The sequence below is a fragment of the Metopolophium dirhodum genome, chromosome 8, assembly GCF_019925205.1.
Source record: "Metopolophium dirhodum isolate CAU chromosome 8, ASM1992520v1, whole genome shotgun sequence".
NCBI classification, from domain to species: Eukaryota; Metazoa; Arthropoda; class Insecta; order Hemiptera; family Aphididae; genus Metopolophium; species Metopolophium dirhodum.
Window position 1 is genome coordinate 12,993,774 of NC_083567.1, and position 57,433 is coordinate 13,051,206.

The following is a 57,433-nucleotide window of genomic DNA, read 5'->3' on the forward strand; positions in this document are numbered from 1 at the left end:
GAAGAATCCATTTTATTATTTTATTCTGTTATTTTAATTATCCATTAAATTGTCGATTGAATTGACCAAGTATCAAACATTATCGTATGCTTTTTTGATATATAATTTTGTAGCAAGTAATAAGCATTTTGAAGTGAATATTACACATTATTCAGTTAGTCCATTAGTAAAAAGGAGAGAACACAGTCGCACTGCGTCCGTCACACGCTCACACCGATGGGCGATGACTGATCAGTGATCTGTGATCATTGATCACAAGCTGTTGGCGGGACGTGGGGATGACGTTAAAACCCTCGTCTATTTATACATATTATTATAATATTATTATCACTGAACAATATTATTTTCATGAAATTTGGATGATGGAAATTACTAATTTTATTTATAGATAGTCAATATCAATTTCCAACATATCATTATGTGTTTGAAATAACACGTTACACGCACGCAGACACAGACACACAGTACACACCAACAAACAGTCGTCACTCTGCAGTCCGCACTCGTCACTCGTCAGTCTGCCTGACTCTCGCCACTCATTAATCGGAACATTCGGATTTCAGAACTCGGCGTTTTTGCGCCTGGCTGTCGGCAGTCAGATTTCTGAGTTTCCGGCTACTCACTTCTCGGTACTCAGCCAGTTTCCAATTGCCATTATAGCCTGTAGGGTGCTAAGTTCTCAGTACTCCTCTAGGTATCTATAATCGTTACTCTATTTTTGAAGTGTACAGTCTGAAACTCTGAACATTTATAATTTTTCGAGAAATATTGTGAACATCTATCCATATTAATAAACAGGTAAATCACATTTGTTGCATTTTAATATCGTGCTTACCTACCTATATATAATTTTACGTTTCTGATATTATGTAATGTTGTAATTTTTGTTTACAGTTTTGGCCGACCAACTATCAACAATGAAAAAAAAGATTTCAACTTTTTTGACAGGATTTCCAGACTCAGTAATCGGAAAAAAAAAAAATAAAAATAAGAGAAAAGAAATTAGTTCAGATCCAAATGAAGGTAAAGTTTTAGAAATTGTTTAAAAAATATCGTAGGTACAGTTTTGGCCGACTAAGTATCTTCAATGAAAAATAAGATTTCAATTTTTTCAACAGGATTTCCAGACTCGGTAGTCGGAAAACAAAATAACAAAAAGAAGAGAAAAGGAATTAGTTCAGATCCAAATGAAGGTAAGGTTTTAGAAATTGTTGAAAAAATGTTGTAGTTAAAATCATTAGTCAAATAATAAGTAGTTACTGTAAATTAATAATGATTTATAATTAATGATTGAAGTATGTAAATGTTCAGGTACCTAGTTATAGAACTGTAGTTATTTCTAAGCCAACTTGTTTGAAAAAGACAACAAATTTTTCCCAATAGCATTTCGCATGACTGTGTATTATGAAAATGTATAAATTATAATTTTTTTAAAAGGACGCTACCCATATAATTGTTGTTTCCGACTTGTACATGTGCGGCATACCACATTTTTGTTTGCTATTTTCAATAGTGTGCTGTTAGTTTTGATATTATAATGAATTATTATAAAACTTTAAGGTAAGAATGTTATCTGTGCTTAAAAGTCAGCTGTAATTCAATATTTTAATTTTTGAGCGAGATGAAATATTAATATTAATTAATAATTATTAAAAAATTGTCATCTTTAATTTGTGATATTTCACATTCCTATTTCTAGTTAGAGAATTAAAAGATCGAAAAAAATTTCTGTCACTTCAGCACAGATAATGTTCTTAACTAAAAGCAGTGTTTGTCAAGTTCCTTACATATAGGAATTTGTTCCGTTCCTTGTTTCTTTGGAAAATGAACGAGTTCTTTTTTAGTTCCAAATAAAACAAAAATTCTTATTTAATCATTTTAATGTTTTTTTTTTTTCATATGCATACTTCTTTAATTTTCAATTATAATAATATATACCTACAAGTAGGTGCCTCATATTGTATATAGGTACTCATTTCTATATAAATTATAACTTATAACTTAAAGAAATATTAATAAAGTGACTAATGACAAATGAGTAACGATTAACGTCAATACTCATTAACGATCATTAATTGACAATATACATTATACACATTAAAAAAAATATATCTTAATTTCAATTATTTACATATGTGTAAATTATTGTAACTAAAATGGAACAAAAAATGTTGTTATTTTTCCTTTAAAAAAGAACTTGTTCATTTTCTCGTTCTTTTTTCATAAAAAGGAATTCGTTCCAGGAATCTGTTCTTTTTGGAACTCGTTCCATCCAAACACTGCCTAATAGTTTGATAATAGGTAAATTTAATCTAATATCAAAATTATTAACTATTGCAATTAGTAAACGACTATTAGCTATGTCATATGTTTGTAAAACAGACAACAACACATGGGTTGCATCCTCAAGAGGACACCACATTCACATGACGTGTTGTCTATAGTTTACAAAATGTACAACAGCAAATTCCATTAAATCGATCTAGTGTTCTTTGTTTATTTACAAGTATACAGGGTGTCCTGCGAGGATATACCCATTAGCCATAGAGGGGTACTCTCTGTCCAGACAAAAACTGTTTTTTTGCCGTTTTACCTAGAAACTAATAAACTGATTAAAAATTATGAGATTAATGCAAATATAATGTTAAAGAGTCAACATTTTCAGAAAAATAAACTGTAAAATTGCTATCTTCCATTATTTCAGAAATAAAAAAATGAAAAATAATATTTTGAACTTTTCAACAAAAAAATAAAATATATTATGTAGTACTTGTCTCTGAGTCTAATTAAAAAAAACAGATTTATGATGTATTCATTATATCAGGAGATAGATATTACAATGGGTAAACACTTGCTGGACACCTGTATAAAAAACATGCTACAATGCTTATGCCCACGATTCAACGATATTAAAATGTGTTCAATAATAATTGTGGTAAACTTTAGGTAAGAATATTATTTGTTTTTTCGTTATTTTAATTTTAAAGTGAGATTGGCATTTTTAAATTAAAATATTTTAGATACCTACTTATAACTTGCTCAACTATAGAAACAATATAAAAAACCCAACTTAAAATACCTACACAGACAATATCCTTAACTTTCAGTTTGATGATCATGTAAATATACTATATTTTAAAGCCAACAAAATAAAATTGGTTCTGCTGAACACTGTGAACGCAAACTTGCCACATATTGTGTATGTTTATAATGTTGAAACAACACATACGGGTGTGACATTGTCTAGATTAATGTTTCTATTTAAATTTGTTGCTTAGATAATTTATTATTAAAAAGAAAAAAGTATTTAGCCATTGATGCCAAACGGAATATTATTACGACTATTTCGCCAGATCCAAAAGATGACAAAATAGATGACAAAATTATAAAGAAAAAGGAAAACAAAATACAAGCAGCATCTACTTCTACCTATTCATACTGTATTGAAGGTAAACTAAAGATATTTTCTACGTAGACATTTAGTCACATCTGAGTAAATAATAAGTTCTGAATTTTACATTGGTTGATATTTTTAAAGTAGGTAGCCATTTATGTTAATAGTCGTTGGCTATTGGTCTGTTAATTTCAAATACCTTCTTAATATTTTATTATTTATTTAAATTTTAATGTTGTGCAACTAGCTGAGCATAAATGTGCTTATTGTGCACTATTGTCTATTTCATATCATGTTCTTCCCAAAGCATCTTTACCCTACATTTCTCTTATTTCAACTCTAAATGCCAAATGGTTATAATCTTATAAATATTGAATTATTAATAGGCTCCAATTAGTTCAATTTATAAAATGATTATTTTTTTAATTGTCTGCTTGAATTAAAAATGTATTGTTAAAACCAAATAGTAAAAGTTAAAATGTATACTATTAAAATGTATCCTATTCTTTCAGACAGAGCTGTTCAGGATTTAAAAGATCAGCCCCCTAATACTGCTGGTACTGTCATCTCTGAAATTGAAAAGTTTGTTGGTAAATAATTGTGAAATTATAAACTATGAAGATGTAATAACATTTTTTTCTTACGTTTTTTTAATGGTAACAAAGTAGTACCGCCTTCATTGCCCAGTTATCTTACACTATTTTCATCGTTGAAATCCAACTTAAATTCACCATTACCACAACTCATAAAGCAAAGATCAACTTCAACACCAATTGCTGGTTCAGGGTGGCAAAAATTGAATTTCGATATAGATCCTCGTAAGAAACACATATTATAGAATATTTAATAATATAATATTTTTAAACTAAATATTTTTATTTTACATCAGTTACGCCAGTGAAAGAATTTATTCCATTATCTCTACCTAAACAAACCAACATAGGTAAATAGGTTATATTTTATATAAATCAAATTCTACTTTACCTTAAATGTTTTAATTCAGCAGAATTTGAGGTGATATCAGAAGAACTGCCATCACAGCCCATCACTTCTGTCACCAAGAAAAAAAGCAAATTAATGTTGACTTCTGAAAAATTAAAATTGGGCATTTTAGACAAAGTAATTTTAAAATTTAGTTGTTATCTTTAATGTTATAAATTATAATATGACATTGTAATTTACAGTTACCAAAATTTTGCCCATTTTGTGATCATGTATGTGAAAGATTACTTTATCTTCATATTCAAACAAAACACGAAGAAAAACTCAAATTGCCGATCTCTACCTCTGTTGTCGGAATCAACAAAATAATATCAAACTTTTCAAAAAACAAAAAGGTATTGATGCCTCTTAAACATATAGTTGATATAATGGGAGACTATTGGATCAACCCAGAAATAAGAAGGATTGGATACATGTAAGTGTACACTGAATGCAAAATATATACAATTTTTGTCCATATTAAAATTATTATTTTTTCAAAGTTTGTGCAATCTTGGCCAGATAACAACATATGGTGGATCATGGGAGCTAAATGATGTCCCTGAAGTCTCCAATCCATTTGAGCAGTACATCGTAACATCTAAACTATAATCAGAGTAAAAGTATGACTACTGGTTATTTCCAGATTTATTTTTAAGTAATTAATTGTTATTTTTATTATACAATAGAAAAAATAAGGAATTTTAATTTTATTTTAAATGCTAATTATACTTTTATTCAAATTTTAAATTGTATGTTAAATTTATTTTGTTACTAAGTTTTACAGAACATTAAAATTGTATAATAGAAAAGATGAATATTATACAATGATGTAAATAAATCAGTATTTTATTGTCATTATAAAACTATTCAATTATTATTCTAAAAATCCTCAATTTTTTCTTTTAATTTTATCCTTAACATTGATTAAAGTATTTATAGAAAAAATTTGTTGTTACGGATCTCAATGGATCAAGAAAAATAGGTTATAATAACCAATGGATTTGTTTTCAAATCATTCGATAACACTTTTTTCATTAGTAATTAAAACCACCGACTATTAATAATAATAATACAAAACACAGCAATGATAAAAACAATTCTATCAAAGAAATAAATCAATATCAACACAAAAAGAATTTTTCGACATATTTTGATGAGACATGAACTCTTATAAGAACTTGTACAAAAAGCTGTTCAGCGTAACTACCAAATGTTAAAGTCACATGATCAATTTTTATTTTCTAGACACCTAAAAAAGGAAGTTTTTAGAAAACCTACATTATGTAATTTTATAACATATTAAAAAAAAAAATCAGCTAATTTTGTTTCTACTTTTTTAAACTAAACATACTTGACTTAAATACTGTTTAATATTTTACATCATCTTGAAAATTGTTATTCTTGCCTTAAACTTTTGATGATATGACTTGTTCATTATGGATAAGATATCCGTCTTAATTCACCTAAAATATGCCCGTGTGCATAGTCAAGTATGTATCACATAAGAGTATAAGACATGTTAAACTATGTCTTATGTGACACTTATTACTAGGGCTCGGATTTATATGTAAATACATTTTTTATCTGCAACATAAACTAATTTTGCCAAGTGATAAATTTGTTTCACAAGATTTTTGATAAAATGAGCTATATTTGATTTTACATATTTTTAAAAATTTGTCATAAATACATGTTTTTACATATTTCACAATTATTCAATTTTTTCTCACATATTGAGACAATTTTACTGTTTTAACATCTTTTCTTCAGAGTTCAAAATGTTTTAGATTCTGAGCGAAGCGATGAATGTATTGATTTTACAATGATGTGTGTTTTTTATTTTATTTTTAATTTTTTTATTTTTTTTTTATTTTTGTGTCTGTCATCACGTTTTAGGACAGTGAAAGTGCTTGGATTTTCTTCAATAGTAACTTTTCTGATAGGAAAGTGAATCTAGTTGGTACTTTGGGGGGTCAAAAATAAAAATTTCCCAGTAGTTTTCACAAGCAACGTGAAAAACAAAAGAAAAATTAAGAAAAAACGGGAATTTTTACGCAAAATCGGTTTTTGGTGTAACTCTAAAACAAATGACCGTAGAGACATGAAATTTTGACTGAATGTTTATATTAGCATTTCCTATACACCATACAATTTTGAAAATATTTTGACTCTTTTTGAGCTGTTTACGGCCATTGTCAGTTTTAAATTATTTTAGTTTTTTTTTTTTATAAATATCAATAAAATTTTATCTGTTGAGTAAAAAAGCTTGAAAATTTAATAGAAGGCTTCTAGGTTATTGTTTCAAAGGCAGATGAAAAAAATTAAAAATCCTTAGTCACAGTTTTTAATTATAAGCATTTAAAGTTCAAATTTTGACAAAATACGGAAAAATCACGAAAAATAGCAAATTATTTTGATGAGAATTCATAAAAATTTTTCTTTTTTAAATCTAAGATTTGAAAATGTAATATAAGATTACTCATAAGTTTGTCTACCTTTATCAAAAAAAAAATGTCTAGAAGAAACTTAAATTAAATTTTTATGAGCGTCTGAAATTTAAATTTTTACAACATTTGATATTTCCTCGATTTCTCATGTAACAATTTACTTATTTTATTGTAATTAAAAAACGAATGACTGTAGATACTTGAAAATTTCACTGAATGTTTATATTAGCATTTTCTATACACCATAAAATGTTGAAAATATTTTGACTCTTTTTAAGCTGTTTACGGACATTGTCAGTTTTCAATTTTTTTAGTTTTTTTTTCTATAAATATCAATAAATTTTTTTTTGTTGGGTAAAAAGCGTGAAAATTTAATATAAGGCTCCTGATATATCGTTCTAATAGCAGTTGAAAAATATTAAAAATACATAGGCACAGTTTTTTTTTTATAAGGATTTAAAGTTTGAATTGTATCAAAATATATCAACTTTAAAATTTAATAATTATTCTGTAGTAAGGATTGAAAATTTAAAACAAGGCTCCACGTAAATAGGTTATATATAAATTACTTTATTCACAATAATATCATCAAATATACTTGGTAAAATCATAGGCTGACTGACCGTTTTCGCTCAGAATCGTTTTTCTTATACAATGATATTATATCATTTAATTCAAATTTAACACCATCCATTACAGTGACCCACTTGTAACCTACTGTACAGCAGAGCGACATCCACTTATCCACCTTTTTTTTTTTTGATAATACATATTTTGAATTCTTTAGCACATATTTATGTACATATTTTTGTTGTATAAATACATACTTTGATTATATAAATCCGAGTCCTACTTATTACGTACAACTGTAAAGTCATTATAAATAATATCTCAACAACCGATTAAAATAAGTATTGCAATGGGTGTATTTCATAGATGATAGGGCCTGGTTTTATACAAAATTTCTATTGTATTTATGAATTAATCAATGCCTTATTATAGTATTATTAGTATTATCAAAAACAGTTTTTTCATAATTAACAGTAATATTTTTTAAATTAAGGTTCTGAATAAATCTATTTAATTCTGTTTCTGCTTTATTATACACCAGATCCCATGTAACATCAGTAAATAATAAACAAGTATCATCGGCATAGGTAACAATAGATCCATCAATTTTTTACGTTGCATAAACCTGTTAATATACATAATAAACAAGACTGGATCAAGCACGCTGCCTTGTGGTACACCACAGTTTATATAAGATACATTACTCAAACAGTAATTTAATAAAACATTGAGGCCTATTTTTTAGATAGCTTGTAAACCATTTAAGACTCATTGACAATTCCAAAATCTGGTAAAGCAATTAATAGTTGTTTATGGTCGACAAAAGCTTTAGCAAAATCCAAAAAAAAAACAATAGCTCTTTGACTGACATCAAGTGCATTATAGATACATTTTGATACATTATAAAGAGCATCAATAGTTCCTAGACCTTTTCTAAAGCCAAACTGATTTTAGACAAAAGCTTATTTTCCTCTAAAAAAGTAATCAGTCTATTTTTACTATTTTCTCTAATACTTTAGCAAAAATACTGATTATTGAAATGGGTCTATAGTTTCCCAGTGATTGTTTATCACCTTTTTTAAAAATAGGTCTAACAATTGCCACTTTAAACTGAGTCGGAAAAATACCTTCTTTTAGACTTATTATAAATAATAATTAATGTGTCATTAATAGAGGTAAAATTATTTTAATAAGCTTAACTGATATTTTGTCAAATCCTGCAGCAGTCTCCTTTTTTTGTGAATTAAACTGATTAAAGACCTCTTCTTTATCCACATCTTTGGTAAAAATACTATCTAAGTGCTTATCAAAAGGTTCTGGTATGTCTTCCATAGTATCTGCGCAGAATATTCTGTGGTATCTGTATTAAATTGTTTACTCAAATTTTGTCTAACTTCAGAGAAAATTTTATTAAAATCATTACATGCTTTGATTGGCTCAGATCCACAGTCTATTTGTTCTTCATTTACTTTTAATAATTTAATATTTTCTTTATTTGTCAACTTTTTACTGGTAATTTCATTAATTAATTTCTATGTAGCTTTTGGATTTTTTGAAACTGAAATAAATTAATTTTTATAATAATTTATTTTAGCTATTTTAATTAAAGAGTTGAGTTTATTTCTTTAGGATTTATAATAAGTTGCTAAGGATTGATTTAGTGGATGTTTTTTTTACTTTAAGAGTTAATTTTTTCTACGAGTCGAACAGAGCAGACCTGCAGTCATCCATTCTTTGATTCTTTTGTTTTTGGAATGAATATATTTTTTATTTGTGCAAGAGTTTATAGCATTTAAGATTATGTCATAAAAATTTTTGACCGATTTATTGATATCGCGATCATTAACTGATGTCCATATTTCATTTTTTACTAAATTAAAATTTACAAAATGTATACAATTGTCATTCTGACTTATATTTCAATAAAGGAATCAATGTTATAACTGGGCAGTGATCTGTTATATACATTTGTAATACGCCTGCTTGAGAATTGTTTAGTATATTATCGTCATTAGATTTAACAAATATGTGATCAATACATGAGCGAGTATGGGTAGTGGGGAGTCTCGAAAAATATTTACAAAAAAGTGAAAACCATTTGACGATAACAAATCAAGTTATTCAGTATCTATATTGTCGGTGCCAATTATATTAGTGTTCATATCTCTGATAATAAGTGTACGGGCATTCAAAGATTTATCAGTTTTTATAATGTTAGATAGACAGGTCAGAAATTCATTGCTATTCATAATTAATAATTATATTATAACATTTGTAAATTTTACATATTTAATCAATGGAATAACCTAACCATGTTAATTTATTGTTTCTCTCCAACCATATCACAAATCAACTACAGTCATCAAAGCATATTTAAAAATATCACAATTTATTGAAGTATTTAAATTTTTAAATCTAATAAATACAACCAAATTTGGGATAGTAGTAACATTGATTTTATAGTATACAGATATTCTCTATGCTATACAAATATTAAATGAGCTTAATGCATATTACGGATACAGCTAACCTAGCGGTTACATCCTTTATCTGGTCGTCGAATATTCATATCATGGGCTATCTGTAAATTATAAAATCAATAATAGTAAGCTCCTTAACACCTGTGAGAGTTACACAGGAACTTCAAGTAATACTGAATTTTAATTGTTTTTGTAGTTATATAATCTGTTGTAGAAAATGTATTTTTTAAAACAGGTATATTTTAATAGATATTAATAAAAAATATATTTTTACTTTTAGTGCAGATAAAATTATTTATTTAAAACAAAATTCACCTATCCATATCAAATAATGAAAAATTAATTTTTACATCACAATTTTCTGTGGCCAACAAAATGTATTAAACATACACACTTTGTTCAAAACTTTCTAATAATTTGACAATATTTTATATACACTTGATTAGTATTTATTCATGACTGATTGAAAACAAATTCAAAGTTAAAATATGTAATTGAGGAAAAAATTCTATCAGTTCGAGTGTTGTCCAGGAGTTATATTTCCTGGATGTTCTGGACTGTGCTTTTGTTTCTTCTTTTTTTTCTCTTTTTTCCGTTTTTTCCGTTCTTTATCATCATCGTGGCGTTTTTGTTTTTTATGCTTCTTCTCGTGAATATCACCTAACCCTAATTCATTAGCTGCCATGTCTAGTGAAAGGGCTTCACCACTTTTGTATTTGCTCTTTTTGTGTTTGTTTTTATGTTTCTTAGTAGGCGGTTGATTTGCATAGCGATACTGCTCTGGCAACTGATAAAATGCAAAAATTAATACGCTAGACTAAATATGATAACAATAAATTATTTATTAGTTATATTAAACATAAAAATACATACAGGTCCTGGATGTAATCGAAATCCAGCTAGTTGATGAGTCGTTAGTGGCAAAATTTCCTTTCCTCCAATGGGGGGTTTTTCAATGACAGAACGTAATGAACTGTAAATAAATATGAAGTTTCACATTTAATAGGTAGATATAATATAATATACATAAAAAAAATAGAAACATTATTATTTGTGCTGGTCTGTCATAGCGTCATCATAAAATAATTAAATAGACTGGTTCATTATCCGTATTCACTCAAAATTCGTTAGTTTTTTTCAATATTTTTATTTTGTTATTGCAAAGTGTGATACAAATACGTTTAAATATTATTGTATATTATGTATTCATAGCTTATCATAGTATTGTACTTATAACTCTGATTAGAATTAAAATGCTGATAAACCAAAAATCGAGCACAAATAATTTTGTAATGCAAAGTGAATCTAGTTGGTACTTTGGGGGGTCAAAAGTAAAAAATTCCAAATTTGAAATTGTATTTTGTGTACCTATTGATAATAAATAACATACATTTAATGTTATGCTTTGGTGAGACTTTAAATATGGGAGTCCTATATAATATAATGTCCTCTTAAATAGTATTAGTGTATATTAATTAATTTTAATCATCTATAACAGTGTGCAAAAAATAATAAATGAAAAAAAAGTTCCATTGGTGTAAAAAAATGTAAAAAGAAATAGTTTTTTTATATACATGCATTTATAAGATGAATACAAGTTTCCACTATGTTTTCTTTTTTCTGTGTTAGGTAAATATATAGGTAGTATCAGTCATCTGCCATCAAGCCATAAAACTAAAGGATGGCTTTGATTTACGGTTACTGTATCAATTTTCTCGTTACAATTTAGGTTCAGAATCAAGTCAAATTCTAAATTTATAATTCTACCATTTAGCAATAAAGTTTTGTATGAAAAATTCAAGAAATAATAAGCAATTACTCTATAATTGTTCAAACAAGAATTTGGACAATATTGTCATACACAATCAAGCATTTATTTACATAAGAGCTATACAATCATATTGAATAGGTATACATATTTGTCATGACTTATAATCAGTCATAGGTACGCAGTAAAAAAAAAAAAAATAAATAGGTACTTATGTTTAAATATTTTAAATTACCTTTGATCATTATGTCCAGGGGTATCAATGATACCAGGTAAATTGGGTAAAAATGATGATAAGCTCTCTTTAAGTCTTTTTCCGCTGAATTTACTATATGTGTGTTCTAGGCCATAATAGGCCATTAAATTTACAGACCCGGTTAATTCGCTTTCACCTAGAACATGATATAAAAAGTAACATTTAATTACGCACGATGAAAATTTCCAAAGTACGTATTTAATAAATCATAGGTCTGCGGACACTACCTATTTGTAATTATTAAAATGTTGTACAAGTATAACTGTATAAGCACTATACATTGTGTATAGCTTCGATGATTGTTACATCGTGTGCATGGTGCATTACAGCACAATAAATGGGGCGTGTTTTATATTCCAGTGACACTTACATGGTGGTTCTTTCATAAGATAAAATGGCCCACTATGCACAATCGATGGATTCTTGCCCAACGATATGGTCGTCTTGAGGGTTCCCGTAGAATCCTGTCTGGAAACGACGGGAGACCTGGCACCTCGAGGCGATGATTTTGGTGAATACGACGACGGGAAACCAGACATGTAGACAAAGTAAATGCGTCACTTAAACAAGAACAACTAGAACAAATATACATAAATACGTTAGCGGTGAATGAAAAATATCTATCGGTTTATGTACAGTCGCAGTGAAATTGTATTTTAAACGTTATCAATATCGTGTTATATTAATGTTTACGTGAATTTTGATAAGTAGGTTGGTTGTGTTATTACCACAGAACGATTACCGTAGAATGACAAATTGAAAACAGCTGTCACGTTCAACATGACTAACGGAACTGAAAACTGGTACGATTCAAATCGCCTAGAGGCCGTCACGTAATAGAGTATTTTCTACACGATATAATATTACGTTATTTCTAATAATTATTTCCAATTCGCAATGTTATGACTTTACAGATGTTGAGATGTCGGGATGAAGTCATGATTCATGAAGATACAAGCAGTGGCGTGGTGAACTTAAAATTTTTCAGAGGCTCAGTGGCGCCGAACCCATGGATTATGTGTGGCAGACGCCACACCTATTTTAAGGGGTGGGTGTACCCCCAAAATTGGTAGGTAATCGAAATCCTAAGTATAAAAATATATTGTACAAATACAGGGTGATTTATTAAGCGTAAAACACTCATTATCTCAAAAAGTATTAATGTTTTTGAAAATATTTTTTTACATAGTTTCAAGTTGTTAAAAAACAACATTTTTATTAAAAAATTAAATTTAAAAATATTTTTTATCCTTATAATTTTTTAAGTTTTTACTTTTTTGAATGACAGCATAGAGTTTTAATTTCATATTCCAAAGCAAAATATTTTTCTAAGTATTTTAATACATAAATATCGAATTTAGGACGAGTAGTTTATGAGTTATAAGTATTTAAGGTTTAGACAAGCGGAGTAGTGGACACATATTTGCGGGGTAACCCCATACCACTCCACTCCGCCCATATAAACTTTAAATGCTTATACCTCATAGACTACTCGCCCTAAATTAGATTTTTATGAATCAAAATACTTAGAAAAATATTCTGCTTTGGAATATGAATTAAAACTCTATGCTGTCATTCAAAAAAGTAAAAAAATTATATACCTAGGTAGATAAAAAATATTTAAAAATATAATTTTTTAATAAAAACATAGTTTTTCAACTTGAAACTATGTAAAAAAATATTTTCAAAAACATTAATACTTTTTGAGATAATGAGTGTTTTACGCGTCCAGTGTGTACGTGTGCTAACGTTAGAAATAGCCAATAACTAATAAATAATTTAATTTATAGTTTTACCATTAATAAATAAATTCTAGTATTTATAATCAATAGTATTGTGTAAAAACTAAAAAGTCAAAAATCTCTGATAATATAGTACAGTTACTATTTTTATTTTACAAGTGATAAAACATTTAGTACCTATTAACTGAAATATCGGGGGTTATGATCCCCCGGCACACATGATTGAATTTTATTTTACAACAATTTGTGCTTTTATATTTTATTTTTATTTTGTGTCTGCAATCACTTATTATGACAGAAAAATTGTGTAAATTTCTACTTCAGCATCTTTTCTGATAGGAAAGTGAATCTAGTTGGTACATTGTTGTAAAATAATATTGTAAATTACATGGTCAAAACTCAAAAGTAAAAAAGTTCCCAGTAATTTTCAAAAGCGTCGTGAAAAACAAAAAAAAAAAATTAATAAATATAAAAGTAATTTTTACACAAAACCAGTTATCTACAAAATCGATTATGTTTTTCAGTTGTAACTCAAAAATGAATAACCGTAAGAACTTTATATTTTAACAAAATTTGTATATAATATATGAGCATTTTCCTTACAAGATATTCAAAATATATTGACTCTATTTGAGCTTTAAACATTTTTATTTTTAAATATTGTCAATAAATAATTTTCTCTCTCGGTTAAGTTGAACACAGATCCACAATATATTATTTTTAAAACTTCAACAAAATTCTTTAAAATTGAGAAAATTAAAAAATTTTCGACTGTCCTCCAAAGAAAAGTTAAAAGAAAACCTTACCAGAAAGTCACATTAATTTCTGTTGAGACTTCACTAGACACATTTATATATAAATTGTATGCTGTATGCTGTGAAAAAATCACTGGGGATAAAAAAATTTTTACCCCCTCTCGAATAAGTTATTGGGGCAACACTGAAAACTATACCACGGTCCTCACAAAACATAAACTTTAAGTTATCTACATCGTGAGCTACATCTTATATTCATATTATAACCTCCCTGCATGACGAGCAAAAAATTTTCTTTCATGAAATTGTTTTTGTAGAATAGTCTGGTTGTTGCATAGAATATTCCTGCATAGTGCATAGTGCATTACCTTTGCCGACTTGTCGTGATCGATGAACGCATAGGCGTGACAAAAAATAGTATGTATGGCTCGTGCGGGAAGGCAATTTGACAATTGTATACTGAACTACTCTCTAATGAAAAATTAGCTGAAATGTAGTCACTTATAGGTACTTATATATTCAATTCAACAACTGCAGATGTGTCAAAGCTCGATCAATTTGCTTTTGTGTATAAGTGTATTGTAGACGAATTTGAGGTTTTTTTTAATTTGAAAAATTCGTCTTTTTTCTATAACAAATTTTTATTTGTTATAGAAATTAGGAAATTTTTTTTCAAATTAAAAAAAAAACCTGAAATTCGTTCACATTTTTTAAAAAATTATTTCATCAACTCGTTAGGAATTATGCTTTTCGGTGATAAGAAAAAAACTAATTTATCATAATTTCATTAATTATTCATCACAATTATTAAGAGGACGCCTCACCCGCATATATTGTCTTTGTCTTAGGTACAAGTGCGTAACATAGCAAATTGTATGCTCAGCAGAATACATGTAGTTAAAAAAATACGTGTAGCTCCGTTAGTTTAAAAAAAAAGAGTGATTAACCTCTTATAAAATTTAAAGGTAATAGATTATAATCTGGGCAATCTCGTGGGTTTTTTATTATATTTTAAAGCGAGTTTTGAGTATTTTAAAATTGTAAATTAAAATATAAAATATAATAAAAAGTCTATAAGATTGCCTAGATAATAATTTTTCCTTTAAATTTTATAAGAGGTCAATTTACTCTAATTTTTAAGCTAACAGAGCTACATGTGTTCTGCTGAGCATACAATTTGCTATGTTACGCACTTGTAAGATGGAGACAATATATGTGGGTGAGGCGTCATCTTAATAATTTATTGTGATGAATGATGAATAAAATTATGATAAATTAGTTTTTTTCTTATCACCGAAAAGCATAATTCTTAACGAGTTGATGAAATATTTTTTTTAAAAATGTGAACGAATTTCATGTTTTTTTGTAATTTAAAAAAAAAAATCCTAATTTCTATAACAAATAAAAATTTGTTTGCGGGTGAGGCGTCCTCTTAAGCATGTTTTAAAATAAATAATAATTATCAAAAAAGTTAAAAAAATTAGTTGAGTTGTTGTACCTATAATATGAATTTTTAGTAGGTTGGTAGGTATAGTATTAACTATTGTTGAACCACTAACTGAAAAATGTCAAACCACCTCTGTACACAACTCAACTTTAAATGATGAAGAACGTACAAACAATTTGACGGAAGGATGGAATCATAGGTTTAGTAAATTAGTAGGACAAACACATCCTACAATTTGGACTATTATAGCTAAAATAAGGTTAGAAGTGGCAGCTGATGAAACAAAGCTAGTCCAAATTCAACTAAGAATACCACGACGGAAAAAACAAAAAACTGTGTACAAAAAAATACAAATCCAATTTAAAAAAGGCGGGTAAATGGATGTCGCTCTGCTGTACAGTAATGGATGGTGTTAGATTTGAATTCAATGATATAATATCATTGTATAAGAAAAACGATTCTAAGCGAAAACGGTCAGTCAGCCTATGATAATATTACCAAGTATTATTATATCATATTTGATGATATTATTGTGAATAAAGTAATTTATATATAACCTTTTTACGTGGAGCTTTGTTTTAAATTTTCAATCCTTAGCTATAAAAGTTGAACATTTTATAAATGTTTAACTACAAAATAATTATTAAATTTTAAATTTGAACTTTAAAAGCTTACAAAAAAAAAAATTGCGCCTATGTATTTTTAATATTTTTCAACTGCTATTGTAACAATATATCAGGAGCCTTGCATTAAATGTTTACGCTTTTTTACCCAATAAATAAAATTTTATTGATATTTATAGAAAAAAAAACTAAAAAAAATTGAAAACTGACAATGTCCGTAGACAGCTCAAAAAGAGTCAATTTTCAAAATTGTATGGTCTATAAAAAATGTTAATATAAACATTCAGTCAAAATTTCATGTACCTACGGTCATTTGTTTTAAAGTTACACCCAAAACCAAAATTGATTTTCTCAAAAACAGATTTTGCGTAAAAATTCCCGTTTTTCTTTAATTTTTCTTTTGTTTTTCACGTCGCTTTTGAAAACTACTGGGAAATTTTTACTTTTGACTCCCCCAAAGTACCAACTAGATTCACTTTCCTATCAGAAAAGTTACTGTTGAAGAAAATCCAAGCACTTTTACTGTCCTAAAAAGTGATGACAGACACACAAAAAAAAAAAATTTAAAAAAAACACAAATCATTGTAAAATCAATACATTCATCGCTTCGCTCAGAATCTAAAATATATAAGTGATAATTTCTTTTTTGCTTATTAACTTTACTTTTTTTTATTGTATCTTTAAAAGCGGAGCCTGTCCAACTGGCAAAGGCGTGGGGTGCGGGGCCCGGGGCGAGCACCCGACTCGCCCTGCCCTAGGGACGGCCCTGCTTATACTAAGATATGGAATGTGCCTTTAAAAAAAATTAAAGGTTTATTCTAGTTATCATAATGGATTACCTACTTTTACTCTATATTGCTATATTTATTATTAACTTATGCGTCTAAATAATATAATAATATATCTAGTTGTTATCAAATATGTTTTACAAAATGTATTGCGTACAAAAACGATTCACTTAATAATATCTATTTGATTTACCGTTTACGAATGTAAAAAAATACGTTACAACTAACAATACTAAGCAATTGTACATTTATTTGTATTCCACAATGCGTTTAACCACAAAGAATACCAACAATTTATTTTTTGCAACGTTCTCGGTAAATAGCTTCCATAATATATTATTAGGCGTATGCGATTTTATTATTCACATGATCGCATATAATATAAGTCATAAGAACTTGTGCGGGTTAGATTGTTGCAGGTAAATAGTAGATATAGGTATTAGGTACGTCGTACACCTCGTTATGCGGTTTTTACACACGAAACGTGACACATTTGGCCTCCCTGAAGCATCCGTGTGTTGTATAGGTATACTATGTGTATAACCGTATAGTGTACAGTATATACCTACTATATTATGCACTATTTAGATCGCGATCTATGGTTGTATTGTTATAAATTATAATTATTACAATGGACATCGTCTTATATGCAATATATATATATATATATATAACTTTAAGTAGCACAGCTGCAAAACATACACAAACGTGTAGCACTTAGGTTACAGGTAGTAAGTACTATGATATTAGGCATACCATGTTTTGTGCAGGGTGTAACCGTGTATATTACCGATAGCATATAACAATAGTATATTGTATATTATTACAATTAATAAATCTGATTTATAATTATTTTCATTAAAAAGTATAGTTTTAGTCCTTATTTTTGGTAAGTATAAAGTTTTAGTGCAAGGTTAATGGTTTAGTGTTCATTAACTAATAACTATAATAGTATAATTAATTTCAAAAAATATTAATTTTTTTATGATCAATAACTTGATACAAGTTTTACACTATTTTATCACTATTTTTTGAATATTCACAATTCACTTACCTACAAAGAACAATGCAGTTTGTGTCGGCCACTTAAGTGTAAACCTCTTTTATGTTTCAACGTGACACATAAATAAAACATTAATAAAATTCAAGTATTCAACATTGCTCTTGCAAATAGTTACGATTTAAAAACATCCGATGTATGTGAACTTGAACTATAAATATATTTAATTGGATTTGATGACAATGGGTAGAAAAATAATCATTGTTGCTGGCAATCGGTTTCTTTTTAGAAACAATACAAAACTTTTCTTTTCAATGTCAATAATAACTGACAATAAATAATAAGTGATCAAAAACAAATTTTATAAAGTTATTTAAAAGTAAATGATTTTTTTAGTATCTAAGTTAGTATCGTAGTAAGTTAAAATTATTATTATATCATATACATTTATACGAGAGTGCAGTGGCATGTTCAGGAAGTTTAAGTGGTGGTGACTCGGGTTCATAAACTATAACTTTTTTTTTTTTTTTTAAAGCGTCTCGTCGTGCGTTGTCGTTGTCGTAAGTATAATGACGCAACGTGCGACCGATTGTCGTAGGACGGCGAGTCGGTGGTAAATAGACATTTCCCCCCCGGAACTTCCCGACTGTTTTCGGTGTAGTAGGACATTTCTCCCTCGATATATTTTTGATGCGTACATTTTCCCCCCATTTTTTTTAAAGTTAATTATCGACTAATAAATAATAATATTAAATTTAATAATATATTATTATTTATTATTTTATAAGAATTTTTTTTTTTAAATAAAATAAAAAATATATTATAAATCTATATGTTTCATCAACTGAACTCCTAACTTGAAACAATGAAGATTTTAAAAAAAATAAGTAGGTAGGTATAAAGTAAAATATAATTAATAATAAATTAATAAAAATAATTAAAAATTCCGACGTAAAAATGATATATTTTGTAAAAAACATTTGAATTCTAATTCTTTTGTTATTTCATAACTTATATTTTTTAGCTTTTGTTCATATTTATTTATTTTTTTTTTTATTATAACTGTTACAGTTTGAATATTTAACAATTTAATATATTGAAAATATATATAATTTATAAATTTATTATATTTATGAAAATATTTGAAAATATTAGACAATAGGCATAAATAAATAATAATATTATATTATTAAATGGTAAACTTTAAAAAAAAAAATGGTGGGAAAATGTTCGCATCAAAAATATATTGGAAGGAAAAAGTTCTACTACACCGAAAACGGTCGGGGGGGGGGGGGGGAAATGTCCACGATTCCGAGTCGGTATCATCGTCGTCGTCGTCGTCGCAGTGTTTTATGGCCGAACCTCACATGCATAATATTATATTATTATACAATATACAAAATAATAATATAATATACATATAATAATATATTGGTGGTATACTGGTAATTGGGGTGGGAGTATAGTACAGTTTTTTAAGTAGGATAGTGGGCGTGCGTTGCATCCCCCCATGTTTTTTCGGAAATTGATAGGTAACAATTAAGCTATAAGATTAGAATATTATAAGTACTACAGTTTCCAAAATGTCAAAGTAAAATATTATACGATGTGATTATTTTATAGACAAATATAGGTATACTCATTTTATCGAAAAGTTGTTACGTTTAAAATATTTTCTTGAAATTATTTCAGCTCATTAGGTAAGATTGTACAAAACTTTATTTTTGAAAAAGTAATCTAGGTATGTATAATACTTGTATGGTTATCATTTTTAAGTTTTTACTTTTTTGAAAGACTGCATAAATATTTAGTTTCATATTCCTAAGCAGAATATTTTTCTAAAAATGTCGATGTACCTATATCTACATTTCTAATATTAACTAAGCAGTTAATTAATAATTATATAAATATAATTAGTGACATTCTACTCCACTCATCAAAACTATAAATCCTTATAGTATAATTAACTCATCAAAGTTGAAATGTCGAAACCTATAATGTTTTTTTAAAGCGTTAACGTTTACCCATGTTATTGATCAAACAATCTTCATTCGATGGTCTTAGTTACATACGACTATAATACGAGTATGTATAATGTATATTGTATATCTAGGTAGGTAATAGAAAAATATTCCACATTGTGTTCTCGAGTTTTGGACGTTTCGTGTAGAATGGATTCCGATTCGTTGGATTGGATATGGGGGGATTTTAATAACTCGCCTAATCTTGCCGAGTTGATTGAAGAAGTCGAAGACGATAACAACGTATTGTTTGATAGTAATGACGACGATAAATCAGACTCTAGTTCTGAATCAAGTTTCAATAATGATTGTTCGTTGTTAATCGGGGATAAGAGAACAGCACTAGAACTGAATGAAATAGTTAACGATATCAATAATCAATATGACAAAACGCTGTCCGAATTAGATTCGACGACTGATGGTGAACTCGAAGATGACAATCACAAACATGTCGATCTACTTTACAGCGATGCTCTGGAAGCAGTCAAAACTAACTTGTCGGATGTTGAATTAGAATGGTCGAATACATTGTATGAATATACTATGAACGAGTAAGTGTTACTAATAGTATAATTAGGTACCATTATATATTATATTTGAATATTATATACAACAAAAGTTTTATTGATTGCTGGTTTTTAATAAATATTACATTTACAATATATATTATAATATATTTTTATTTTTGCATTAATTGTAGGTATGTTAAGTAGTTTCAGTGTTTTATTTAGTAATTTTTTTTATATATCATTGTGGTAGGGTAGGTAACGTGGATTTATCGTTTATTTCTGCGTTGAAGTTATTTGAGTAGATATAAATGTGTTTTATTATACCTAAGGTATAGCCATGTAGGCAAGCTGTTGCATTCGTTGAAAATATTACGAGAACGGCTATTCGGCAACAAGTAATTATATAACTATTTTAACGTTTTATAGGAAAAACGTACCAGAATCTTACACAAAAACTACAAGTATAGAAAAGCTGATAATTTTAAACGCCAACAATTTTGTTGAACAATTTAAAATAAAATATCCGAATAGAAGACAGTTGGTTTTAGTACTCCTAAATGAATGCGGTGTACAGGTATGATAATAAGGATAAGAAATAAAAGGGTAAAACACGATTGCGTACGATTGTTTTTGGTGACACATTTTAAGCTACACGATTGCGTACGATTTTACCTGATTTTCAACTACACGATTGCGTACGAATTATTTAGCGTTGTTGCCAATTTTCATACTAGTATATAGGTACCACATGATTACACTAAAAATAATTTATAAATACATTGCTTTTTTAATAATCATTTAGCTTTTATTACCTACGCTTATTGTTAGGGTTTTAAAATTTCATGAAATTTATTTTCTTGAAATATTTCATTTCCATGAAAAATAAAAATAAAATGTTTATTTTATCAAAAAGTTTATAGTCGTCAAATTCCAAATGAAAATTTTTAAAAGTTTGTTTGTTTTATGAAACAGAAAATATGTAACATATTTACATATAACTTATAAGTTGTTTAACAAATCAATAATATAACAAATTTAAACATTGTCTTTTAACTCTTAAGTTACAAGCTCATAAACCAACTCAACATCATAACATATTGTTGAGAGCCATGACTGTGAATGCATATTATACTATATTATAATTATATTATATTATATTCACAATGTATATAGACATAAACAACTCTTATAACAGTCGTGAATCGTAACCTTTTACAATATACAAAATATGATCTAATTATTAAATAAAAGAGTCCAGAGCAGCTTCACATAATCACATCACTCAGTCACATACACACACATATACGACTTTTGTACACCTATAATAATTACTAACTAACATTTATATTGAGTATTATAAAAGTCTACATTTACTGGATATTTATTTGGTATATTGTAAAATTAATAAATTTGACAACGTTGCATACAATTTCATATACAATAGTGTTTATTTTTTTTTCTTAAAGATATTTGCTACCCATCTTCAAACATAGGTACGCACTACGCAATCGTGTTGTCAAAAAGGACAAACGTACGCAATCGTGTTCTACCCAAATAAAAAAACTTAAGGAATACAAAAAATGACATTTATGATTATATATGATCTACTTTTGCCAAATATGAACGAAATAATTATGAAATACATTTTACGTACAGTCAAAAGTAAAAATGTCCCAGTAATTTTCAAAAGCGCCATGCAAAAAAAAAGAAAAATTAAGGAAAAACGGAAATTTTTACGCAAAATCTGTTTTTGAGAAAATCGATTTTGGTTTTTGGTGTTACTCTAAAACAAATGAACGTTTATACATGAAAATTTCACTGGTTGTTTATATTTGCATTTTCTATACACATTAAAATTTTAAAAATATTTAGATTTGTTTTGAACTATTTTGAACATTTTCAGTTTCCAATTTTATTAGTATTTTTTTGTATGGATGTCAATACAACTTTATTTGTTGAGTAAAAAGCTTGAACATTTAATACAAGGCTCCTACTTTATTGTTACAATGATATTTGAAAAATATTAAAAATCCTTAGTCACAGTTTTTATTTATAAGCATTTAAAGTTTAAATCTTGACAAAATACGGAAAAATCACGAAAATTTGCAAATTATTTTGAGTTAGAAATTCATAAAAAATTTTCTTTTTAAATCTAACATTTGAAAATGTAATACAAGATTATCCATAAGTTTGTCTACCTTTATCAAAAAAAAAAAATGTCTACAAGAAAGTCAAATTAAATTTTTATGAGCGTTTGAAATTCATATTTTTACAACATTTGATATTCACTCGATTTCTCATGTAACGATATTATTATTTTGTTGTAATTAAAAACGTATGAATGTAGAAAATTTCACTGAATGTTTATATTAGCATTTTCTATACACGATAGATTTTTGAAAATAATTTGACTCTTATTGAGCTGTTTACGGACATTGTCAGTTTTTAATTTTTTTAGTTTTTTTTTTAATATCAATAAAATTATTTGTTGGGTAAAAAAGCGAGAAAATTTAATGCAAGGCTCCTGATATATTGTTACAATATCAGTTGAAAAATATTAAAAATACATAAGCACAATTTTTTTTATAAGCATTTAAAGTTAAAATTTTGACAATAATTAAAATTTATGAAATGTTCAACTTTTATAGCTAAGGATTGAAAATTTAAAACAAGGCTCCACGTAAATAGGTTATATATAAATTACTTTATTCACAATAATTTCATAAAATACACTTGGTAATATTATCATAGGCTGACTGACCGTTTTCGCTTAGAATCGTTTTTCTTATACAATGATATTATATCATTGAATTACAGCAGAGTGACATCCACTTACCCACCTTTTTTCTTTTGTTATTTATCACATTCATTTATTAGTTATTATCTAATAGATTTGAAAGATTAGAGATTGCACAAAAAAAATTAGGCATTAGTGATGTATTGATGTATTGTCGTACTGATAACCAGTATCGGCCCTCAGGTAATAAAGTATTTACTTAACTAGGGCGTCCGCAGGAATTTGACAAGGGAAGGGCAAAATATTTTCCTTTTTTAATTTTTTGTTTAGGTGTAGGTAGGGAACGTGTAAATTATTTATGAATTATACATAGATATAATTAGGTGCAGCGCCGTATATTTAGGAATTTTTCGACCTAGGGCTACAAAAAAAAACTCCTTTTTATACCGAATAAAGGTGTAATACAATTTAAAAAACATATATTTTTTATTGTGCATGTAATATGTTATTAATACTTTTACATTTTTTTTTCTGGATTGTGACTCGGCAAATTCTTTAACTATGTTATGATAATTGATGCTAGAATTTAGATCACTTTCAATTTTTTATACAGCCAAAGCATTTACGATCATTATTTATTACCGATCTAACATAAGTTTTCAATCTTCCCCGGGTTGAAAATGATCTCTTTGCGTTGTTTTCCGAATCTAGCATACGAGATACTTGGTTTATCAAATAAACACAAATAGAATAAGAAGTTTTTATTATTTTTTGACAATTTTAAATTTTAAGGTAATTTGGATTTTTGGGGCATTTTGAAATTTGTACATGCTTTGACCTGATTTTTATTATAAATATGTGATCTAAACCTATAAAAAAGGCATACTCAATTTTTCAAGTTAAAGAAGTTCAAAACGATCTGTTTTATCTGTACAACTTTTTTACAATCCTTTAAAATTTTAAAATGTATATTATAATTTATACCAAATTTATATTAGAATGTATATAAATATTATTAAAAATAAAAATGATGGTTGTATTATTTAGACTTTTTAGGGAATTTTTAAGTTTTTTTAGGACGTTAATTGATTCAGAAAAAGCCAAGGGGGGACTGCCCCCCCCCCCGGCGGACGCCTTTGCTATTTAATGCGAGTATAATATAAATTATAATATATGTATAATATACATAAGGTAGTTGGAACTTCATATATCATAATATCGTATATATTTTACGTGTTTAGAAATGTGTTTGCACTACAATCAAACCATCTCGATTAGTCTACCCCAATTTGAGAGATTTGATCAGTTACAGTGAATTTGTTGCCAAGCACATAACATATATCAAGTTAGAAGATCCTGTGGCTGTGGTATGATATAATATTATATATACGTATTATAAATAATAATAATTTCTAAATTATTTATTTTTTTTTTTTACGAAAAACGTACTTAAAATCAACGTGTCTTATGTGTATTATGTATGCTTTATAATATATTATTTTCAATACAAAAGTACAGAACTATGTAGTACATAACGATTAGAGTTCATAAATTGCAGTTTTTGTTTAGACTTTTAGAGCTTACATTATTATAATACTATTCTCAAATTTTGGCTATGAAGCAACTACTGAAATAAAATAAGTAACAACATTAAGTGAACACAAAAAACCAAAACTCAAAAGTAATGAATATCTCAAACTTCAGAATAATTAAACATCCATATTTTCAGCCTAACAAAATCATGTCTCCTACAACAACAATAGAAATGCAAACTGCTAATTGTTTTGAAATTGCGATACTGTTAGTATCTTTTTTAATTGGTTGTGAGTGCAATGCTTTTGTTGTTTATGGTTATGCTACAGAAATCATGTGCAATAATGACCTAAAAAAAGTCAAGATAGACCTAGAAGAATATGTATGTATTATAATATTTGGTACAACATTAATTTTAACATAAATATTAATGATTGAAGGATCCAAAAAAGTCAGATTCCGAAAATATTTCGGAAGATTTAGATGACGCGAATTCATTAGAACCTAAGAATGATTTGTGCAGCGAATATGTTAAGTTTCTAATAGAAGAAAAACAAAATAAAACTGTGGTCAAAGATGAAGTTAAAGAGGTATACCTATATTATATTATATAAATGTTGTAGCTATTTGAAAATAAGATTGTGTTTAATTTTTATTGATAAATACGAAATATTAGATCGACTTTAATGATTCTTCTGATTCATTATTTGGGAAACGAGTGCATGCTTGGGTATTAATTATACCATTGCAAATTGAGGACGAAAATATAAACGAGATTCCATATTTTATTGAACCTAGTACGGGTGAGCGGAAAGAAATCTCTGATGAAAATTATACTGGAGTAGAAGCGGTTTGGAATCATAGAAATTATTGGGTTAATTTACAGTCACCGGACGGAGGTTGTACGGTGTGTATTACTGATAAATTTAGATTATAATATTTACTAACTTAAAATATTTATTTTGTATATATAGCAGTATAATTTTACTTTAACGAATACAAAGTGTTGGGAAAATTTTTTACCAGATAAACCTCAAAGTTTACGAGGCGAGACATTAGATTTAAAGCATAATGAAAATACAACATCCAAACATCTTGTGATGCCCAACTCGTGGGTTAACGTTTTAGAAGTTCCTAGGAACAGTATGAATATTTGGTCATTAAAAATCCAAAATTATTTGTTAAATTAAAATGTATACTATTTTTAGAATATCATATGCTATATCCTAGCGGTAAAAAAGTTGTAACATATATGAATGCGATCAAAGAGTTTTATGCTGATTACATCATGCCTGATGGATTAATTGAAAAAACCACATTCTTTTCTGATTTCGAATATGTTAATAAAACATTTGTTACAGAAATATACAAACATAGAATAGACAAGTTGATCAGTGTTGAGACAAAATATACCTATAAAGAAAATGAAACTGTAGAATATTTTAGAAGCGGCCGGGATGACTTTTTAAAAAGTATTTACTATTTTAAAGATATAAAAATAATCATTAAATTACATTTTTGATGGTTTTATATCCTATAGCACATACGTTTAATGGCGATTGTAACAATATAAAGATCAAGCGTTTTGTTACGTTTTATAATTTGAGACTTGATTCAATGGCTGAATTAAACATCGATGACAATAGTTTCATAACTATATTTAATGATAGGTTAGTCAGTATGTTCTATATTTTCGCTAAAATAGTAGGTAAATTGTATCTTTAAGTATTTACATGAAGAATTAATATTTTAAATATGTTACGCAATAATGTTTTTTCGGTTAGTTATAGTTATAGTTATATACGTTTCTGATTTAATATTTTATGCTATAATTTTACTATTTCTGTATTGATCTAATCTAATGAAATGGCATGATTCTATATAAGTTTTTAAATTAATATTATACGTTAATTATTCCAGATCAGATTTATTATTCTGCCGCAAGTGTATATTTCAACAAATAGAAAAAAATGATTGCCAGAATTTAAACGTCAAGAGGAAACCTACGGTATTTAATACTGATTATTTTTTTATATTATCCTTCATTTTATGACAAATAAGAAATAATATTTAATAAATTACTTCTTATAAATATAGCTAAAACCTATTGAATTGCACGTTATCAATTTATTTTTATTATATAATATAACAATTAGAGGTGGCTCCAGGAATTTATTTGGTGGAGTCGCAAAGGCCAGAGAGCCAAGACTTAATAAACTCAAACCATAAAAAACTTCTTTTGGGGTACTAGGTTCATTTTCCAAACGTTTATTATCTGTTTTTGAAAGAAAATATATATAATAAAATCAATCTATTTCTAGCAGTTTTATAAACGGTTCATTGTATAAATTGATTTGAAATGCATTTGAAATGGTTTTAATAACTTGTAAGTTAATATATTAAAATGTTTAAACGTTTTTACTGTTGAGAACTTATAAACATCCAAAATAGAAGTTTAAATTAATTTATATTAATATTCAATTAAAATGTAAGAACTAATTGATAATTTTTAATGTGATTTCTATTTATACCTCAGTGGTCTTGTAAAAAGGTAGTTGAATAGTTGATATTGGAGTTTAATACCTATGTAATTCGTACACTGTGACACTGTGTTGCAGAGTATCGTTGAAAAATATTTAAGAGATGAATCAAAACATAAAGATCGAGATATTGCCACCATAAGTTTTAATCTTGAATTTAATAGTATTTATGTTCAATATCAATATGGTGAAGGGCAGATAACGCAATCAAGTAGACTATTTCAAAAGCCTACTATGACAAGAAATGAAGAGTTTGATACTAAATCTGTTATTGAAGATATTGTTTATCCATATGAGGGACATTTAAACACCCACGAAGCGTATATCATGTTAAAAGATATGATTGAAGCCGAAAAAGAAGCACTTCGTAACGTATCGAAACTAGAGGATGATATTATAAAAATGATAGAGATTCGATGTCGAGAACGAATAGTGTTTAAGTTAGAGATCGATTCATTGGATTGGGACAGAAATCATGGGATCAGAAAATTACTCCAAAACGAAGTAATTTTATGTTTTTATTTTTATAAATTATAAATTATAATTCTATACGTGAAAGTACAAAATAATTTATAATTTTTAGAAAGATAAAAAGCTCGCTCTTTCTAAACGAGATAAAGCAAAACAAATAGATAACTCTTTGCCATACCATGTCATAATTAAAAGATTGTTCGAACAAGATAAGAATGCTTTAAACGTTCGTGAAAAAATCATTCAAAACTTTAAACAATATACCAAAAAACAGTTTATACGAACTAAAAAATTATTTATAACGGTATAATTGAGTATTTGAGTAAAAATTAAAACGAACTATAAAATTAAAACATACTTCAAAATTAAAACATTTATTTGTGTGTTTTTGTAGAAACAATTCAAGTTACAATCCATGGTGAAGGCACTAGAAACTGACCGGTTCAAAGAAGTTGAACTCAAGAATAAAACGTTATTATTGTGTTCGTTGTTGAAAAACGAACTTAACGTATTGGCGTTGAGAATGGAAAGATACAATGAAACTCGTATTGAGAGATACAATAACTTGGCATCATACTTAAATAGTTATCCTGATTTTAAAACTTTATCACCTTTAAAATTATGTTTTCAAATATAACCAATGAAATAATATTTTTATCACAGCTGATACACCCCGCAATATATTGTCCATTACTCCCCTCGCATCAACATTTTAAATACTTATAACTAATAAACAACTTGTTACTTATACGAATTTTTTTTTCTAACTGAAAATATCATGATGTAAAAGAAATGGTTTCAAAAATGTTAGTTATTTCTGAAATAATTAGTGTCTTAAGTTAAATGGATCACTGTATATTTATATTATATTATATTTATATTTATACATTATGCTACAAACCTATCCACATAATTTTTTGGAAGGTCAGTATTTACAACTATTTACAAGTATTTGACAGTATATTAGGTATACTAATAGATATATAACATAATTATGCTATAGTTAAAGAATTTCGGCGCATTATTACTTGTTTCTGATGTTTCCTCTCACTGACCCACACGCGTAACAAAATCTCGTTCAGTAGATTACATTTTATGTCGTTATATTTAATATTAGAGTGATTGACTTAGTATCGAACTTGAAGGAGAGAATCTTGACTCTTGAGCACCTCATAAGCACTTGATATTTCATTGATAGTTTTCTATTTATCATTGATATAATGATATTTTAATTTAAAAGTAAGTTATAAATATTAACTACGTAAAATATTGCAATTTTAAAATACCCATAACTCGTTTTAAAATTAAAATATCAATAAAACCCTAAGAGATGTCCTAAATAATATTCTTACCGTTAATTTCATTCTAATATCAACGCAATTAACACCAAACTGGATCTGATAAATTAAAATTTGCTATGTTGCACCACCAAGAGAGTGAAAATAAATAGAGCTCTGAAGGTGAACCCATAATTTTGCAGAAAATAAATTAACCTAACGTAAGTAATCCATAAAGTAAATTTAACAGAAAAATAAAATTATAGTAACCATAATTATTATAGAAAATAAAATAACTGGAAATCAAGGTTCCAGGATTATTTTCATATTAAAAATAAAATGAACATGAAATATTTTTATTTTAATTCCAGAAAGTCGAAAGTCTGAAACCACAGAATTACAGATCGTAGTTTTACAGAAAGTTATAATGACATAATGTAGATAATAATTTTCCAGAAAATTAAATCCTAGAAAATATAATTTCTAAAATTACCTATAATACCTATGCATAATATGCGCTGTATTTTATAATTATTTATTTTTTCCCAGGTGAAGTCGAGTATATATAATAAAGATAGTAGGTATTTGATAAATATCGAAAGATTCAACTCAAATATTGTTTAAAAATATTTCCTTATACAGGTACCTATGTATTTAAAAACAATTAGGGTTTGACATTTAAAACAATTTTAAAACTACAAACAAAATGTAAGAAGAAAATATGCAAAAACATTTTTAAAAAGTCCAATGAAAATGTATAAATGCAAGTACCTATATTATTGCATAATATATATTAGACATTTTTTTTTATTAAATAACTGTATAAAAGAAAAATCTAATGTGTGAACAACTAATTGTAAATAGTTGCCGGTTGGCGATAATATAAGTTATTGAACTGAAAAAATATAATTGGTAGGTATATAAACATCAAATAGTACTAATAAAAATATATTTTAAATATTTGTAGAATTGATTACTAAAAAACGTAAGTTGTAGAGTTAAAACATCATTTTTTTAACATTAAAATATGCACTTTTTGCAAAGAAATTAAGAAATATGCATTTTTTTCTAAAATTGACGAAATATGCATTTTGAATGTCCTATTTTTAAACTCGTCATTGTAAATAATGTATTTCTAGCAGTTTACTTTCAGTTTGTACAACTTCCGATCACCACTTTTTAGTTATATCGTTATAAGTATCAAAAAATAAAATACTGAAAAATACAAAAATTGACTGAGAAAATGAGCGTGACACTTAAAAGGATTACCCGGTGTGACCGGTGAAATTTACTCCCGGTGATTTTAACTGCAGGGCGAGTAATAATCGCTGGGAGTAATTATTATATTATGTACCTACCCTACTTATTCAAATGTGAGCAATAAAAAACGAAATGGATTTCCGCTGCAGTAGATCATCGCCCTGTATATGGGGGAACATACACCTAGTTCTGTCAAGGGTTAGACTGTTACTATGGGAACTATCAACAAAACAAACCTGAGGTTTTCAGCGTTAACTATATTATACAAAGAACCAGTACAAGCATGGAATCATGTCGGTGCGCGTAGTTTATAGTAAATCATTCGGAGTCAAGTACAAAGCATCTGTTTGTTCTAAGGCATTTATTTTATACGTCGTTATAACGTTACTAACTTTTACCTTGCCGCTGCTATTTTGCTACCGAAGCAGTGGTAATATATTGAATAATATTTTTACTTCAACCATTGCAACAGGATATTATTTTGTGTAATTGTATTACTATTTTCAGGACTATGGATTAAGTACGAGAAATATAGAGAACAGCCTATGGTACAATTTAAGTTGCAGTATTTGTTATATGCTGAAACCTCTGATCCCACGTCTCCGCTGATTTGCGGAAATTTTCCTCGGACATTAAAAACTACGGGCTTTTGTTCCACTATCAAGGTATACCGCGTATACATATTGTGATAGTTTATTTAGCTTTTAACCATCACTATACATGACTGTAAATCACAAACAATATTTCATAAGGTTATAGAAGAAGATATTAACATTGATGGAAAAAAAGAATTTCTGGACTTAGAGTTATACTTGACCACGAATGAAACGTTGGATGTACATTCTATAACATTATTGCTGATATTTGATTTCAAAATACAAGTAAATATAAATGTAGTATTGACATGTTGTTTTAAAATTCATATTTTTGGTGTGTAATAACGTTCCTAATCTGTTTTCAATAGGATTTGTGTTTACTTGAAATGGAATCCATGGCAGTTATTACTCACAGTTCTGGATTGCCTGGCGGTAGACTGGACGTATTTGGAGATTTAAACTTGATACAAAAAACGCCCTTAGTATGTACACCGAGGAAACCTATTCGTATGAATAGACCTATATTGTTATTTGAATCTCCCGACTGGCTGGTTAACATATACGAGGAATACTCAAAACGTACTCGTAAGTTGTTTAAATTATTTATAATTATATATCGATGGATTTAATGTATATGGTATGTATATGTAATATGTATTACATTTTTAGTTTCTACTAAATTGGATAACGTTTTAGTAAAGTGGACAAGAGGTCGACCTTATCAACAGCCATTTTTAATTAAAACTAAGATAAACTACGGTTCTGTGGAGATTTTATACAAACCAAAGTTTTGGCAAGTAATGAAGTGGGCATGGATACAATATTTTTCAATACTTGTGTTATCAGTATTTATATTTAAAAAAGTTAAGCGGTTTTTATTTACAAATCATATAGTTACTACGAAAATCGAACGTTCGATGTAGAGTAACTTTTAATCGTCATATAATAGAATATCTATTATTTTAGTTATATTTATAAAATAAATGAAAAATGATTTTCTCGCTGATTATAATATAGTATACTATTACATTTTAACCTATATATTATTTCTTAATTTATAATCTATAACTCAAAGTTTAAAAAAAAGATGTATTAATGTAGACAGTTTAGTACTAATAAGTATAGTGTCTATATAAATTTATCCAGCGGTTCCCAAAATTTTTTTGTTCATGCCACTCTGGAAATAAAAATTTGTCCCACTCCTCCCGTGAATAATATAAAACTAAAAACTAAAATAAAACAGTTCTAAACTTATTTATTTCATATTTTATTAAATTACTATTATGACCCAATAATGATCGAAAATTAAAATTAAAATGAACGTGTAAATGTGCATTGTTGAATGCGTATAATATAGTATAACTTAAAAGTAATAAGTTGGTATAGTAATACAAAATGAAAAGTAGGTAAATTATATATTTTGTATAATATTGAGATGTATATATTGTGTCTTAATATCGATAATGTTATGTGAGATGGCGTGTGTAAATTACGCAAGTAATATAGGTAACATTGTTTTTACATTTTATTTACGTCTCCAATCAGGAATTCCGGTTATGACGTGGAAAAGCTCATTATTTACGGCTCGTGCTGTGTCATCTTTTATCTGCCAATGAAAAAAATGTCATTCTATGCGATGATATTTTTATTTTGCAGAATTAGCCAATAACCCCAAGTGTATCTAAAGGCAGTAAGTGATGGTTTTTTCCGGATATTTATTATTTGATATTGTGACCGGTTACCTGTAGATATTTAACTACATATATGTATAAGAAAGACATTCAGCTAAAGATAAGCTAACTGTGTAGTATAGAAAACTAAAAACCCATATAAATTACTATACACTAATAAAGGCCAATATTTTTCTCGTTCTGCTCAAAATCGAATTTATAAAATCTAGAATATACTACTATATGCATTATGCATGTTACGGGAGGTGTGTTGAAAAAATTCAGTATGGCTGTGAGAATAAAAGTAACAATATTATATTTTGTGTAATTATAGCTAGATAAGAAGTAATATTACCGTTAGCTGACAATGGATAATACAATAAGACGTCTTTATTAATACGATATAACAATTTTTTCATTCTCATTCATATAATATACAACATGTACAATAATCATATTTATTTAATGTCAGTTTTGACATGTATCGAAATATAATGGGATGTTGAATACCTATTTAAATGCAGGCGTTTATGAAACCATTTGATTTTACCACTATATACACTATTTTATTTTAATAAAATTTTAAAAAAAAATCATAAATTTATGATGTTTAGGTACCTACCTATATGTATAATATAATATTATTTTAGACCGAAAGAAAAAACATGTTTCAAATACAATTATTTTGACTTACAACCGTACCTATATTATTTATTATTTTGTAATATACCTACCTAATATACCCCCGTCGGCGGCCATTGTTAGGCTCTACGCCTTGGTGAGATTGCACTCTTTTCTCGTTCGGATGGAAGATAATTTTACCGGATGCAAATAACAGCGTATCGTATTCACCGCAAGGCCGCGGCAATCATCAATACAATCAACTTGTGGCGGACGTTGTCTGCAACTTATATGATCTCCAAGTGATCAAACACCTTCAGCCAGGTAGCCGGGTGTTGGTCATGTGTAAACAGTTAACATATACGTATATATATACATTATGTATAATAATATATATTATACCTAATAACGTTTTAGAACAACCATCAAAAAATAATTTCATCGGAGGGAACATTTGTAAGAATCCTGCACGCACGTTCGAACCCGTTGGACCGCGACCGCATGTACCTGATACGAGAATTCGGCACCAGTGGATGTATATATAGATACATATTCAAAATTTAGAGTGGAAAAAATTAAGGAAGTGAAAAAAAAAACAAATTTTGGCAATCAAGTTCACAGGGAAACCAAAGTAAATTAATTATGGCATGCTAGGTATAGGTTCCGGGAATATAATGAACATTATCTAATAATTTGTTTGTTCTCCTATAGCCAGTAGGATTAATAATGGAAAATAAAAAATGAACGGAGAAAAGGTCATTGTATTGTTATAACAATCAGATTTAATTGTCCAGGAGGATGTCTTTTATGGAACCCGGTGTAGTCATTTTTTTTAAAACGATCACGTTTAATGTACAATGATTAAAAAATATTCTTGACGCAATGTTAGGTATTGTTTTTATATCCAAATAAATGTTCGACTTAAAAACATTTGAAAGAGTATATCGTGAGGAAAAAAACAAAACTTCATCCCAACAATATTAGAGCTAACAATTCGCATGTGTCATGTAAGTTTTATACGTAACTATTATTATTGCTTATAATATGTAGTATACTAAATAGTAAATAGATTATTTTTTTTTAAGTTCTGTACTTATCAGAATGAAACCATAATAGTTTTAATAAATATTTTTATACAAATAGATACAGCCACATCAGAATTTATAGATCTATTAAATAATACAATATTTATTGGATACAGAATACTTTTATCTGCATTTTATAACAGAAACATTATTTTAATTAATAATTGAACAAACCTCATAGTTCTAATATAGTTGTGCATTGCACGACTCGCAAGACCCACTTTTTAAATCAGCTTCGCTCTTCTTTTGTCCAGTAATTACAAAAATTAAAAATAATATTATATTAAATGTTATTTGTTTGATAAAAATAAATATTTTATTAACTTTTTAGTGATAAAATGTACCCCATTAAGGCATTGTGACCACTATCATTATTCAATCATCAATCATAATTATATTATAAACACACATATTCGTATGGATATGATATGTTATATAAAAAGTTTTAAGTATTCAAATGTTATTTTACTATTAAATATTAATATTATACATATACCAGTAAAATTATTTTTTTATAGATTTATACAACAGTTATAACTTACATCGGTAATATGCCTATATTTTTAGAAAGTCTCTCCCTTTTTGACAGGGCAATATTATGTTCGCACTATGTATGACATAAAAAGAATAAAAATGTTGTATATTTCATATAGAATTAATACTGTTTTCCCGTGGTTTGAATTATGATTGAATTTTTATATACATTTTTTGTATTGTTAATAACTGGATTAAAATTCTAGTATTACAATATTTTTTAAGAACAGAGTGTTTAATGTCTTAAAAATTGTCTGTTATTATTTTTACATTGTTATGGCCAGATTTAGTTAATAATTGTTCTATAATCTCATAAAGGTATGATTTTTTTTTATAACATACCTACTTAGTTTTTAAAATAATTCGTTTGTACGTGCCGGTGCACGTTTACTGTGCTTAAAAGATTTTAATATGCCTTATATTATAAATTACGTTAGATTGAAAATGTGTTTTTCATAACACAAATGTCATATTTTTGGTAAAATATGAAAAAGTACGGAACGTATGTAAAAAAGAAACAATCGAAGTCATAGCAGTGACAGTTTAAATCGTTTTCTTTGATTTCGTTTTTTTTTTTATTTATACCTGGTTATTGTTATTTATCATCAAAATTGTAATTTACGTATACAGTTTTTTTTTTTGTAGACGCACGATTGAATTCTAATATTCGTGAGAGGAAAAAAATGTTAGTGCCTATAACGTTAGTTGAAACGGGTGATAGGTCAAATATATATATATACGCCTATCTCATACCTAGGCACTACTTTTTATAATATCAGCTATCTTCGTATCAACGTGTACATGCGTTCGTGACAATCTGTGACCAGTCATTGCGATCGTTCAACCATATTTAAATTCTAATCAGTTACATATTTCTGTCCAAACATTTCAATAAATATAAAATACATGTATGAATGCATATAATATGTATCTATGACCAATGACCATTGACCATGGCATTGGTACCTACCATGCATGTATGAAATACTTACGATATAGGTATTATTGTATGTTAATATTTAATTATTGTTTGTTTACCCACAAAAAGCTACTTTAGTTAATTGTACCTATGCTTGTTCGAAACGGATGATAACATTTTTAAATATTGGTCTAGTTTCAAAGCATAATCAAGTAGGTAGGTATATAAAGTATTCCTAAGAAATTAAAATATAATTATATAAACATATACCTATTTATCCTAAAATATTATATAGAGTGCATTTATGCACTGCAGTAAACATAATTATATGATGATTTTAAACGATCTAAAATAATTATTTTTCATTATCTTCTGCATATACCTACATAACGCATTGTTCACATCCCACGGTTAAGTATTCATACTTCCTCTGATGTGACCCAAATTCATGTTGCACGGGGTCATAGTGGTCCCATCACGAACTCTTTGTAGACAAAATACTTGCACGCAAGCTGAAAATATAGTAATTTATTTTCCACTTAACCTAGACAGATTGAATGTGACAACAGACAACTTGTTGACTTATTGAGGTAATATTATTAAAATCTAGGTTATATTATAATCACATAGATAATGATTGTCTTACGATATGTTACGAATTGTTACGCTGTACCGCCTGTACCTTATAGGTACGTGATTTTACAAATAACAAAATATTTAGTAATTAATCGTCTTGTTGCAAATGTAGATCTATTACCAGTGCTAAACGGTTGATTGAACTTACTCGGTCACGGTTATAATATTAGTTCATTACCATTACAATAATTATAGGCAAGTGTAAGTCAAAATAATTAATAATATACTTTTTCCTTAAAATAATATAAGTGTTTTTTTTTACAAATTATTTCACAGCTTATGTCCATAAAATATTTTAGGAATCATGTTTAGATACCTATTAAAAAGAATGGAAGTTAAGCTTTTTTAATTCTTGGGGACTGCATTGTTTCAAGTCTTTTATTGTCACACACGATACACTATGTGGGCACTAATACATTTTATACATTTTTACTACCTACTGGCTACCTTTATATATATATATACTAGGTATACAATATGAACTTTATCTTATGCCTGTCGGAAAACATTATAAGTTAATGACACAATGTTGTACGTTAATCTTTAATTGTACACAGGCATACAGCATTCATAAGTTAATAACCATTAACCGCGTCATATAATTGAAAACGTTTCATATCGACATAATATTTCGATAACATTTTGCAGTGTATATTTTCATTTTTTAAAAACTTCAAAAATATAGAGGTACCTATGATAAGGTTTATAATGATGGACTGAATTCGATTTTCCGTTACTTCTACAATGTGAATTCGTCGTCTCGTTGTCTTATTTATTAAATGATTACAACCTACGATGATTGTATACGGATTAATTTATGTTTTGCTATAATGTGTAATAAAGTTTTTACCGTTTTGCGTAGGTACCTACCTAAGTTTTAAAAGTCGATCTAAACGACTCAATGCGATAGCTCCACGTTATTATTTACAAACCATTATTATATATTATTGTAATAGATATGCGTGTACGGTGTAATGAAGTTTACTCGGCCCGCGTGCTTTGGTCCTACGACATATAACTTATCGTGCTAATGAACACTGCTGCAGCAGCTATAACGGTTGTCTAGTTGGTAGGTATACACTACGCTATTTTTTTTATTTTTTTTTATAGCACATTATACTGTGGCAGTTCGTGTTACATATATTATATTTTATTCCATCCCACTATTATTGTATAGTTACCCCGGTGCGCCTCTTGCAACGGGTTCGAGTGTTTAAAATGGTAATGATATATTATAGAAAAGCAAAATCAAGACACGACTCTCAATCTAAGTTTTTTTACTGGATATGCTTTTGCTGAGTTCGGATCTGCAGTGTATAGCAAGGCACTGCAACACGCGCATACACGCGATACGCGTCGATTTCAATGTATATTATAATATAGGTGACAATGATCTTGCAGATATAGACATTATAGGCATTCGTATTTCGTTGGGACATTGTAATATTATATATTTCTGCTTATAATATAATATAGTAACTCTATAATTGTACGTCCGGGACTGAGTTTAATGACGAAAACGCCGCTATATGAATTATACCTACGCGCGTGACGTACCGCGATGAATATATTATGGCTATAACAATGATTACACGTCGATGTCCATCGTAAAATTGATGTTAGATTATTTTTATGAAAATTATATCGTATAGAAATATATATAGGTATACGAGTTTATAATAGGTATATAATATAGGTAAATTCATTTCATGAAAACCCTCGGAAGGGTTTTTTTACAAAACTGTATAGGTATTATTTTATTGTAGCTTGTACAGGTACACTTTATATGTGCCGTGTAAAATACTTAAATCTACATCGCCCTATTATATACTTTAAATTAGTAACTAGTCGTCGCGGGCAACTCGACGTAATGTAATTAACTAGTTAACTGCGGCCGCCCCGCGAGACGCGTATTGTACAAATGTTAATTTGTGTAGTTTACATTCCTGTTTGTCGTTGTTGTACACTCGTATACTGCAGCATCTATTATATTATTTTACAGACGATCCTTATCTTAGATTGTATTGCAGGTTAACAGCGCTTTAGAACTTGAAGGGTGTATATTATTATACTGTTATAGTGTTATAAGTATTTTTCGATCGTGAATTTTGCCCGTAACTATATATACCTGCACTGTTGCACGACTTAACGTGACTATATGGCGTATCACGCGGTGGAAGAGAGGGTCGTAGGTCAAAAGTATCTCAGCCACTTCACAGTTTCAGTAACACATACAGCCACTGTACACCTGCAACAGCAGTAAACTGAATGCCATATTAAAACATAACATAATGTTTCTTATGAGTTGTATTTTTATTTGTGTCGGAGCAGTGTGTGTTACATATTATATAGGTACGTTTCTCGCGTGGTTGATGGGTCCGCGTAACGCGGTTACCTAAATATTCTCGTGCTTAAAATAAAGCGAATAAAATACAATACAAACACACAGCGGAATGGACCTGTGCAGTGCCGTAGTCAGGGGGGATAAGGGGACTATAGCCCCTCAATTGGCTATGTTGACTTTATAATTTTATCAACATTAATAAAAAAATTAAAAGTGTTAATAAAAGACCTATTGTATTTGTATTTTTTGTATTTTTTATGATAAGAAAACCTCCCCATACAAAATTCCTGACTAAGCCATTGGACCTGTAGCTTTTGAAATACCTTTTCAACACAATAAACATATGTGTATAATACCTATGGTACGTATGGGCACACACACCCAGTGACTTGCTCAGCTTTTTTTGATGCAGGTATGAATTTTTTACTATTCTCAGACAGACCATGTTATGACAATATATGTTATTGTATTTATAGGTACCTACAGGTGCTAATAGCTAGTTAATTAAATAATATATTTATATATGATTAGTCGTGTACTAGCGTTTAAAGGGAATATATTGTATGTTATATAAATATATAATAATGGAAACTATCTATGTAATTACTTATTACTTATTAGTATAACATCTTGGTGTAACTAATATCTGCAACACGTGTTCGCGGCAAATATGCTTTCATTACTTTATCATATAATTTATCGATCAACTGTACTACTAATATTGAAAACATGAATTGTTATTAATTATTATGATTTATGACAATAGACAAAAACAATCTAAATCCCCCCTTCCCTATCCCTGTGAGCGCACCCCTCCGCACATTCTTAATAAATGAGTATGTACTGCAGAGTGTATACGAATCCTTTAAATTATCAACGGGTACCGGAAATCACGGAGACGATCTATATAAATGTATCGATTGGTTGCATAGAATTTAATAATATATCGATTTAGGACGGCGAGCGAATGTGAACGTGTATAATATTATTGTCTGTCACCGTTGTGGCAGACGGCAGTATAGGTATACATAGGCGAAATTCATCGGGTCTTTGGAACAATGCTACTAAGTTCTGCAAAACGCCCCTAAACGGACAATCGTATTTACGATAAATATAATTACTTATGACCCACACCATTGATACTTGATAGACGCGGCGCAGTCAGACGGAAGGGGTACACGCGAAGATGGAAATAAGTGGCACGTATATAATACGCCAATGTCCTCGTCGATGTATATAGAGCATAACTATTTTATACCACCGAATTCAGGACGAATAATTGTTGTGAATACTATGGTATGCGTCGTGTATCATGGACGGCTATAAATTATGAGGTCTGCAGTTAACAGTTAACAAGTATTACCTAATGTACGAAGGCACCTATAATGTATATTATATAATAATAATGTTATATTATAATATTATATTACCCACAAGTAAGCGGGGCAAGTAAGTCAGTTGTTAACGGATGTGTGCTGTATAGTAAAATACGTGATAGACGTTTACTTACGGAGTTTAGTGTTTAATACTTATCATAATTCATAATAACAAATAGATAAACAACTGTTTGCTGAGAATCTAGAACGTTTCATCCCTGTCGGAAAATTGAGTTCAAATAGAAAAATAGAAATTTGTTTAGTGAGAAAAATGACAAATCTTGCTCTCGACTAGCTGTTTAAAATTGGGGGTCTGGTTAGTGCATGCTATCTTCTTAATCATTTTAATATGTTTGTTGGTTAGCCGGGATCTGAACTTGTTTTTAATAATATAATTCATTTTTGAAAAAGATGATTCACAAACGTACGTGGAGCCAAACATCGTACACATTTTCAGTATTAATATTTTTAGCGTTTGGTATTTCTTTTCGGTCACATATTTTAACCAAAAATAAATAATAATAATAAAAATTAGAAATAATAATTTAACCAATTAACACGAAAAAAATTACAATGTAATACTACGGCTGTAATCGACGGACTGACTACGTAGACGTAAAATCAACTAGCAGTCACCCAATGACCCAATTAAAGTTTAGATAAGATATGGCGATATGGTTTGCGACCAATTTATCAGCAGCAAAGTTGTCGGTGAAAACCAATAATATTTAACAAAAATAATAATTTACAACAATAATACATAGAATTTTGTCGTAATATGTTATTTTTTGTCTGCGGGCCGCCATTTGGTGACCCATGGACTACAGTGTTTATCTATACAACAAACAAAATGTCCAAATCCGATTTGGAAATTATTGCTGTATTGGATTTAAATTTTAAGCTTTTATTTATTTTTTAATTTTCGTGTTGTTTAAAATGTTTAAATTTAACTATTGAAGAATTGATTTTTTGAATCATGACGTGTGTTATACCCACAACTCATTTAATTATTAAGTGATCACAATCAGTGGGCGATAGTGTATATTTAGTTGAAATGGTTAATAATATAATATGTCGAGGAATATAATATAACCATATTATTTATTGTAATAGAGAATGGATAATAATAAATGTGAATAATTACATTTCGAATATTACCTATATTTTATAGACATAATGACTCGGTTTTTCTTAAGTAGTAACATTTTGCTATAGGTAGGTGGTAGGTATGCTCTAATGTCGTACAACGTATAGGTACTGTTAATAATTGGTAATAAGCCGATAAATAATAATAAATTATAGATACATTTTAATAACTCTTATGAAAATAATTATACCAAAATGTAGGTAGATTGTAATAAAATAGTTATCTCATTATTAGTTTTCAGATATAATATATTATTCTACTAGCTGATCCTGCACGGCGTTGCCCGTGACAAATTAAATACCCGCGTATTTACCCCTTCTTAAAATCCGTTAAATGTAAGCTGTACAGATTTTTAACACGGTTATTTGGGTTGTTTTGGTCAAGTATAAATTATAGGTCTAAAATGATATCCAATCATAATAGGTAACTATTTTCTCGCCTTTGATTATATACATATAGTAGATATAATATTTATTAATTATAGCTGATCCTGCACGGCGTTACCAGTGACAAAATAAACAACGCCAATTGCCAGAGGATTTATACCTTGTCTTAAACACCGTAAAATGTAATCTACTCATATTTTTAACACAGTAATTTGGTTGGACACACGTCTAAAATTATATACAATTATAATAACTATTTTATTTTGAGTAAAGGATGACAGCCCTGTACAAACAAAAAAATATTCGTTTTCCGCGAGCCATCAAATCCACTCTTTATAATGCAAAATTTAGTAAGCTGGGCAATCGGATACCCATCGGTTTGCTGTACAGTATGTTTCGAGTGGGTCACTATAATGGATGTGCTAAATTTGAATTCAATGATAGGCGTGTAGGATCATTGTATACGAAAAACGATTCTGAGCGGAGACGATCTGTCAGCCTACATCAAGTATATTTACATGATATTTCTATTAAAGTAACTTATTAGGTTCATTCAATTTTCATCGAAAACATTGCATTTATTATTTAAATGTGCGTTTCTCTCATATTATTATTATTATTGACATTACATTTGAGTCAATACCGCATTACCTAGAACAGCGTGAATGGGTTCATGGTATAAAATAAAATAAAGGTAATATGTTAAAATTAATCCAAATATTTTAAAAACGTCATCTCGAAGCTTTTAAAACAAATGGGAATTTGTAAAAGTACTAACTAACCTAGATTCACTTTCCCACCAGAAGAGATGTAGAACTAGAAAATCGAAGCATTTTTACTGCCCTGAAAGGTGATGATAGACAGAAGAAAACACACACATTATTGTAAAATCAATGCATTCGCCGCTCATAATATACAATTTTGCGTTTATAGGCGCACATCCTTAGGTCTAGGATTATCTATATACTACATTTCAGAACCATAAGTGCAATAGACTTGGATGTGAGTCATTTACACACAAAAACTTAAGCATCGCTTTTTATTAATATTCATATATGTATATGGAGTTGAGAAATAATAATTGTATAGATATTAGAGCGAGATATTTGATCAGACACTTTAATAAATACAAAACTATTTAAAGTTAATGAAACTTTTCCTCACGGTATGTTGTTCAGTCCAGGTTAGTTTAATAATAATTATAATAATAATAATGATTAATGAGCCATGAAGTAAGTAAATGTGCCTATATATTTCAACATTATTTCTATTATCTATGTATTTAAATACTGACAAATTACTAACTAGCAGAAACTAAACATACCATTATATTCCTACATATTTTTAATAGTGTTTTATCGATTTTTTTTTAATACATTTAAATTAGTGATATAACAACATAGTATACACCATACCTACGATGTAGAGAAGATCTTCTCTACATCGTGACCATACATATTCGTAAATGTACCAATCACCGACCACCGTTCACCATGGATAATTAATCTATGCTATCACCTATGGATACTGTATAATATAGAAGAAGAAATTAATTTTGTTTGGTTCCCGACCGAGTATTGCAATCAAAAATGTATTTATTTATATGTTTAAAGAAATTAATGTAGGTTAATTATTATTATATTGCAATAATTGTCAGTAGCTTCATGCGTTGTATAATTTCAATATAGACATCAGATAATAATCCACTTGCATTCTTTTAGAATTTAAATTATAGAAATTACAATGTAATGTGCATCGTATATAGGATAAACTTCTTTTATTACCTACTCTTGATTCTTATCTGGAGTTGTCGAATGTTGCATTAAAACGCATATTAGTTTTATATTGTAATTACTTAAGATGATAAAATATACATTTAATATGGTAATACAACAGTTTAATTTGTATGCTATAGTACTTGTTGATTTGGTACAGATGACTTTCAATCATAACGGGTTTATTATTCTGTTAGGGTAAACACTAAACATGAACACACATAACCTATATAAATATTTATTATTATATATTTTGATTTGTGTCACTATTCTTTCAGGGGTGCGAATTACAACGATTTGTCAATAACTTTAGTTCATAAATAAGCGTTGAGCGTTCTATATAATAATTTGAATATCGTTAGAATTGTATAAAAAATATAACCATAATTTTTGGTAGTGGTGTCATCTCCATAGAAAAAAAATGTGTTCCTTTTACTTATTTTACATAGGGTATCTTTTTGGTCATAGTACTCTTATCTATTTTTGTGAATTTGTGGACTGTAGTGCAATTCACATGCATCGCGCGTACATTGTCGCTCAGCACTTCTTCCATTTCTATATTATATTCTCTTAAAAATAAAATGAGTTCCTTTTAAGTATAATATAATATACTTTACACCTATTATATGATTTCCTTTCGGCCATAGCACTGTATCTACTTGTGTGGTTTTGTAAAACTATGGTGCAATTCACATGCATCAAGTCTATTGTCGCTCGGTCCATTATCTTATCTTGTAGAGATATCTGATAGCAGTATACTAATAGTATATTCTCACTCCACAATGCTTTGGAGTTTGGATACGATCGCAGTGGATAAACGGGCTTTTTGACTTATGCGGGTAGGTACTTTATGAAAGCATGCCGCGGAAATCTAACCAAAATATGCTGTCAATGAGTTAGTCTCATATCGTTTTTGTCATGTATAACTGGAAATATCGCCTTGTCATGAAAATAATAGAAAAAGTAATAACTCCTCGAGTGAGAATTGTAAACAATTTTAAACACTGTAAATTGTAAATTTGATTTAAGTATTACTTATAATAACATGTATTTAATTTTAAAGTAGGCTAAATAAAGTAGACCCTAATCATACATTTTGTCGAAGACTTAACCGATAATAATAATAAGTCATTCAAATGTAATGTATTTTTTTTAAGATAAAGGTAGGTATAGCTGTAGCTTATAGTTGTATGAACTATAAAAATTATTATTTTTCTATAATCTATAGCTATACATCTCACAAACTATATGATGTATTAGCTACCTACCTATATCTGGTTTGTCCATAACGGATTCTTGTTACTCATACAATCATACGAGTTGTATTGTATATTTATAAATTTCACACTTCTTAGTTATTTTGCAACAAAGCCAGAGGGCGAGGTAAAATTCATATTAGTCATAATTTTTTCAAATTCCAATGATATATTGAAATATAATATCATTTGTAATGCTTCTATTCACCTCTGTTATTAATGGTGATGAATTGAGGTGAACATAAAATATAAATAAAAAGACAAGTTTTATGAGTCACCATGGGAAGATAGAAGTTTGTTATGTAGCTTGGTGTGGCGCAGTGCGTGCACTCAACTGCGGTTACGCATTGAGTGTACGTAACGGCCGGCGTTGCTAGTTCCCGGATGGGTGACCACCTGGGATTTTTAGCAACGTATCCTTGCCGCACATACAAAACGTGTTTTAAACCTTTCCTCCCCCTACTAACAACCTATAAACAATCAAAACAGCTAATGGCCTAAGTTGCCGGGCTCAAGCTCAATAACCAAAAAAAAAAAGAAAGAAGTTTGTTAATGTCTAAAATTATTATAAATCATTTGGTAAACCATTTGATATTGGTGTTGATTTGATTGACAGTTAATACAAAATATTGCAAAGATTAAATAATTAATTAAAATGCATTTAATATCAATAAATGTATTAAAGAAATAAACAGGTACCTACTATACATTACCAATAAAATCTCAATGAACATATTATTATATTATATATTAACACTGTATAGTACATTGTAGTGTTAGTTGTTATAGGTTTGGGTACTTGTAATTTCTGACATAATATCTACCATTTGGTGGTGGTGGGGGGGAGATAAGACTCAACGGAATCAATATACAGATTGTAGATAATATAAACAGTAAACAGTGGAATCAGTAGCCGGCGGAATCGATACACTAATTCGGTGGTTTCGGATTTTGCTGCACCGACTATATTTTATTTCGGATAACTGATACCTAAGTGATAAGTTAATAGTTATTTATTTAATTTAAAAGACTCGGTAATACGGGCTATTGGGTGTACAAAATGGTTAGATAATTATTAATTTACAGTAATTATAGACTATAGTACATAAATAGTACATTAAAGATTTAGAGATATATATCGTCCATCTACATATTAATACTAGCTGCTGGTGGGCCGATTAAGTGATTGGGTTCTACCTAGTACCTACCATTGATTATATAATAATAATATATAATAATCAATGGTACTACTCTTGGTTGGGAGCATACCTTGGTAGATACTAGATAGGTAGTCAGATAGTTGAATAGGCACCTAAAGTTTATTTATGTTTTGTCACGTTATTACCAACGATTTGGTGGTCTGATGTATTTTTTGAACGTAGAAAAGTCGTTGAAATCTACGTGACTGTGTTTTTTTTTATATGTAAAAAAATTTCAAGTTCAAAGCTCGGTGTCTAGTCATCAGTCATGTCCGGTGATAGACTTTAGTCTATGCTTATGTTTTTTTAATCCAACTACGGTGGATTAGATATGGCCCCAGGCGGCGGCGTATTTCGATTTAAGTACAATTAGGTTCGTGTGCAAGTAGGATGCAATCTATTATAGTGAAACGTAAATAGAGTCAACATTTAAAATGATTATACAGATAACTTATAATAGTAATAAAATTAGAATTATCTGCGTACAAGACGATGCATTCCTGATTTTAATAAACAGTGGCGCAGCTCCTTGTTTGAAAACTCGGTGTACGTAATCGATGTTAAAGATTGCCACTGATACGGTGAACATGCAGGCACGTATTTTATGGTGAGATTGTGAGAATTTAATTAAAATATTACTTTGCACATAATACATTTACATTCAATGCACGTCTTGATTGTCCTGCTATAATGTTGTGATATATCTACTCCACTCTCTTCTAATTACGCGCTTTTCCGTTAACTCGTGTTTTCGTCTACCTATGCTCATAGTGTTTACCAACTACAATTTATGAAACCTTGTTAATAACTGACGTTGCCCTTATTAAGTTTTTCTGCATTTGACGTCTGACGCGCTTGTCCAAGTAGAATATCTTAAGAAACTATAATTTGTGTTGACGAAAAGTGTGTTATTTTATTTTTCTCATTTCCCAATGTAAATGTTGAATAAGTACGTATAGGTTCCATCAATTTGAAATATTTTAAACATTATATATTATATTATTACCTACCTGTGTCTGCGTGTATTCTGACAGGATTTTCAGCTTGTTATCTTATGGCTATGTAGGCTATGTATTTAAAATAATATTGACGCTATATTATATCGTGTTAAAAGTTGAACACTAATTATAAAACAGTTTCTTAAACAATTGTTTTGGATAGCAAATTATTTGGAGCATGCGATGTACAAACAATAATAATAAAACATAGGATACTCGGTAAGGATATGATTTCGTCTGTAACTATATGTTATTGTATTGATAAATATTATAACTGTGTTTGTTACTTATATTTAATTAATGTAAATTACGATGGATGGTCTACACTTGGATTAAGTACATTATCTTATTGTTAGTTACAATAGACGTTCACACTTGGGTTAATAGGTACATTGCCTAAATACGAAATACTTAATTATAAAAACATTTACCTTATTATCTACGTATGATTCGTATACAAATTAAAAATGCTTATTAGATGAACACTATTAAGTTATAGGCCTATTAACACCTATTATCGTTTAATAGGTACTTAAATATAAAAAAGTTTTTGGAAAAATGTTTATTTTTATTTGGTTTTCAATAAATTGTACAGTTAAAATTTATACATATTAAGGTGCTAATTAAAATCACTATAAAGTCTAATTAAATATAGAAATTATAATCAATAGTAATAATAATAACAATAATAATAATAATAATAATATACTGATCATATATGTGATCAGATTCTAACATTGTAGTTTCATTATAAAGACATAAAAAGACAATAAATATTGTTTAAGTAAAATTATTAATGTAGATTATATACATGGATGGTTTAAGTTATGTATCTACTCGAGAATGATTTTTAAACCTGAATAATGATTAATGGGCATAATGTGAAGGGAATAATAATAAAAAATAAATGAGATTTTCGTCGTTTGAATATTTGATTATTCCTAATAGGTTTTAGGTTTCTATATAGGTAGTTGTAATATTATAAACGCGTACGATATTATTACAATTTTAAAATGATCACAACTTACTTCAAAATTAAAATATAAAAAAAAAAACACTCGTACAGAATAATATGTTGAAATGAGGTAAATTTAAGTTTTATGATAGGTAAAATCACTTTAGTATTAAAACAAACGAAACTAAATAAGGCCTACTGAAAGACGGTACGCACTTGTAAGACTGAGACAGAATTCATATGGGTATGAGACGTCCTCTTGAAAATATTCTATACCGGCTGTATAATATTATACTACTCGTGGAGCACGGCTGCTGTAAACGTGATCTTCAGAGTTACCGATACCTATATTATAAGTACACCACTGAAAATAGAAATTTAAAATTTGAATTTCGGTCGGAATGAAATATTGAAATATAATATTATATATTGTATAAAGAACTATGGATGTGCGTTGCGTTACGTTATAATAACGTTATATTTGACAAAAAAACGATTGAAATTTGTAAACGTAATTTTAACGGAAAGCGATAATCAAAAATAATAAATTAAATACCACAAAACAAAACATAACGATTAACAAAATATATTATATATCATTAAACAAAACATAACGCAAAACGTAATTTATAGAATATCATTAAACAAAAAATAACGCAGAACGAAATATTTTAAAATCTATTTATTTAAAAGGTCTATTGGTTTTGTAGAAACATTTATTTTATGCAAAAAATCTAAGAATTGATTATATCATATTCCGTATCCGGAAATTACTATCTGCATTAGTTATTATTTTAATTTTAATAGGTATCAATACTATTTTAAATAACGATGAATGCAAAACTTGTATAATGTTTTAGTTCTAAATAACGATAAACGCACAATTTGAATAACGATTAACGCCATAATTTATTGTGCAACGGTTTAATTGTAAATAACATAAAACGGAATTTTTTTTTCAAATCCAAACCCTGGGATAAACCTAAAGTATACGTTACATTTTATACATAATTTGTTATTTGCTTTTGTCATAATATCTAATCATAATATATTATTTAATGTTGGATAACGGTGGTATGGTTTTCGCCTGTACTCGCCTGTGTTCGATCGTTGTTCTCCATCACCATCATCAGTCGTTTTCTATCCGCTCTCTGATCGTAGCTGCAAGCTGCCAGTGCGTTTAATTAAAAAGCCACTTGTCAAGTGGAAAAAAAAATAAATAAAACCGTTATTTTCCATTTTTATTGACTACATATATGTACGTCTCGCTCACCGGACTTCAGTAATTGTAAGACACTTACAACAAATTATACACCTGTACAGACATACACACGCCACACACACACCATAAGCTGTTTCAATTGTGTTTTATAATAAATCAAGACATCAAGTTATTTAATATTCCATCATACGTATTATTATTTTACGTATCATTATTGTCCAATGTCCATATAGTTTTCAATTCACCGATACTGCCAATTTTCGTTTTATTTTTACAACTAAACGTGCTTATATTTAATTAAATATGATCATAAATAATAATAATAATTATTATGATATCATCTACACTTATACAGCATATTATGTCCCAATAGTCCCAACACCTAAACCCTCATTATGTCCATCGGTGGCAAATCAATATTTTTAATGTGATGTTTCAGAGACTTATTTGTATGACTTTTGGGACATTATATATAATACTATAATATAACATGTCTTTAACTTTGAGTTTGAATTTAAAACCACTGACCGCGGATATACTTTCCCTAGTTTAATAAACTGTTGTGTTGAAATTCTGATTTTATTTTTAAATAATTAATAAATAATTATAAAATTGAGTACAGCTATACACAGTTGTTATAATTAACGTATTAACAGCATTAGTTAACATTATTAACATATCACCGATTGTATTTTGATAAAATTAGTAAAAGATATTTTTACACTAAGTTTTAAGATTTTACCAAAGTTAGCTTGAAACTATTGATGTTAAAATAAGAGTTTGTAAATTGTAATTATTACCATTTAGTTTATAAATTCTAACTTCTTAGGACTAAGGATTGAGATGATATTACTATTTAACATATAATTCATAAACTACGTTGATAATCTAAATATTTTAATTAACTATCAGTATTTTATTTGTAACTATATAATATATATTTATATTAATTATTATAATTATAACAGCGCATTTAAATTTTAGTTTGTTTACTCCTTATAGTAATATAAATAAATTTCAATACTACGAAGATAAATTAACTATACTTATATTTTATAATGTTATTTATTTGATTGTAATCATTGCAAGCTAGCTAATTTTAATTTTAAAATTTAGATCATCTTACTCGTATATTTCAACTTTTATTATGTACTTAGGTACCTGTTATTTTTATGTAATTATATTTTGAACTCCAGGACGGTTCTCTATTTTGTGACTAAATGTTAAAAATATTTAGTCATTCGAATTTTGGCGTCTTTTTATTTTACTGATTCTCTACTTTGATAATTTAACACGAATATGTATATGAAATAAAATAAAAAAGGTGAGCAAGTGGATGTCGCTCTGCTGTACTGTAGGTTACAAGTGGGTCACTGTATAATGGATGGTATTAAATTTGAATTCAATGATATATCATTGTATAAGAAAAACGATTCTGAGTGGAGACGATATGTCAGTCTAGGTATAAGACATATTATACACTTATCTATGGTATTAAAAAAAAAATTGACCTATAATAAATTCCAAATTAATCATATCACAATATCCATTAGGTACATATAACGCGTTATACATCAACAACAAACCGTGATACTATCATCATAATATATCGATGAAAATATTACAAATTAGAAGTTTCAAGTGCCCACGAATAATATTATACAATCACAACAAAATAACTAAAATAGTTATTCTAGGTTTTTATGTAATTTCGTCCAAATTTGAACTTAAAATGACTATACAAATAAACTGTGCTTGTGTATTTTTTAGATTTTTTGGTAACCGAATTATCTATTTACATGGAATCTTGTTTTAAATTTTCAATCCTTAGCTATAAAAACTGAACATTTTATAATTTATTAATTACAATGGTTGATAATTTTCGAGATTTTGATAAATTCTGTCCAAATTTGATCTTTAAATGCTTATAAAAAAAAACTGTGCCTATGTATTTTCAATATTTTTCAACTGCTATTGTAAAAATATATCAGGAGTCTTGTATTAAATTTTTACACTTTTTGGCCCAACAGATAAAACTTTATTGATATTTATAGAAAAAAAAACTAAAAAAATTGAAAACTGAAAATGCCCGTAAACAGCTCAAAAAGAGTCAAAATATTTTCAACATTTTATGGTGTATAGAAAATGCTAATATAAACATTCAGTGAAATTTTCAAGTATCTACAGTCATTCGTTTTTTAATTACAATAAAATAAGAAAATTGTTACATGAGAAATCGAGTAAATATCAAATGTTGTAAAAATATAAATTTCAGACGCTCATAAAAATTTAATTTAAGTTTCTTCTAGACATTTTTTTTTTGATAAAGGTAGACAAACTTATGAGTAATCTTATATTACATTTTCAAATCTTAGATTTAAAAAGAAAAATTTTTATGAATTCTCATCAAAATAATTTGCAAATTTTCGTGATTTTTCCGTATTTTTTCAAGATTTGAACTTTAAACGTGTATAAAAAAAAACTGTGACTAAGGATTTTTAATTTTTTTCATCTGCCTTTGAAACAATAACCTAGGAGCCTTCTATTAAATTTTCAAGCTTTTTTACCCAACAAATAAAATTTTATTGATATTTATAGAAAAAAAATTTAAAAAAACTGAAAACTGACAATGTCCGTAAACAGTTCAAAAAAAGTCAAATTATTTTCAAAATTGTATTGTGTATAGAAAATGCAAATATAAACAACCAGTGAAAATTTCATGCATCTACGGTCATTTGTTTTAGAGTTACACCAATAACCAAAATCGATTTTGTTAAAAATCGATTTTGCGTAAAAATTCCCGTTTTTCCTTAATTTTTCTTTTGTTTTTCACATCGCTTTTGAAAACTACTGGGAAATTAAAATTTTGACCTCCCCAATGCACCAACGATATTCACTTTCCCATCGAACAAGATACTGAAGTCGAAAATCGAAGCATTATTTCGACTACTTATCGTGTACACAGACACAAAAATAAAAAAATAAAAAAAAAAATAAAAAAAAATAAAAAAAAAAATAAAAAAAAAAATAAAAAAAAAAACACACATCATTGTAAAATCAATACATTCATCGTTTCACTCAGAATCTAAAATAATAATATGTCTATAAGATATTATTGAAATTTTTTGACAAATTGTAAAATGTAACCGTTTTGTTTTAATTTGTTTTTATTTCAAAATTACAATGACAGCTATTAAAAATTAATAATTTTAAACTTCTTGTAATTTTTATAAAATATAATATTTCGTTTTGATTATCTTTTTTTGGTAAAAATGAATACAAAATATCTAAACAAATATTTTCAATATAAAAACATAATTAATCAAGATCTTAAAAATAATTATAATTAGATACGCTATGCGAATTAATAGCAGTTATTTTTTATGCGTAGACTTTAAATTTTTAACTACCGACAGTAAATCGATTTGCACTCTTGTACTAATGTCAAGTATCGTCGAGTAAGATAATGAATAAACGTATACTCATTACTCAATTATAGTTGGTTTATTCCTAGTGTAAACACATTAGGTATCACAAATGAAAAATAGTGACGGTTTCAAGGTCCTTGAACTTCATTATTATAATGTAATACCGTTAATTATTTTAATTTCATTTTAAGAATTCATCGAAATACTGTTAGCTTTGGAGTCTATGTGTACCTACCTGTAATATCGAGAAAAACATTGACGTATATATAGCCATTATAATATGATCTAGGACAAAGAAATCACTGGACTTGTAATACCATCACACACCGATGACAGGTAATGCGTGAATGGATATCAGTTAATATATATATTCTCAACGATTTTACGTACTTTGACAGTTTTAATTTATCTATGACACGTGAGTGCGTAAAAATATATATATATGTTTCTATTCAAATAAGCCATTAATAATAATTGCATACCTGACAGTTTCGCATAGCCCATATATGTTTACCTATACCGGTACTTTATGTACCGTCACATATTGTCTCTCTATGTGCTGTTTACAATTATTTTTAGCAATATCATAATATAATATTGTTATAACTCGTGTGCGTCAGTGTTAAAACAACACTGCAAATATTTAGGTCGTAGGAGGCGTATATACTCGCACCACCTACCTATGTGTTATTATATTCGTTCTCTGTAAAAAAAAAAATGACATATAAAATGGTATATTATAGTAGGTAGCATCAGCTATATCCACAAGTTCTGCAAACAAACTTACGCCTTAATGATTTGCGAATTATCGTATTAGGTATATAATATTATGTCCTGTATATAGATAATAGATATATATATATATTAGCAACGGGGTTAATCGTTGTATTAATGTAATAAAGAAAAAAGGTTCAAAATATTATGTAGGTATATAATGCAGTTATTATACATGTATGGTGGAATGTAAAAATATGAACATGTTCGAAATGAGCGTTGTCCGTTGTGGACACTGGACGGCGATACGCTCTGATGGAAATCACAGGACTTAATACATGTCTTCTACATAATATTATAGTACCTATGACCGCGTTTTAACGCCGTTCACTCGCGGCGGTGTCTGGATTTCTGTCTCCGGCGGACACACGCATCAAGTGTCTATGCCGAATCTTTTCGAATCCTCTAAATAGGCTTATAACATAATTCCATCGATACCCGGCGGGATTGACGAAAACCCATAGTTTGAAACCTACGAGAGACGACGTTGTCGGCATATTTTTTTAATGGATTTCGAGATTCTTCGGTTGTCCATATTTTTTTTTTTTTTTGCATACGCATTTCATTCAAATCTATCTCGAAATTATTCAAACGTATAATCATCTCTATTCGATTATTTCCGTGTCGTTAGATCCTATATTGCCAGATGCAGACACAAGCCCCCCCCCCCCCCTTGGGTATGGGAGATAAATCCCCCCCTTGGGCGGCCTTAGGTACTTAAACATATTTCACTCTTGCCTATACGTAATTATATACTAGGTACATGCAATAAAGTATAATTTTGCTATTAAAGTTTGTTATTATTACTATTTTATAATATTATATGCATGTATGATAAATATTCTTTTCACTGTAAAAACTTAGACTTAATTCTTATGCTTTTATATACCTGAAGTACATTTTTTCTTCTAGCCCCACCCCCTACCACCTTTTTTCATTTCTAGATCTGCGCCTGTATATTATATATATGAATTTTATCTATATTATATAGGTCAGTACGAGTGTTTTAAAAAACTATGTTTGTCCTTAAATCAATAATCAACAAAAACAGATGTAAAAACTCGTATGTGTTAATGTCGAAATATGGCGCACTCACGATTTTATTCGGGGGAAGGGGAGGACAGTTGGTCCATTATATTATATTACTTACGTTTTTAGTTTTTTAAGAGCAGGTACCTATACTAGGTATAGATCAAGAGAAAAAGCACGAATCATATATTCTAATAATATATTATATGCTAAATTATGATATAATAATATTTACTAAGTGTAGGTAACATTTATTTTTTGTTCTTTTGATTTTATGTCATGTAAAATAACTTCTTCATCAATCTTTAATCGTACTATTAAACTAGGTTTCCTTAAAAGTGGTTGCCATTCAGACGAAAATGGCCAATCACGAACCATTATGGTATCAACAAAAACGAAAGGCGTATATATACTATATAGGATCTCTACAGAATTTCTTTATATTGCGACCACCTGGGGATGCGCAATCAGTGTTTAAAGATCTTGAAGATTTTTTTATCACACCATCAATCCCAAAAACATAATTCCATTTATTTGACCGATACAATCGCTTAATTGATTTAATGCGGAAAACATTTTATGATGGCATAGTATACACTATATAGTATATATTGTATAATATAGTCTAGACGTCTCTGGCCAACGTCCAACATATTCAACCTGCATTGTTGCAACTTTTGGGTATAGTATAATGGAATAATGGATTATCATAAAAAATACTTCTTGTTTGTAAATATCACTATTATTGTGTTTATTGCATTTTGATTAATGTATAAAATAGCTTCTCTGCGTGAAACGATGTTATCTGAATTGTCAAGAAAACGAATGTTTCCTTTTTAATATGAATTAAAATCATATTTTTTTAATTGGTTTTTGGTTGTTTCCAAAGTTGACTTATAATTTGCTATGTTCCACAAACTCAATGTGTTACTTAAAATGTATAAGTCATAACAATAATAATTAATAACCCTTATTATAAACTATTTAACAGTTATAAAATTAAAAATAATATAAAATAAACATATTTACATACAATAGATTATAAATAAATTCAGTGTAGCGCTAAATGCTACAACATAAAGTTTTTGACCTAAATATTTAATGATATGTGTTGATTTCATAATATATTAATATATGAAATTTAAGTCTTTACTTCATTGTTTTACGTTGTACGAAATTAATCTTAAAATGTTTTCGCTATTAACTCTAATTTTGAATTTTTTTATTGTAAATATTTTTTTGCAACTGTATAAAATATGTACAATGTACATATCTATAATCCGACCTATGTTAAGTACGTTACAATATAAATAATTGAATACAAGTGTACAATGCGAAGTAATAATGGTGTTGTTTTCAAAAACATACGAAAAGTAGGTAATAATATAATATAATCTTTTTATATGTACCTACATTTCAAATAACTTTTATTTAGAACCGTTTGTAAGCTTTACTTTAAACGTAAATGTTTTTCCATTTATAGCATCCTTCAGAAATTCTTCTTTTCATTTTGGCATTGAATTATAAAATATAAATTATCAATCAGCCGTATATTTTATACTACCTATGTTTCCTAAAGTATTTTAATAATTTTATCATATAATTATACATAATGACACAAAATAATATATTGTTGCAGGCATGACTGTTCAACTTGTATAGTGTTTCAATTAAAATCAAATAGGTAAACATATTTGAAATTAAAATATACTATTTAATTAAAACATAATTTTACGGTACTATTTATCATTTTTCAGACTTATTTTTAATTTGTTTTAGGAATAATATATTCTCAGCATTTTAGCATATAATTATTGGACATAAATTTCCTAGTTCGGTCTTTGAATCTCCATCCATTTATGATTAATTACATTAAATGGAAACCGTTTACAAATGAAATCGGACATTTTGTGAGAAAAAAATATTTCTCGATGGCAACAGCCGGAGAGCAGATAATGATTAGTCACCATTATTGAGCATTTGGTATTTCACTTTATTTGCAATATTATATTCCAGCGCTAGTCTTACGTAAATTGATGATTGCATGGTTAATGGTTTGTTTATAATAGTGTATTGTTTAAGACTTTGTTTTAAAGTTGTTCACTTTTAATGTTTTTTAACAGTTTATCGTAAAAATATTATTATATATTTATATATGTTTAAGAAACATTTATGAAATGGTGTTTTTTTTCGAAATTGCATCAAAGTACATCAGGTTAATAATTTTTTATACTATTAACACCCTTATAATAGTTATTGATATATATTACCGGTATAAAAAATTGTTGTTTAAACTTTTGACGTGCAACAAAAAAATCAAAAAAAAATCATTAAAATGTATCGACGTTTATTAGGTACCTTGGTACGCTTTAGGTTATTCTATGGACTGCAGTAGTGATGATAATAATAATAATAATAATCATAATAATAAAAACCCATTCAATAAACTAATTAAATTGATACGGTGCAAATTGATTCTTTTATTAAATTGTCGATACATTATTATTTAGGCGTACCTATACATTATCATAATATTTGGATATATTATACCGCGAGTGTATATGGTTGATATATACTGCGGTATATACCTACACGTAGTCAAGTGTACCTACAACGTGCAGCATATAACGGTGCTGGGTGAAAAAAAATCGTGGGTACACGGAAATCGTGCATCTACCGAGTCACATGCGATAAATCGCATTAGAATGAAGAAGATAGCTGCAAAAAAAAAAAAAATAATAAATGCTTAAATAAAAAAGAAGAAGACGGCAAAGAATATATTATTATCATAAAAACCTGTCGCGCGCATGTACCTGCGTATATGTTTCAGTTCGCGTACTCGTTCACGCGTTAATTTGCCAATCTATTTTGTGAATAGACC

The 57,433-nt window shown here is 28.1% G+C and overlaps 4 protein-coding genes across 7 annotated transcripts; 3 read left to right on the forward strand and 1 right to left on the reverse strand.

Moving 5' to 3' along the window:
- The first annotated feature begins 270 nt into the window (after positions 1–270).
- On the forward strand, positions 271–5,216 carry LOC132951268 (uncharacterized). 3 transcript variants are annotated; one of them, XM_061023065.1, is made up of 10 exons: positions 271–798; positions 895–1,023; positions 1,119–1,193; positions 3,279–3,449; positions 3,907–3,984; positions 4,060–4,212; positions 4,284–4,337; positions 4,398–4,513; positions 4,579–4,811; positions 4,879–5,216. In XM_061023065.1, exons 2-10 carry the CDS (start codon positions 918–920, stop codon positions 4,985–4,987), a joined length of 1,095 nt encoding a protein of 364 aa, XP_060879048.1. In that variant the 5' UTR covers positions 271–798; positions 895–917; the 3' UTR covers positions 4,988–5,216. The 3 variants fall into 3 exon arrangements, with proteins under 3 accessions (XP_060879048.1, XP_060879049.1, XP_060879050.1); XM_061023066.1 differs by having other exon boundaries at positions 272–798; positions 4,401–4,513; XM_061023067.1 differs by having other exon boundaries at positions 277–798; positions 4,063–4,212.
- A 4,926-nt stretch (positions 5,217–10,142) lies between these two features.
- Positions 10,143–12,573, reverse strand: LOC132950358 (mediator of RNA polymerase II transcription subunit 19). The gene is made up of 4 exons (XM_061021778.1): positions 12,270–12,573; positions 11,879–12,035; positions 10,749–10,848; positions 10,143–10,662 (listed from the first exon to the last, which is right to left on the reverse strand). Exons 1-4 carry the CDS (start codon positions 12,436–12,438, stop codon positions 10,387–10,389), a joined length of 702 nt encoding a protein of 233 aa, XP_060877761.1. The 5' UTR covers positions 12,439–12,573; the 3' UTR covers positions 10,143–10,386.
- Positions 12,574–20,425: 7,852 nt separating this feature from the next.
- LOC132951033 (dynein regulatory complex subunit 7-like) lies at positions 20,426–29,012 on the forward strand. The gene is made up of 13 exons (XM_061022715.1): positions 20,426–20,826; positions 21,211–21,358; positions 24,763–24,888; positions 25,251–25,436; positions 25,495–25,644; positions 25,731–25,961; positions 26,029–26,197; positions 26,263–26,526; positions 26,595–26,724; positions 26,975–27,062; positions 27,673–28,098; positions 28,178–28,369; positions 28,460–29,012. Exons 1-13 carry the CDS (start codon positions 20,426–20,428, stop codon positions 28,700–28,702), a joined length of 2,754 nt encoding a protein of 917 aa, XP_060878698.1. The 3' UTR covers positions 28,703–29,012.
- A 1,788-nt stretch (positions 29,013–30,800) lies between these two features.
- LOC132950628 (transmembrane protein 231-like) lies at positions 30,801–34,591 on the forward strand. Of its 2 annotated transcripts, XR_009665228.1 has the most exons (6): positions 30,801–31,032; positions 31,110–31,267; positions 31,355–31,483; positions 31,567–31,783; positions 31,868–33,813; positions 33,907–34,591. XR_009665228.1 is itself a non-coding variant. In XM_061022148.1 (5 exons), exons 1-5 carry the CDS (start codon positions 30,894–30,896, stop codon positions 32,119–32,121), a joined length of 897 nt encoding a protein of 298 aa, XP_060878131.1. In that variant the 5' UTR covers positions 30,801–30,893; the 3' UTR covers positions 32,122–34,591. The 2 variants fall into 2 exon arrangements, 1 of the variants encoding a protein (XP_060878131.1); XM_061022148.1 differs by having other exon boundaries at positions 31,868–34,591.
- The last annotated feature ends 22,842 nt before the right edge of the window (positions 34,592–57,433 follow it).

Coding starts and splice junctions, on each gene's coding strand:
- LOC132951268 (XM_061023065.1), top strand. CDS start 918: ATGAAAAAAAAGATTTCAACTTTTTTGACAGGATTTCCAGACTCAGTA. Junction 1,024..1,118: donor TAGTTCAGATCCAAATGAAG/GTAAAGTTTTAG, acceptor TTTTTTCAACAG/GATTTCCAGACTCGGTAGTC. Junction 3,450..3,906: donor CTATTCATACTGTATTGAAG/GTAAACTAAAGA, acceptor CTATTCTTTCAG/ACAGAGCTGTTCAGGATTTA.
- LOC132950358 (XM_061021778.1), bottom strand. CDS start 12,438: ATGTCTGGTTTCCCGTCGTCGTATTCACCAAAATCATCGCCTCGAGGT. Junction 10,849..11,878: donor CCTGGACATAATGATCAAAG/GTAATTTAAAAT, acceptor ATTTATTTACAG/TTCATTACGTTCTGTCATTG. Junction 10,663..10,748: donor TTCGATTACATCCAGGACCT/GTATGTATTTTT, acceptor GCATTTTATCAG/TTGCCAGAGCAGTATCGCTA.
- LOC132951033 (XM_061022715.1), top strand. CDS start 20,426: ATGGATTCCGATTCGTTGGATTGGATATGGGGGGATTTTAATAACTCG. Junction 20,827..21,210: donor TATGAATATACTATGAACGA/GTAAGTGTTACT, acceptor AACGTTTTATAG/GAAAAACGTACCAGAATCTT. Junction 24,889..25,250: donor TAGAAGATCCTGTGGCTGTG/GTATGATATAAT, acceptor CCATATTTTCAG/CCTAACAAAATCATGTCTCC.
- LOC132950628 (XM_061022148.1), top strand. CDS start 30,894: ATGTCGGTGCGCGTAGTTTATAGTAAATCATTCGGAGTCAAGTACAAA. Junction 31,033..31,109: donor ATTTTGCTACCGAAGCAGTG/GTAATATATTGA, acceptor TACTATTTTCAG/GACTATGGATTAAGTACGAG. Junction 31,484..31,566: donor TATTTGATTTCAAAATACAA/GTAAATATAAAT, acceptor TGTTTTCAATAG/GATTTGTGTTTACTTGAAAT.